The sequence below is a fragment of the Danio aesculapii genome, chromosome 11 (assembly GCF_903798145.1).
Source record: "Danio aesculapii chromosome 11, fDanAes4.1, whole genome shotgun sequence".
Classification (NCBI taxonomy): Eukaryota; Metazoa; Chordata; class Actinopteri; order Cypriniformes; family Danionidae; genus Danio; species Danio aesculapii.
Window position 1 is genome coordinate 12,239,122 of NC_079445.1, and position 67,925 is coordinate 12,307,046.

The window sequence follows — 67,925 nt, forward strand, 5'->3', positions numbered from 1 at the left end:
TGTGTGCTCTGCTCATCTCAGTGTACGAATGAGACTGAATGCTGACCGCATGCTTTGTGTGCGGCACACACACAGAAGCATGTGGTCTCGCTCTTGCTTTTAAAACCTTAATCAATGAACGATGAGCATCCCGTGCTGCAAACATTACATAACAGTACATGCTTTTAGTCATTTTCATGTGAAGCTGAGCTTTGCAGAGCAACAAATGTGTACAACTGGAAAGGGGGCGGTATATGATGCAATAATCGTTTATTTCGATTAATGCTTTTTCATAATCGTTAGAAGCTAAAATCGAAATCGGATTTTCGATTAATTGCACAGCCCTAACAGTGACACATGCTATATTTAGTTTTTTATTTTAAAATATACATTATAACCCAGTACACAGTAAAGTAATATTCATTAATTGCCTATTGGCAGCACATAGCCGTTCAGCTTAGTCTAAGCATGTTTTTTTAATAATATTAAAAAAAATTACAAACTTGCCACCGTTTGATTTTATTTTGTTTCCATATATTTTTATCAAATGAAAAATGCAATTAATTGTATTTTGGTTTTAATTATATTAGAAAATTTAATAGCCGTATAGGCAACACCTACTTCTACATAACATTGGCTCTGATTGCATTTTTACAGATATCCTACTTTTTGACTAAAAGACATTACCTGTTAATTTCAGTGCTGTATTTTGACATTTTGCAGGGGTTTCAGCTGGTACCGGCCTCAGTTTCGTGACTTGACATTTATGTGGCATCTACGTATCAACGTCTGGATGACAGCGAGATGAGATGAGACGAGATGAGACCTCAGATTTAATGTGTGGCTGCACTTCACAGTTTCTTTACACAATTTCTGCATATTTTGACTATAGGCTCATCTAAATTGTTTTTTCATTCGATTGAAAGTCGAAATATTGCCAGACAGATGAAGTAACTTTCGGTTTTGGAAGAGAGCTGCTTCAGTAATGAAAGACACAGTTGGTGGACAGACAGACAGACAGCCAGACAGACAGACAGACACATACACACACACAGGATACACTTATAGACCTGTTCATTATTGATTTATTTAACATTAAACGAACAGTAATTAAGTGTTAAAAAGAAAGGCATAACTTCGGAAAAAAAAGTGCTCACTGCAGTTTTTGAGATCTCTGTGGTTGCTTTGTCAGTGGTGCGGCATTGCTAAATCACTTTTGCTTTAATCAGAGAATAAGATTATATATAGCCTATTTTAGTTATTTAGCATAATATAGAATCATTTAGTTTAATTTGTGTAATTTATAAATATATAAATTATTTAGTGCTTTTTGGATTTAGGCATAGGTCGAGTATAAAACTTAATTTTACCTGTAAATACAAAAGATTATGTGGTTTAGTTTTTTTTGATGGCACTTACAATTACAAAGATTTTTATTAAACAAGTGCACTACCACAATATATTTTTGTTGGTGTAAAAATATAAAAAGTATCGTTCTTATATTCTTGCCTTATTTATCTTTAATATAAATATACAATTGTATACATACATTGCAATGCGTAGTGCACCTAAGAAAAAAAGGCACACCAAGGCAAAAAGTTAGTCTAGGGCCCTGTATTGGATAGATTAATGGATAGAATGTGTGTGCCTTTTAATAACATTGACACTACTTTTACACTTGATTAAACTAGGGATGCTAATGATTACTCAATGATAGATTTATTGTCAGTAAACCTTTAAAACCGATACCTTATCGATGACCGATTAAGCATGGACATTTGATAAGTTATGCTTTGAGTCTTTTGTGAGATGTGTCCCCGACTTCACACATTACATAATCAATTGTGTGCAGTTTACGTTACTTAATGGAGTTGTGCACTCTCTTGGCTTTGCATATTGGGGACACATAAAAATGTGTGCAGATTTTGTCTATGTCCGCTGGTGCTGCCGTTAATCCGCGGGTCAAGTAATCAACAAGTAGGCTACATGACGTTTAATTATGGGTAGCAAGTTATCCTTCAATGTTACAGATAGATTTATGAGATGATTTGTCATAAGAGAAACTAGCAAAAGGATTTTCTTTATGAAGACCCTTCCAAAAACAATCGACAATAAATAATTCATTTTGTATAAATATAAGTTTTAAAGGGCACATAGTTTACCTCTTTTTTTATGATTTAATATTAATATTATGGTTCTTCTGAGTGTGCCAGTTTAGGTTCAGTTTAAAACACAATTCAGATTTTTTATTATAATGTGTTAAAAAGTGTCATGTTGGGGGCGTGTCCACAGTTCGCTGATTTATGGGTGTGTTGCTTCACATGTAAATTAGTTTCGGCTTCCCGCCATCGTAACAAGGGGGCGGGGCCATGAGCTCACCCGCTCTGCGTTTGCAACAGAGTCTGACAGGCAGACTGCGAAGGGAGCTGGAGTGAGAGGTACAGCATTCAGTCGTACATGTACGACTCTGACACAGACCAAGCAGACAGTACAAAATCATATGTGTCTTTGTACAGTTTTACAGCCAACTGTGTGCTAGTTTCAAGTCCCGAGCTTGTACACAGAAACTAATAACCACGCACACTGAATTAACTTTGACTGAGGCACCGTTTGACTGAGGCTCGAAGCTGCGACACGGCACACCAGACACTCTGTGGCGCACCAGAAACATGAATAGTCCCGAATTGTCGCGCCACGCATCTTTGAATTCTACCCTGATAGAAACCTATGTTTGGAATTCTAAAACGCATGCTAGTTAAGATCACAGGGAGCTTCTGGGATCGCGAAAAATGCAAACGGCTGAAGTATAAGGTAGACTCAATGAGAAGTACACATGTTTGCAAACCTACCTAAAGATACAACCAATAATTCCGATTAGAGCGATAATGTGGAGAATATTGCTCTTGTGTTGAGCCCAATGAGCCTTGCATCTAAAAACAGACCTAGCGTGTTCCTTTAGTGATATCGATTCGACTCACGCTGAAAATGGCGGACGTGAATCAACAAACTGAGGATATGATGACGCGCCTGTCAATCAATATTGGTGGTTGGGGGGACCGCTCTCCTACGTAAAGTTGCGGTCGGTTTGAAAACTGCTCCAATTGGTCCACCGTTTTTTTATGTTGTTAAATTGAAAAAAAAAAGCACTGGGTGTGCTTATATCACCCCAATATGAAAGTCTATACACCATACATGCACATATGGCTGTCCAAACAGCTTGAAAAGTAGATTTTTTACCATAGGTGCCCTTTAATAGCAATAATTTAAATCTAAACATACCTTTGTACATGAAAGAGCCAGGTTCTCGATAACCTTTAAGACAAGCTTGTCGCATCAGAAACGACACTCGCTTATGATCTTATCTCTGCTTCGCGGGCATTTCACAATCTATGCATCACCGCATTTATTCATCACAATTATAGTTGATCTTGTTTTCTGTTTTTTTGTTAACATTCCTGCAAAATGTCATTCGTTTACGTTTTTCGTTTACGTTCCTTGAACCGGTTCAGAGCCCTGATTAAAATATTCTTAAACATACACGGTAAAAGTATATTTTTATATGGGGACATTAGTTTGGTTGTATTGTACCTTTGTAATTTGCAAAATAGTCTTAAAAAACCAACTTGGAAAAAGAATCGGGATAAAAATCGTGAATCGTGATTTCCCCAGAAAAAAATAGTGATATGATATTTTTTCCATATCGCCCACCCCTACTACAAACAGGCTAATTCATTCTAGAAACATGCTAACAACATACCAATCCATACAGGAAACATACCAATCAATACTGGAAACATACTAGCAAATATGCTGATTCATATTAAATTCATGCTAACATGTTAATTTATGCTAGAAACATGCTAGCATAATGCTAAATCATACTTGAACCTTGCTAATTTATGTTAACAACGTCTAGCAACCACTCAGAATACCTTAGCAACCGCCTAGCAATGCCTTAGCAATCACCTAGAAACCACTCAGAACACCCTAGCAACCACCTACCAACACCATAGCAATGACTGAGAATACCATAGCAACCACCTAGCAACACCTTAGCAACCACCTTGCAATGCCTTAGCAACCATTCAAAACCCCTATCAACCGCCTAGCAAGAAACATGCCAATCCATACTATAAACATGCTAACATATATGTAGTTATCTATACTGATTAAGGTTGGTGCGATAGCCGATCCTCCACCCCGCCCCCGTCACAAACCCGCTCGCGAAAAATATACACTTAGGCCCAATTTAAACTGATACGTCTTAGATTTAAACTGGCATTTTAGAACGAAAATGATCCACAGCCACACCGTGTTTTACCTAGCATTTCTGAACAGCCCTTCGCCCGCTGAAATGTGACCATACACACACTGTCATGCGCTCGTCTGAGCTCCAGAGAGCAGTGCATGTCAGACAGTTTATCAAGGATGTACCGCTGGATCACATCTCACTATAGTAGTTAAACATGATATTTAATTTATCTTGTCTTTATCTAACAACTTTTCTGTATTTTGAATCTATCAGGTAACGTGTCACAGCGTCAGTACACTGCTTCAATCTTTTACTTTCACACTTTACTAAGTGAATTTTAGTGAAAATCTCAGATGCTGTTGGTTGCTGTTGGTTGTGCACCTTTTTTACTGACCAAGTTTATGGACGCCATTATAACGACACAGATCACTCTGCCTATTTATGCCAGAGTCCTGAGGAAAAATTGATTGACAGGTGGTAATTTGTGTGCATCTTTTTTTATTTATGATTTGGTTATGGGTAAAACATAGACCATGCGAGTCAGGTAGATGAAACTTAAATAATAAATAATCATAAATAATTAATAGAGTGGAGGAACTATGACGTCAATTTGTATGCAAAAACCTGGAAGCGAGTTAGCATTTTAGCAGTTCCGGTTCCCTCGTCCCAAAGTCAATGGGTTTTTTCAATGGGATTTTAGTTAAATTGCTTAAATAAGGTGTGTGGCAAACACAACTTCAATATACTTTCAGGTTTTATTCTACGACATAAAACACATCAGTTACATCACACTCTTGAGTTTTTAAATCAGTTACGCTTCTTTAAAAAGACTGTTGCTATCAAGTTGCTAAATGGGACAACAGGCGGTGTCGGAGACATTATACGTCATCGAGCTGAACTCGTCTGGAGCGCAGCTCGCATGTGTTTTAGGCAAGCGGCAACCTCCCGCTCTCCCTCAGGAAGCCAATACGGAAGTAACTGAAACTGCAATTCATCAAACTTCCGCTGGTCCTGGCTCCATAATAGAGCAAATTTCAATTGAGCCCACTGTTAGAAGGTGTAAAAAGGTGTTAACAGCCTGGTACAAAGAACAATTTTGGTTCATATAGTTATTATTACACTCCATGACAACTGTGAGGGGGTGAATTTTTTTATAACTCATACATTTCCTTTATATTAGTTTATATTAAGTTTGCATAATTAAGGGCGTGGCCACTTGAGTGACAGCTAGGTCTCGCTGGTCGCAGTCACTTCACCTCAGCTGAATCCGGCAGATTAGCCACTGATCTCGGCATATTCATCGTATTTTTGTTTTGTTTTATGTGGCTTTACACAGTCAGCTGCCTTTTGGACTTATTTCTTACAATTATCAGATTATATGGGATGCTGTGTGGACTTAATTGTGCTCACAAACCATTTATGTGGCCTCGTTTCCCATGTGAGTAAAGTTATATACTTGTATACCATCTCTATAAATGTATTTGTTTTATTTAAGATCATTTATCATTAATACTTTTCTTTAGACCCGTAAAGCACTCCAGAATGTGACAGATTGATTAGCTGTAGGCTCCAGAACAGTCATCTGAAACGTTGTCATACAGTGTTATGCTGGAGTTCATCAATAGTCTTGCATTTACTAACACACACTATATTTGAAGTGTTTGGAAGTAATTAGCGTTTTCCTCCTGTAAAAAAACGTCATAAGAACAATGCTTAGTGGCTCAATGTATTACTACAGTGTTTTTAAAAGTCTAAACACTTTATTGATATAGTGAACAACCAAGCACATGTGCTCAGAACAGAAACGAGTCGCAGGTAATAAAGTATCAAGCGTTTCTCCCAAGGTAAAGTCTGTCTGCCAGGTCTAATAAAGTGCCAGCAGATGTCTGTAGCTCCGCTCACTCTCCGCCTCTTTGCCCTTGTTTAGTATCCCGTCGTGGGTGCGATGACGCGCGAACAAAATGGCAACCGTTGGCCGCGCCTACTTGTAGCTTCTTTTGCAGTGTTCAGAAACCTATGGGTGACGTCACGGATACTACGTCTATATATTTTACAGTCTATGGTTTCAGGCTTTTGGATTTCTCTGTTATTTAGGTATTTTCATAAATAGTATATTATAGTTTGTAGTATTTTTCTAATTGGGAATTCATATTGTGTGTAGATAATGCCTTCACTTGTAAAGACTGTCAAGACAGATTAATTTGTTGATCATTTATTTTAATTAAAGATGGGAATACAGCTTACCAGTGCAGCCTGTCTCTTTCCTGCTCTCAGTAATGCAAACGTGATCAAGTAATTTTTCGTCGTTTTTTTGCTTCATCTGAACACATTTAACTCTGTCATAACTGCAGTATTTACACTCCTCCTTAAAATGTATAGCATATGTGACTGTATGAGCGACTTTCGCTGTACTTGTGTCCATGATGGAACTTGCAGGCATTTGATAGACTTGCTCCTCACGCTCCTCATTTCTGTCGTCTGTTAAGGTAAGCAGGCTGTGTGCACGCGAGCGATACACTTATTTAAATGTGTCTTATGATAATACTATGTAGGCACAATTATACATACAGTTTTAAAACGTTTACAACAACCGTAAAGCAAAACAAATGTATTTCCCATGTATAAACGTTCCAAAAGGCACGTAGGTCTATGTGTATTTGCGTATTTATTTGTTTATAATATATAGCGTGGATTATAATATAATAAACAGAGAGATTAACTCTGTCATAGACATTATTTCTAAAAAAATAAGATAGACAAGTTGTCCATAGCAGGGTGGTGCAGACGTCACAGGCCAGCGCCCCGAAGAACTGTATAGTTCGTTTGTAGCCTAATGTTAGATTTTCAGTTCTTGCGTTTGCATTTAAGATCCAAAAGTGCTAAAAGTTGTATTTTCGTGTGAGGATTATCCGGCTGGACAAAACGTGTAAGTGTAATGAACTGTGTTTGAACACAGAGCTTATTATTTGCAATCTTCGAAAAGCCTATGGGAAAATCCTATGGGGATTTTATCGAGGGAACCAGTTTTAAGCTAGCAGCTGATTAGCCTACAAGGTGACGTCATAGTTCCTCCACTCTATTCACCTCCGCCTATGACGACGATGCCATCGTCCATCGCAATGTATCACATTAGACATTCATTGCATTGTGATGATATTATACTGTTATTCTGGCATTATATAATGAGTGGCATAAAATGGTCTTAAAATGACAATAATTTTATTTATAGCATTATATTCTGGTGCAGTATATAGTACAACAAAAAAATAGATATCGTGATAGACCTATTAAAGGAATTAATTTGTTTTATTTTTATAACAAGTTACTGATTCTTAATTTAAGTATCCAATTCAAAAATAAATTTTTGATTCCCAACCCTAGTCCTAGTGCCTGTCCTATTAGAAGTTTATTCAGGGGCTGTTTTGTTACTGTTAAACTAACAAAAATGTTAGCTCTATCTAGGAACAAAGCATAAATTGTGGTCATAAAATCAAAAGTTTACAAGCAATGATTTATGGGGAATGAAATTTTCAAACTCTATAAATTAACACTTCTCAAAAACAAACTGAAAAAAATATCAGCCAAAAGGAGTTTGTAAATACTGGCAGGAATCAAATATTGTGCGTGCCTACTATATTTAACCAAGTTCAAGTCAAAGAGGAAATTAGTCTTTTAGTTTCTTAAGTTTATTTATTATAGCCCTTATTGTCTATTTTATGGAATAAGTATTTCTTTAAATACAGTAACTACAACATGAATCACTTCCGTGAAATAAAATTACTCATATAATGCCATAAAATATAATTTTGGTCAAACTGTCCACTCCTACTGGTACATACATATTTTAATGCCTGAACCCAAAACTAAAATTTTGATCTTTGACAAGTAATGTGCTCATCTTTCTGGCTCAGTGCTAGCCTCTGAGGAATGGATGCTTTAGTAAGGAGTATGGCAATACTGGAACACAGTCTAAGCCAGGGCTTCTCATAGTCCAGTTTGGCCCCGGGCTTAGAGAGAATTCTAACCAGACCCATATTTCAAGAGCCCTAAAGACAATCAGTCTGCATGTGATGTTTGCTGTAAACAGCCGACATTTTTCACTGCAGTGAGCTTTTGAATGGGTGAGGAATTCTCTTTCCAAAAAAGAAAAGTTGACGAAGAAATTGAGTTTTTAAAAATGATTGGACAGTAGGTACCCTACTCATGTTATGCCAATCCAGCACAAAAATTGTTCAGCTTGATTAGAAATGAAAGAGTTAGTAATGAGCTAGAGTTCTATAGTGGAGATGTCAATTGCTACTATGAAACAAAAGCTTAGGCAGCTAATGGATATATAAAGTGTCATTTCTCATATTGGACTGCTATGTATTTTACACCATGCTACTTTCGACCTAGTTCTGCTTGTTTGTTTATTTGTTTGCTTGTTTTTTCATAAAAATTTGCTGACATTTAAATTGCCACTTGTCATTTTACACTATTAATGTATTTTTAAATAGAAAAGGCATTTATTTATTTTTGATTTGATTTAATCTATGTACAGTTGAAGTCAACATTATTATATCCTGTGAATTTTTTTTTCTTTTTAATTTTTTTTTCCTAAATTATGCTTAACAGAGCAAGGAATTTTTCACAGTATGTCTGATAATATTGTTTCTTCTGTAAAAAGTCTTATTTGTTTCATTTCGGCTCAAATAACGGCAGTTTTTAATTTCTTTATAAGTATTTTAAGGTCAGTATTATTAGACCCCTAAGCATTTTTTTTTATTGTCTAAAGAACAAACCACATTTATATAATGAGTTCCTAATTACCCCAACTTGCCTAGTTAACCTAATAAACCTAGTTAAGCCTTTAAATCGAACTTTAAGCTGAATATTAGTATCTTGAAGAATTAAAAGTAACAATCACAATGAATCATCCACTCGATGACAGAATGTTCTCAGAAGATAACATTATCCTACATTATTATTTTTTTTGTTTTTAAATGTGAATAAAGATGTAGGTTATACAGTGTGTTGGTAACTGCGGAGTTGCTCTAACAAAAAAAAGAAAAAAGCAAGTTCTGGAAGTAACACAAAAGTAGCATAACGCATTAGTCACCATAAAAAGTTACTAAACAATGTAACTAGAGGTGTTGATCCGTGATTTGTACGGATCACAACCCACGTTTCGAAACCCATGTGACTTGTGGATTATTACTTTTTTTGTAGATTAATCCTAAATGTGATGATCGCAGAGAGACCGCCTCTCGCATCATTCAAATAACATGTATGAAAGCATTTAGGCTTTCCTGTAAGATATAATGATGATGAAAGAAGTTGTGGTAGGTTATTCAAGATGTGGTGGGTTTCTTAGGTTAAAGGTGTTTTCTGTCACTACTTGTTTAGCCTGCATTAATGCATTCTGTGTAAGCTGCACGATTAATCATTAAAAGATTGGGATCTCAACAACCATGCAACATAAATTATAAATGATGGTGATATAAGTTTATTAATCCTTCCAATCACTGCATTCAAATCGGTTTAAAAATCAAGAAATTCGGTCTTTAGTCTTTTGAGTAAGTTATGAAGTTACAAACAGTCAAATAACACAGAAGTACTGGGATAACAGTTTACAGTTTAGATAAGACCACTGATGTTTATGGTCACCGTCATGTGCTTAAAAATAAAAGTTGTATGCAGCAATTACATTATTTAACCAATAAGTGGCCATCAAAAACTAGGCCACTGAATAATTTTTCAAAAATGACACATTTAGCAATGAAACATGAAGTATGAGTAATTAACTGAATCCTTTATTAAAAATGAGCCTAAAAATAAATATGAATTATACAAATTTTGTTAGATTTATAGCGACAGTAGTAGTAGCGACAGTAGTAGTAACAGTGAATTTTTCACAGTACTGAATATTATACAATTTACTTTGTATTCAGCTGATTATTTCTTTATTTTATTTTTAATAAAATTACAGGTTCTAAGTTCTGTTTATTAAAACCAAAAGTTTCTCGCAGTGCTGTTTTTGTAATAAATGGAAAGCAAATTACATTTGCCCAAAAAAATGGTCTGATACGTGACTAAAAAACCATAACGAGGTCTGAACCATGAGATTTGTGATCTGTTACACCACTATGCAACTAGTTACTTTTTTGGAGAGTAACTCAATAGTTTCATGCGTTACTTTCAATAGTAACTTTACCCAACACTGTTTGATTAATTTAACGCAAATTTCATGAGAATTTTGAGAGTAAAGCTAGTTCTATTAAAGCTCCAGCACGTGTATTCAAATGGAGCACCATTAACTATACAAAGACATAGTATACTGACAAGCTAAAGTAGTGTTGAAAATCGAAACAATAATGACAACGAGATAATCATTTTGTGATAATGACAGCTGTTTGGGTAGCTTCTCGAAGAAATATGGCTCTGTGTAGAAAATTCTGCACATGAAAATACCACTCATAATAGGGCTGCACGATATTGGAAAATTCTAATTTTGCAATATTTTTTTCTGCAATAAACAATGTGATATGAATACAGTTTCACAAGGGGGTTTTAACTGCTCTATTTGACAGTTTTCTGGGGATTTTAACAGTATTCGAGTACAGAAATTGAATAATTACAACGCAAAAAAAAAAATGCTTTCCTTTGTCTCATTTTCTAGTCAAAATATCTAAAATTCAAGGATCAAGTAAAAATATTTCAGAAGAAATAAGTCAAAATTAAGAGGTTTTCTTTAGAACAAGCAAAATGATCTAAAATGAAAAAAATAATAATTTTATCATCATTTTTTGTACTCAAATGTTTTAAACTCTCTTGAAATGCTCAGTCACAGGCCTTAAAAACACATGCAATTGATAAATTTTCACACTAATACTGTTAAACTTAGGAGTGACTCTACAATTCACGTGTTCTTTGGCTCCTGGTCAAGTATACTAAGTTGTTTTTACTTGACGTCAGAACATCAAAATGTTTCTGTTTTTCAATTTTTAAAACTTTTTTTAACACAATAATTCATTTGACAGCACTAATATAGATATTATCCAGGCCTAGCTATGTGTTTAAATATGTTAAAGTGTATAAAAATCAGATATAAACCAAAATCCAAGAGAATATAAATAACGTCCCCTGCAATGTAGTTGCTGCAATGAAATCTCTGTTTTGTTTTGCAATAATCCAAGTCTTTACTGTCGTTTTGGCCGAAAAAAACAACCTTAACATTACATCTACAGTTGAAGACATTTAAAGTTACTGTATTATGATGGTTTGTCATTTAAAACATGCAATTCATAACACACCAGAGGGCCTATAGTCTATGCAGTGTGTAAACTTACAGGGAGGTGTTGGTCAATAGTCATACTGCACACCACGTTATTGAACTCCAATATCTCTGAGGGAGATTATGTTACCCGATAGACAATATTAACTTGAGAGATTTTACAAATAAAAGGTATTTTTAAAAGGAACAACACGCAAACAGACAACAAATAAAACTGGTCCCGTGGAGTTTGATCAGCACTTGTCATCTTGCCAGTTAGTGTATGTGTATAGTATAAAACTGAAAGTGAAAGTATTATACGCACTCATTTATAAGCTTTTTAAAAGCAGGAAAAAAGAGGGAAAGAGGAAACCCCCAACAGTGATACCGGTATTATCGATGTTGTCACATGTCGATTAACTGGTGGGAAAATTTCCTCATCCTCACAACCCTAATTTATACAACTTTAAATTTATTAATATCCTGACATTAGGGGTGGGCGGTACACCAGTGTCATAGTCATCACCGGTATGACATTGCGCCACGACATGGATTTTCTAATAGCGTCAATACCGTAATAAATCAATTATGCTCCTTGAATGGCTGCATTTACATCAATAATAGCTAATTCTAAATAATAAGGCATCCAATTTTCTTCAAACGTTCAGTTGTGGTCTGAATACATGTCCTTATACTACAGGGCTCGAAATTGCAACCATTTTGGTCGCATGACAGCCCCAAAATTTAATCTAGGCGCCCTCATAATATATTTGGGAGCATTTGTGTGTCTGAATTAGGGCTGTGACGGTAATGGAAGAAATCATGCGGTATGTCGGTTAACCGCGCAGATATATAAAAATAAGCATTTTTAACGCACCACTGTAATTTCTATATCCCAGTCCCTTTATCAACATTTTTAACACAAGTCATTATTTTAAAGATTGTGACTTAAGAATATGATTTTACCTCAGCGCTGCACTTTTCTCCTTCTCCCTCGCGCTGAGCAGGTGATGGAGTGTTGTGAAGTAGTTAAACTCTCCTCAGTTTAATTTACAGTGTCAAACTGGCACAGGAATATCAGTATATTAATATAGGCTTTGCTAAAAAGCTGGTCAAATGTAGATATTTTTTTTTACAGAAGCTATTAACAGACGCGCATGCTGCGACCGGTGATGAGTCAACAATCGCAGATATTTTGTCTTATTTAAAGAAGGCTATAGACTTTAGCATATAATAATTTTGTGTAAAGACATTTATAAAAAAATGTAGCTAATATATCACAGGGGTTTGTGTAGCAATTACAGTGGAGCATTAATTAAATCCTTTTTTCCCGCGGAGCGAAACAAACACTGCAGTTGTGTAGCGGATGGAGACGCACAAAAATATACAATTCAGATATTTTCGTCGGCAGAAAAATATTCTTTGAACGAATTTTGTTTTGTACAATTTGTATCTTAGTTTTTGTCGGTCAGTTATTTACAAAATAAACAAGAATAACTAATAAAATGAAGTGAAGCGATGTGCCTCAGGGTCCGCTATATGCCGCGGCCAAAACACAAACTAAATACAATCGTAATATAAATAAAATAAAAGTGAAATATTCAGTTTCGAATATTTCGAATAGGCTGCTCTTTTAATTTTGATCATACAGTTAACAAAGATTCCATATTCCAAACTGAATATTTCACTTTTATTTTATTTATATTACGATTGTATTTAACCGGTTTGTGTTTTGGCCGCGGCATATAGCGGACCATGAGGCACAGCGCTTTACTTCAGTTTATTACTCAAAGTTTATTAGTTATTCTTGCTTATTTTGTAAATAACTGACCGACAAAAACTAAGATACAAATTGTACAAAACTAAATTCGTTCAAAGAATATTTTTCTTCCGACGAAAATATCTGAATTGTATATTTTTGTGCGTCTCCATCCGCTACACAACACTCCGTCACCTGAACTCAGCGCGAGGGCGAAGGAGAAAAGTGCAGCGCTGATGTAAAATCATATTCTCAAGTCATAATCTTTAAAATAATGACTTGTATTAAAAATGTTGATAAAGGGATTGGGATATAGAATTACAGCGGTGCGTTAAAAATGCTTATTTTCTGTGGAGCGATTGATTTGAGTTAGTAGGTCTGCTTTATTTAAATAAGCTCAAAATAAAAACAACCTATGCTGGTAATAAAAATGATTCAGTGTTTTCGTTTTGTAATCTAAATTTGTAATTTAAGTGGAAAATACTCAGGGCAGGCCTTTTATTCCTTTTATTTAGTTTATTCTGTTTTTCTATACAATCCTGAAAGATTCACAAGCAAAAATAAATACTAAACTAAAATGGGCGGTGATGACGGTAATAACCACATCACTGCAGTTGACATCTCATTATGGCGGTGATGCGGTTACCGTCACACCCCTAGTCTGAATATAATGGTTGTAGTGCAATCTGATTTGATTTTCTCTAAAAACTTGCTGAATCGCTCTACCCTGCTGAAGTATTGGTTATTAGCTGTCAGTCACTCAACGCTTCCCGCTGTCAGATAACAGGGAGCTTTTGTTACAGCAGGAAATGCAAACGGCTGAAGAGTGAAAAGTGCACAGGTTTGCAAACCTCACCGAAAGTTATAATAATAATAATGGCGCAGATGACAGCGATCATGACATGAGGTAAATGTTGATCCGCCAGCTGAGATCAATCGAGTGTTTTCGGAGAAGGTGCCCGAATCTCGATGCGTTGCATTCACCGCGTGTTCAGCGCAAATGTCCGCTAAATATAAAATCTAACACTGTACACATCATCGCCAAAGAAACTCACCTTTACGAAGTTTACACTGAAACTACAGCTCATAACAAAGAGCGGAATTGCGCTGGTGGTCATCATGAGAATCCTGCTCTGTCTGCTCATACATTGGTGCGGCTGACTCGCCTGCTTTATTCCACCAACACAGAGAAATGAAGATCAGCTCATAACGAGACTGAGCATTTAAAATGACCCAAACTAAAACTTTTAAAGAGCGATAGAAGTGAGACTTTCTTTTGTCCGTTCTTCCTTGAGATGTATATTATTTTGCTATTGAAAGTAATACCGTGATATTATACCGTCACCGTTCAAAAGATAAAAAATACCGTGATATTAATTTTAGGTCATATCGCCCACCCCTACCTGACATTGTTTAAGAATCTGTTCTAGACTGTTTTATAATGTCACACCACATACAGACGTACACAAACTTTTTTAAGTTGTCCTTGTTTTCAACCTTCTATAATTTTGTTCTTCTCTCTTATATCCCCCTGGTCTTTCTTCACAAAACTTTTGTATGCATTTCAGAAGTATTTTATTCCTAGCTTTAAACATAAATTGTGCTTTTTTTAATTTAACCAAATCCTTGAACTTATGTATCTTCAATATATAAAATAAAGGATTTGTATGCTCCAAATACCCCACATTTTCTATCAGTCTAATTACTTTTTTCTGTATTGTACATAAGGATGGTAAGTTAGATTTGTAATCCCCCAAATTTCAACACAATACCTCATATTTGGCAAAATAAGTGTGTAATATAAAACATACATTGATTTATAGTCCAGGATAAATCTCTTTATACACTATTGCTACAGTTTTTACAAATTTTCATATCACATTATTTATTTGCGGTATATTAACTAATTTTATGATCCAATACAACACCAAGAAACTTAATTGCATATACTCTTTCCATTACTTCATTATCAATTTTTAAATCTATATTATGACTACTTTTTAATTTCAGACAAACAGTTGTCTGAATTCACTAAAGTAGATTTCAAAAATCTAATTTGCAATAAAATACGCAGTAATGCAGTAAAATGTATATCTTTGCAAAAGAAACTGATTAAGCAACTTTATTGTTAAGAGAACATGCTATTCTATACATTTTCTGACTCGAATACAAAACCTAACATTATCAATGATGTTTAAATCTGTCTCTTCAGAAGGCTTCAGCTTTACGTCCCTCTTAACCAAAGTATTATTGACGTCAAATACTGACATTTATTTGGTATGGCAACCAAAATAGTCATAGTGGTAACGTCCAGACTATGGGACGATAACCGTTTTCATGGTATACCGTGGTTTGTAAAATTTAAGGTTTTAAAACCGCAACCACTTTAGATGTTGATATTTGGTTGATTTTAGGTTGTGTTTGAAAGTGACCAAAATCCAACGTTGACCCAACATCTTAAACCAAAGTATTATTGACGTCAAATATTGACATTTATTTGGTATGGCAACCAAAATAGTCATAGTGGTAACGTCCACACATCGTCAAGCAGTATCATCACTAGACGTTGATATTCGGACTGACGTTGGGGTCATCAACCCGATTTTCATTTCCAAACTAAAATGCAAAATCCCCCTACGTTGGGGTACAACATCAATCTGATGTCATGTTGACGTCCTGTGCCTGCTGGGTATTGACTTCTATACTATGGATGAAACATTAAGATTTGAAACCACTTGAGGGAGATAAAATACTGGGTACAATTTCATTTTGGGTGAACTATCCCTTTAGGAAAAGACTTAAACTCCTGAAAAACACATCTGCAAAGTCTCACAAAAAAATAAGGCGTTAGGTTTTGTGAAATTTTCTAAAATTAGAAACAACTCTTAAAACATGGTCTATACGTCTCTATGGCAACATATGGTTATAACCACACAGATAGATAACTACCAGAAATCTCCAATGCGCCTACACTTGACAATCCATAAAAATGTTTTATGAAACAATGAACAAACAGCATCAAACCATCATCAAGACCCTTCTCAACCACTGAATGGAAAACTGTTCAGAAGTGATGTAACCCACTTGAATCACTGGTCTGTTACAGCACAGAGCTCACTGTAAACTCTCAAACAAACAGGTCTAATGTTAAGAAAGCTACATACTTTTGCACGTGGTGGAGAAATATACAGACTGCTGGATCGACGGATACTGTTATTGCTGATTTGGCTCAAGTGTATGTTTATTTGACGGAAGCGCCGGCCTGTATGTACTGTATAGGCCGCTTATAATGATGAATCTCAATCAGATATACATTCAGTACCAGCTTTTCTCCGTTTATTCACATCTTCCTGCATTTAAACTCGCACTTTAATGCAGGACACTTTGCACTGTCGTCATGTGATTAAATTGCCTCTGATTTCCCAGAAAAATCCACTCATGCACGAGGCCCAGATGGTAATAATGAACACCTGTGCTGCAATGGCAGGATTTCTGAAGCACTTAAATTAAACAGCACAACGACAAATTATGCTTTAGTTAATGTTAAATTATTAAAATGATAAATTCTCGCTACTTATAAACAGCTGATGCGGATGAGAGACGCGCCGCATCCTGACACATAAGCTAAACCTTTTGTCTTACAGCCAGTGTGCTTGTCATCCTATAATTGCGTCGATAATATTGTTAGCTTGAATAAAATGTGACTGCTGTGACTAGAACAATGATGATGAAAATGAGGAGGGTTTTGAGTTAATTACCTAAACAGAGGCTCCTGTCTTTCTGACTGGGATGCTGTCGCCGTCCTCGTTCTTTTTTCTTTTTCTTTTTGTATATACTTATTTTTGACAGTTGTATAAATGTTTTTTATTTTGACATTTCATTTAATGGTTTGGCTTTTGAATGAAAGCCTTCTAATTTGCTCTGTATGTTACCGCAAGTGTATGAAGAAGATGGGTCGACCTATTCCACAAAAGGGGGTACCTGAATTGCAAACTGTTTACACAATAAAAACACAATGCAATTTGACCACATTTGGCAGTTTTTAATTTTCTATGAAATTAAATTACAGTTTATTTTTAAATTATTTAAAGGCATGTTCTAGCATGCCTATATGTTAACTCTTGAGCGACCATAATCCCCCACAGTGAAATGCATGGACTCTTCCGGAGCGCACTGACTCTTAGCAACAATGTTTCCATCCGGGTTCTTTTTCAGATGACTAATAAGCATGTATATGATATATTTATACATGTTATATGTTTTTTAAAGTAAATAAATAGCCATATTTCCTTTTTAATGTTATGTTATTAACTAACACTAAAGCTATTACCTAATAAACATGTCAAGAATTTTCAGCACCCATTTAAACAAAAAGTTATATACATGAAATAGTTCAATACATGAAATAGAGCAAAACTTTAACTTATATATGTATATTGTATATTTAATTTACCGTAGTTTACCTAACTTAAAAAAAATATATTTTGTAAATATAAATTTAAAATAAACATCGATATAGTCCATTCCGTCAGTTCTCCGCTTGATGGCGCCATATATTAAAATATACGCTTTAACAAAACATTGATTTCTGAAACGGGATTACAGAGTTGTACATAAAATGTGACGTTACATGGAGAATTAACAACAAAAATTAATCATGTACATTAAGTATTTTGTTTTTCAGCAGTTGAGATGTCTTAAGAGCTTTAGGACTACGCTATACGGAATTTAGATAAATGCAAAAAGGTTATAGTTTGGTACAGTCAGCTCAGCATACATTTTGTTTTGAGAATGTGGTACTTTCCTAATGACATAAGGATTTAAGTTATTTTGGCCATTTCCAATAATCCATACATTTCAATCCAAAAGTTTCAATCCATAAATAAAAACATTTTATAAGTTATATTTATTGATTATTTTTGTGTAACTGCAATTGAAAATAAATGGAGGATTGTTTCCGGCTTGACTTTACAAAAACAACTCAAGGTTGAAAATCCTTCCTTAAACAAATATATATCTGAATAGATTTTTCGGGGGAAAAAAGAATGAAGGGAATGCCTGTTTCCAAATATTAATTGAACACTTTTATCTGCAGTTAGGATTTTCCTAATGTAATGGTTATTACATTTTTTCATCCTTGATAGAAAGACCCTTAATAGTAATCTCTGGAAGAGAACCAGATGCATGGTTATACACTCACCGGCCACTTTATTAGGTACACCTGTCCAACTACTGGTTAACATAAATTTCTAATCAGCCAATCAAATGGCAGCATGTAGACACGGTCAAGACGATCTGTTGCAGTTCAAACCGAGCATCATAATGGGGAAGAAAGGTGATTTAAGTGACTTTGAATGTGGCATGGTTGTTGGTGCCAGGCGGGCTGGTCTGAGTATTTCAGAAACGACTCATCTTCTGGGATTTTCACTCACAACTATCTCTAGGGTTTACAGAGAATGGTCTGAAAAAGAGAAAATGTCCAGTGAGCGGAAGTTCTTTGGACACAAATGCCTTGTTGATGCCAGAGGTCAGAGGAGAAAGGCCAGACTGGCGACAACTCACACAGGCTCACCAAAATTGGACAATAGAAAATTGGAAAAAGTTGCCTGGTCTGAGTCTCGATTTCTGCTGCAACATTCGAATGGTAGGGCCAGAATTTGGCGTCAACAACATGAAAGCATGGATCCATCCTGCCCTGTATCAACGGTTCAGACTGCTGGTGGTGTAATGGTGTGGAGTATATTTTCTTGGCATACTTTGGGCCCATTGTGTCAACCTACCTGAGTATTGTTGCTGACCATGTCCTTCTCTTTATGACCACAATGTACCCATCTTCTGATGGCTACTTCCAGCAGGATAGCTAGCCATGTCATAAAGGGCGAATCATCTCAGACAGGTTTCTTGAACATGACAATGTGTTCACTGCGTTCAAATGGCCCCCACAGTCACCGGATCTCAATCCAATAGAGCACCTTTGGGATGTGGTGGAAGGGGAGATTCACATCATGGATGTGCAGCCAACAAATCTGCAGCAACTGCATGATGCCATCATGTCAATATGGACAAAAATCTCTGAGGAATATTTCCAGTACCTTGTTGAATCTACGCCATGAAGGATTAAGGCAGTTCTAAAGGGGGTCCAAGTGTTAATAAATTCACTGTAATTAAATGAATTCTCTAAATGATTTAATAAGTCTGTAACAAAAATGAATCCTTTTCATAACCATTCCAGGACAGCATGGTGGCGCAGTGGGTAGCACAATCGCCTCACAGCAAGAAGGTCACTGGTTCAAGCCCTGGCTGGGTAAGTTGGCATTTCTGTGTGGAGTTTGCATGTTCTGCCCGTATTTGCATGGGTTTTCTCGGGGTGCTCTGGTTTCCCCCACAAGTCCAAATACGTGGTATAGGTGAATTGGGTAAGCTAAATTGTCCACAGTGTATGTATGTGAATGAGTGTGTATGGATACTTCCCAGTGATGGGTATCAGCTGGAAGGGCATCTGCTGCGTAAAACATATGCTGGATAAGTTGGCAGTTCATTCCACGGTGGCAACCCCAAATTAATAAAGGGACTAAGCAGAAAAGAAAATGAACGAATAACCATTCCAAAATATGGACTTGTTTTTGAATAAAATATACTGATTGTTCCAAATAATACATGAGTGGGGGTTTGTGAAGGTATCTGTTGTAAAATCCAAAAAATGTTAGCAGTGTTTACTATGTTATATCTGGATTAGCTTTAATGAATTCATAGGCTTTTGGGTCTATGTTTTGACCGGTTTAATTACAGGAAACTAGTTTATATTAGTAACTAAGTCAGGACCAAGTAACACTGATACACCAAATGAATTGTAATAATTTTATAGAGATCATAACAGCAATTGCAAATCCGAACATTTAGGCTAGACGTTTCAGTAACTTTTTTCACACATGAAAAGTTAAACCATTAGCCTACAGTACATCTCATCAAGTGATATGATTAATTAAAAGACATTTCATTGCACTAACATGTAATATAACTTAACTGCAGCTTTATATTGTTGAAAATAAGTATGTCAATATGTAGCATGCTAGTTTCACAAGTTATCTCTAAGTGAAAATCAATACATTCTCCTTGGTGGCCTTTGGAACCTGTGTCTTTTTGTTTTCCTCCACTGTTTGGGGTGTTGAGCAAAGGGCCTGATGACCCATGTTTACTTTCATCATTTACACAGAATAGTCTACTCTAACAGGAAGTAAAACTAGCTCAGTTGGTGGTAAGGCAAAGACTTGAATAGAAATCTAAGCATCTAAAACAGGAAATGACTATGACATCCCTGTACTGCAGACAGTTGAGTTGAAGAGCATCTGTGGTTATCAACAAATTTGAGAGTTTCTTCTGTGTGAACAGTGCGTGTAATGGCCCAGCCAAAGGATCCACACTTTGGGCATTCATCAGGCACCAACTCTGCCCTTCAGAAGCTGGACACTTTAGCTAGTCGATTTTTTTACAAATGTCGAAAAGGAAACCATGACAAAGGACTGGAGAATGAAGGGCCACATGTATCAGAGCACACTGTCCTTTGGGATACAGCAAGTAAGTGCTTTCATCAAAATATTGTAAACATTGCTGTAATAATAATATTAAAAAACTGGTTGAGTGTAGTTTCAATGCACTAGAGTCCTCCTTTCCTCTTGAAATATGTAACTCAATTATTTCTGATGGACTTTCTCAAATTTGTTATATATAGAATATAACATAGGTGTTTTATTGTAATTTGCTGATGAATGTGAAGTATAGTATGCGTTAGCCTTGTTATATTGCATGTTGTTCACTTTGAATGTTGTCAGACATTCTGTGGTTTTAACAGGAAGAGATTATTCAGTTACACAAAGTCTGTAATCACACTGATAGGCCACCCAAAAATTAAATGTATTTACTCATCTACTCACCCTTCCCTTGTTCCAAACTTTTTCTTTTGTAAAAGACAAAAGAAGAGATTTATAAAAATCTTGCAAACCTGTAACCATTGACGTCCATTATGTTTTCCTACTTGAAAAGTCAATAGATACAGGTATTCAGCTTTATTTAAATTATTCATAACCAATAAAGATTTATAACCCTTTGAGTGAGCGTAAATATTGCATACACTCAAAAAAATAACTTGTTCAATCTACTTATATTTATAGAAGCAATTAAGTTAACCTAATTTGTGGTGGTGGAACAACATGAAGAAATTGTGTGGAGCCCAGCATTTTTTACAGTGGGGGAACTATCCATTTAAAGTTTTACATTGGCTGTATTAAAACATATACATCAAGTTTGCTAACTAAACTTTTGAATGTTTTTCTTATACCTGGGGTGCCCAAACTTTTTCTTATGAAGGGCAAAAAATCTAACTTGATTGAGGCTAGTGGGCCGAAGGTAAATATAGTTGCCATGGAAAGTTTCATAATTTATTTAATAATGTTTAAAGAAAGCCAAGAAAACTTTGCTTTATACAGTGCATCCGAAAAGTATTCATAGCACCCATTTTTATGTTACAGCCTTATTTCAAAATGGATTAAATTAATTTATTTCCTCAAAATTCTATATAACGCATAATGACAATGAGAAAAAAATATTTTTTTAAATTGTTGGAAATGTATTAAAAATAAAACACCTGAAAAATCACATGTAAATAAGTATTTACAACCTTTGCAGTGAAGCTCAAAATTGAGCTCAGGTACATTCTGTTTCCACTGATCATTCTTGAGATGTTTCAGCAGCTTAATTGGAGTTCACCTGTGGTAAATTCAGTTGATTGGAACGTGATCTGAAATGGCATACACCTGTCTATATAAGGTCCCAGGGTTGACAGTGCATGTCAAAGCACAAATCAAGCAAGTAGACAAAGGAATTGTCTGTAGACCTCTGAGACAGGATTGTCTCTAGGCACAAGGCTGGGTAAGGTTACAGAGACATTTGTGCTGCTCTGAAAGTTCCAATGAGCACAGTGGTCTCCATCATGCATAAGTGGAAGATGTTTGGAACCACCAGGACTCTTCCTAGAGCTGGCCGGCCATCTAAACTGAGTGATCGGGGGAGAAGGGTCTTAGTCATGGAGGTGATCAATAACCCGATGGTCACTCTGTCTGAGCTCCAGCGTTCTTCTGTGGAGAGAGGAGAACCTTACAGAAGGACAACCATCGGTGTAGCAATCCAACAATCAGGCCTGAACAGTAGAGTGGCCAGACGGTAGCCAGTCTCCGCCTGGAATTTGCCAAAAGGCATCTGAAGTACTCTCAGACCATAAGAAACAAAATTCTCTGGTCTGATAAGACTAAAATTTAACTCTTTAGAGTGAATGCATTCAAACGCATAGTCAGGATAGAGGAAAAGATGAATGCAGCAATGTACAAAGACATCCTGAATGAAAACCTGCTTCAGAGTGCTCTTGACCTCAGACTGGGGCAACGGTTCATCTTCCAGCAGGACAATGACCCAAAGCACACCGCCAAAATACCAATGGACTGGCTTCACAATAACTTGGTGAATGTCCTTGAGTGGCCCAGCCAGAGCCCAGATCTAAATCCTATTTGTGGTGGCTGTACTCCATCACTTCCCATCCAAACTGATAGAGCTTGAGAGGTACTGCAAAGAGGAATGGGCAAAAATTCCCAAAGACAGATGTGCCAAGCTTGTGGCATCATATTCAAAAAGGTTGTAATTGCTGCCAAAGATTCATCAACAAAGTATTGAGCAAATGCTGTGAATACTTATGTACATATGATTTTTCAGGATTTTATTTTTAATAAATTTGCAACAATTAAAAAAAAAATTCACATTGTCATTATGCGTTATTGTGTGTAAAATTTGAAGGAAATAAATAAATTGAATCCATTATGGAATAAGGTTGCAACAAAAAAATGTTGAAAAAGTGAAGAGCTATGAATACTTTGCGGATGCACTGTATAAACTAATACAGATTTTTTTTTACATTTAATAATGAACTTATTACAATAAAAACAAAATATGCTCATTTATAACAGAATTACACTAGCCAGTGTCTTCTGCATCATCCTCTATCCGTAGAGTGACAGTACTTACATTTAAAATAAATCAAATTTATTTACAACATTTAATTGAAACATTTAATTTCAGTTTGCTTTTTTGTAGCTCAGTAGTAAAACAAACTAAAAAGTTACGTCAAATTAGAAATCATGATCTCTGTGTTAAAGGCATTTGTCCCAAGCCTCTCCATTATACTCACTTCTCTCAGATGGGATGGTGGGCCAAATCAAAGGTTACAATGGGCCATACTTTGGACATCTCTGCCTTATAAAGTAGCTGCCTTGCACACAGTTAGTATGATGTACTTGACAAAATTCTATCACAATCACAACAGGGCAGGTTGAATCTCAATTAGAATAATATCATAAACGTCCTACATGTCATTATTATAATATTATCTGTTTTGCTGTATCTGGTTTTATGTAATCACAGTGTATTACTCTTATCTGTGTAATAATTTTTTGTCACTCCAAAAAATACTTTTGCTGCTTGTTCAAATTATTTATTTAAAATGAGTTGAAACAGCACAATTCTTAAGGTTTTTTTAGGGGCAACTTAATTGTTTTATGTTCAATCCTCATAAATTTGTAAAAACAATTGACTTAATTTGTGTTGGGAAAATAAGGAATTGTGTGGAACCCAGTATTTTTTACGGTAAAGCTATCTGAATTCAGTGTAAATTACATGAGTTTCACTTGACCAGGTCTGATTGTTGTGATGAGTCAGAAGCCATTGGATCCATTTGCAAGCTTTATTAAGGTACAGACAACAATGATCAATAACAGAGGGGCAATCCAAAATCAGGTCGATAAACAGGCAGAGATCAATCACAGACGACGAAACAGGCTAAGAGGTCAGGACTCTGGTAAGGCAAGAGTAATAAAGAAACACTCGGTAATGACTGCTTGGAAAATCAAGACTTCGCACTGAATTGTTGCATAAGTGCGGCTTAAATGTGTGAGGGCTGATGTGAAACACCTGCTACCGCAATCAATCCTGGGCAAAAGGGCTTATGGGAAATTGAGTCTGTAATATGCCGATAAGAATTCGGGCAGGGGCGTAGCGGTCCTTTTAAAAGTGGAGGGGACGGCTGTATGAGATCATATGCTCATATAATTATTAATCACCTGTTTCTTAATGGTCTGTCTCTAAAAGTGAGGGGGACGGATACACGGATACCCCCCCCCCCCCCCCCCCCGTCCCCCCCAGTTGCTACGCCCCTGAATTCGGGTGATGGTTCCCTCTGGTGGTGCACAAGAGAAATGCCCGAAACTTCACTTACAACCCAGCAGTAAGTGGCTCATGAAGCAAGAGTGCAATTGATGCCGGGGTCTACCGCGCTGTCAGGGGGTCTGTTTCTCCGGAAACCTCAGGTGGAATTCCTCAGGAAGAGTTGGGTCTAGAATGTCTCTAGCATTAACCCATGGCTGCTTTGCTGGACCGTAACCCTCCCAGTTCACCAGATATTGGAGGGCGCCACCCCAGCGTCTGGAATCCAACAATTCTCAAACAAGATAAGCTTCTTCGCCCTCAATCTTAATCGTCGGGTGGTTCTCTGCTCTGAGCCCTCCTTGGGCTCATCCTCTCGTGAACCACCAGCGGATTTAGACTACCTCTTCAAGCAGGTCTCGGTAGGCTTTTTTGGTCCGCATTTGGTGCGCAGTCGAGTACGATTGCTGCATTCACACCTGCTCAAATGAACCGCACCAAGACGGAAAACAAACTCTAGTGTGATTCAACCGAACTAAATAAGGCAGGTGTACAAGCACCCTAAAAAAGCCCCTCCCAGACTGTCCTTAAAGAAGGATATGGGGGTTGGGTGGGATTAAAACAGAGCATTGTTATTACTTATTTTTGTATGAATGTGATGTTGTAGCTGCACAAAATGTTAATAAAAATAATTGGCAAAAACTTTGATATATCAAGCAATAGCAGATTTTAAATATAGATAAGATAAAAGTATAAAATATAAATTGAATATCATGCAAGATAAAAGATGCTAGTTCCTTCACTTTTTCTTTTTGTCTTGTTCTCTTTAGTGAAGGAAACCTTGGCAAAAGCTAAAGAGGATTTCTTGAACAAATGGGAGTGCCAGCAAAAGGTACAGTGCAGGAGCTTCATTAAAATAAATATAACAGTTAAAGTCTCCATCCGAGCTAATTGTTGACTGATTCTGCAGAGCACAGCATGTCTAGATGACTTTGACAAACAGAAAACTCTCGGCACTGGATCTTTTGGAAGAGTAATGCTTGTCAAGCACAAACAGTCAGAACAGTATTTTGCAATGAAGATTCTGGACAAACAAAAAGTGAGTATACTGTAAATTCTCTTACATGACTTAGCAATTGTATTCCTTTTTATTGTAAATTAAACTGAGATAAAAAAAAATTTCTAGTATCTCCTAAATTGTGCATTCTGGACTTTCTGTTTCTGTACACACTGAAAAATGCTTTATAAAAATGCTTATGTCAAAAGGAAAAACACAATCATTTTGCTTACCCCTTGCTTGTTCAAAGGAAAAACTCACTTAATTTTTTTATTAAAACAAGACAATATGTTTTGCTTGTCAAGAAAGTGCTTATTGGTTTAAGGATGTCGGAAACAACCTACTACTCAATAGGTACTGGATTTGATACTTGGCCATTAGAAAAGTATGTTCTATACAGTATGAATGTGAGTAGGATGAATGGAACTCGGACGTACTATATCCAACATTTTGTCATCATAACGTGACCTACCCACGTCAGTTGCGTCGCTTCACTCCCCTTCATGAATTATCTCGCGATGCATCATGGGATAGCGTAGCATCCATCTGATGCGCACTTCAGAATTTTTGCCGGAAATAGTGATCTGGGTACTTCTCGCATACTGTTTTTTTAGCATACTATATAGTATGGAGGTATGCCATTTTGAATGCAGCTTAAGACTTTTTAGATATTTGGACTAGAAACAAGACAAAACTACAGTGGCAGAGAAAGCTTAATGTACTGTAATTTAATGTAATTACAAAAAACACCAGCAAAACACCAGCTAATTAAGAAAAAACATGTGCTGCAAATCCTCACAATGTATACACCTTAATAAAATGTGCTGCATTTTCCCATAATGCAAACAATTTACGAAAACGTGCTGCATTTTCTCACAACACAAAAAGAACGAAAACAGTACAGAAATGTTTCAAGGGGACCCAAAACTGTGACGAATGCTGTTGTGCATTGACTATTGCTCAGTGAAGTTGTAGGTGATCTTTGAAAGGTAAGTTTTTTGTTTGTTTATTTTAACATCCTGATTACCTTGTCTTTTACATTTTATTAACTATAATAACCATAACTTAAATAGGTCCATCACGTTTTTGGGTCCTTTTGAAACGTTTCCATTGTGCTATTTGTGCTATTTGAAAGTGTTGTGAGAAAATTTAGTAAATTATTTGTGTTGTGAGAAAATGCAGCACGTTTTTTTTTTTTTAATGTGTTTGCGTTGTGAGAAAATTCAGTGAGTTTTCGTAAAATGTTTGCGTTGTAAGAAAATGCAGCATGTATTCATAAATTGTTTGCGTTGTGTGAAAATGCAGTGTGTTTTTTTAAATATGTGTTTGCATTGTGCAGTAAAAACAGATGAAGATCTTCTCTTTATTTGCTGGCGTTTTTTGTAATTGTCTGTCTTTTTCTTAAATTGCAGCATGTTAAGCTCTCTCGGCCACAGTAGTTTACACTGAAAAATGCTTTATAGAAATGCTTATTTCAAAAGGAAAAACTCAGTTATTTTGCTTACCCCTTGCTTGTTTTAAGGAAAAACTCATTTAATTTGGACATATTTTGTCTTAAAACAAGAAAATGCTTATTGGTTTAAGAGCTTTTAGATATTTTGATTAGAAACAAGACAAAAAGCAATTTTTGCAGTGTAGAATACATACTATTTTGTAAATGCAGATTTTTTTTTTTTATAAAGATATTATTTTACAATAAAGAAACTAATGTACCTTGTATCTCCAGAAAGTGACTCAGAACAACACTGTAAAATAAAAAAAAAATCTAAAAATAAATACTTGAAGAAAAATATGAAGTTAAGCAAAATAATAACCAAGTCCCGGCTTGGCAAGTTGGCAATTCTGTGTGCATGTTCTCCATGTTGGCATTTCTGTTTGCATGTTCTCCCCGTGTTAGTGTGGGTTTCCTCCGATTGCTACGGTTTTCCTGCACTATAGGTGAATTGAATGAACTAAATTGGTCATAGTGTGAGTGTGTGTGAATGTGAGAGTGTATGGGTGTTTCCCAGTACTGGATTGCGGCTGGAAGGGAATTAAAACATATGCTGGGATAATTGGTGGTTCATTTCACTGTGGTGACTCCTGATAAATAAGGGGCTAAGCTAAAAGAAATGAATGAATGAATGAATGAATGAATGAATAATAACTAATAAACTTAGCATTCAAAAAGTTCTGTTTGTTATGGGCTTATGCTATACTGTACAGATTTGTTGTCTGCTACTTTAAATGTTTAAGCATTTTGATGTAAAAAATTTAGTTATTATTAAAATTATGTAAATAAAAAGTAATAACTACACTGTAAAAATATCTGTTACTTTTAAGTGTTTTTCAATTATTTAGGTTTGTGCATTATTATTTACTGTCTGATTGCATTATGGGAGCGTGATCTCTGCTCTGTCGACTTTTGATGTTGAAAATTCAACAGTTTAACAAAGTGACTTTTATTGACAGTTTGGTAGTCTGAAATAATATAACTTATACGAAATGATATATAGAGAAATAAGTCTGTAAAGTACCAGAAACTGGCAATTTATTACAAGGTTTTTGTACAGTGATATAAAACACCAACCCAGAAAATATATCACTTTAAACTTAATAAAAGTCACTTTTAAAAACTTTTCAAGGTTAAAAGTTGTTGGAGGAAAGATCAAGGTCCCTTAATGCAATTTAAAAGCATAAAGAAACGGGGATGAATAAAAACATGAATAACAAAAATACAAAAAACTGCTAATTTACTGATTTTTTTGTAGTGTATACCTGAAGTTATAAGGCATGCCTTTAAAAGGCCTTTATGTTTGTGGTTTTAAGTTTAGCATGTTTGACTTTTGAAGGTAAGCTGTGAATCAGCTAGTCGCTCAAATTTTAAAGGTAGTCTTGTTACATATTTCTGAATCAAATCATAAAAATTTAAAGAAAAAAATCACCCAATTAAAATTAATAACCTTAATGGTAATGAACATTTACAAAAACAACAATAAAGCTAAAACATTAATTCTGAATAGCAAATATTGACATGCTCGTGCTTCCATGCTTTACCCAAAAACATTCTTCAAGTTTATAATGAGTGACCATTGATCATCGTCAATCAAACTAAAATATAAGCTTGCTCAGCAGCTTCTTCACCAGTCCTGACATTGTTGGTGTTTGCTGTGTAATAGTTTAACTTGCTCTGGTATGGCTTAAAAGTGGACTTCATTTATTTTTTAAGTCAAATTTGTATGTTTTTTTAAGTTTGCTGTTTGGAGAAATACTTAGATTTTTTTATATGATTATTTATTTATTGACTGTATGGTTTGTTGTATAACATGGACACAAGACTTTAGTATACAAATCATTTATGAACTCGTGGAGATTAAACACTCTTTAAAGATTGAACCTTACTTAATGTAAGCATACAAAATATGTTTGAATATAATATAATATAATATAATACAATAATAATATAATATAATATAATATAATATAATATAATATAATATAATATAATACAATAATAATATAATATAATATAAAATAATATAATATAATATAGTATAATATATAATATAATTTAATATAATATAGGCGACGCAGTGGCGCAGTAGGTAGTGCGGTCGCCTCACAGCAAGAAGGTTGCTGGTTCGAGCCTCGGCTGGGTCAGTTGGTGTTTCTGTGTAGAGTTTGCATGTTCTCCCTGCATTTGCGTGGGTTTTCTCTGGGGTTTTGCTCCGGGCTCCGGTTTCCCCCACAGTCCAGACATGAGGTACAGGTGAATTGGGAAGGCTAAATTGTCCGTAGAGTATGAGTGTGAGTGAGTGTGTATGGATGTTTCCCAGAGATGGGTTGCAGCTGGAAGGGCATCCGCTGCGTAAAGCATGTGCTGGATAAGTTGGCGGTTCATTCCGCTGTGGCGACCCCAGATTAATATAGGGACTAAGCCGAAAAGAAAATGAATGAATGAATAATATAATTTAATATAATATAATATATTATAATATAATATAATATAATATAATATAATATAATATAATATAATATAATATATTGAACAATTGTTTTTGTAAATGTCTGTACTAAGATTTATAGCATTTATATAGATGACAATTCATTCATATCATGTTTTTTATAATTACTATCATATTGGATTCTACTATTGGATTCCTCTTAAATATTGATTAAAATATTAAAAGCAACAACTGCCTTCATGACATTGAATTTGCTTTATTACCATTTTGGAATTAAAAAAAATAAATAAATGTCTTTTTGAGGGGCCTGGGTTTGTGTTTCACATATTGCGCTGACAAATGGTTCAAACTTATATACAGAGCACAGAGGAAACAGAAAACTTCCTCTGCTCAAAAGATCAAACCACAACGAGCAGACACACAATGATGTTTCCACTGATGCCTGTCAATTAGACCGTTTAAGTGTCATAAAACCAAAACAATGTTATAACATGTTATTAAGAGGATAATGCATGAAAACTTTAGCAAAGGCACATGCAAAAGTGATCACATAATATACAAAGCATGATGTCTTGTGTGTATATGATTTTGATCTGGTAAAAAGAAATATGTTGTTCTGAATAGATATTATAGCTATGTTTTTCTTTTCTTTATTTGCCTTTTTAGTTTTTATCTAATAGAAAAAAAGTGCATTTATGAATTGTGCTTCACACATGCAGTGGTGGAAAGAGTACTGTAGTAAAAGTACTATTACTTGCCAAAAAATGTAGCGCAAGTAATGTAAAATTATCTGTTGTAAATATTACTCAAAGTATAAGTAAAAAATACACCTATCAAAACAGTAGTGAGAGTATTACTGTAATTTGTGGATGTGTGTAAACGTAACATTCTGTAGTGCATTTAATTATTGCCCAGCAGGCACACAACATCATAAGACATTAATATTAGGTTAGGTTTAGGGCGTGATGTCGGGTGACCAAAATTCAATGTTTAGCCAGCATCTAAAGACAACGTTTTTTATGATGTCAAATGACGTTGGTATTTGGTTGATTTTAGTTTGTGTTAGAAAGTGACCAAAATCCAACGTTGAGCCAACATGTCATATTGACAACCCAGGCTCATTCTGAAAACGTAGTCCTGTGGACGTTTCTGGAGACCGCGAAATACATCCCAGGAGGTTCGTATGGCTGCATTTAGTTTTTTTTAAGCGAACGTTGCGGGGCGGTGTGACGCGATTCCTTTTGGTGCTTACATCCGTGTGGAGGGCTTTCGCGCCACAACCAGTCCAGTTAACTCGTCGTGTAAATCGGCGGACTTGAAATGCAGTGAGGAGTTGACCATGACGATGGCGACCGGGTTCGAGTGTGGGGAAGAGCAGTTCCAGAAATCAGGTAAGACAAAAACAGAATCCAAAAAATAAAATGAGCGAGTAAATAAACAGGGCTGAGAATGCGGTGAAAATCCGAAAGCGTGGTAAAAATCAGACGAGGGCTTTCCTTTTCTGGACGGCTTTTGTAAACCATCAGTTGGGTTTAGGGAAGTAAGTGGGTGGGCGGGTCAATTTGTAAAATTGGTTGGGTTCAGGGAAGGAGGAGGGCGGGTCAGTCGATTGGCCGGTCGCCCAGTCAATCATTCAGTCAGTCAGACGGACGGTCATCCGACAGCGGCCTCTGGTGGGATTACGCAAGAACAGCGCAGGTGCGAACGGCGCTAGCAAGAGACATTCGAGATATGAAAAAGCGCACACAGCGGCCTCTCGCAGATTCGCGAGAACAAAAACTGCAGCCATATGTACCTCCCGGGAAGTATTTTGTGGTCAAATAGTGAGAATTATCGTCAGGTTTAGCAACCAAAATCCACCGTCTGATAGACGTCATAGTGGTAACATCCACATAACGTCAAGCTGTAACATCATTAGACATTGATATTTAGTTGATTTTAGGTTGGACGTTGGACATTGAAGTCGGCCTGATGTTGGGTTCTGATGTCAACCCGATTTTAATTTCCAAACAAAATGCAACGTCCCCCGCCACTGGGGAACAACTTCAATCTGACGTCATGTTGATGTCTTGTGCCTGCTGGTTGTTTAAGGCCATTTTGGTAATCATACAGTAAACATCCGTCATTTTCTCATTAATGACATGTATCTAAACATGGGTCAATGCGTGTAAAGATTTTGGACATCTTCTTGGACATTTTTAATGCTTCCAAACAGTTTTCTGCAATTATAAATCACCCATGTCTTGAGGTATTTCATTATGAGGCGATTTACCTCTTTACTTCTATGTGCGATTTGATTAGACAAGAATCACAGGACTGATTTTTCTAATGCCCATAGACAGGAAAAAATTAAGTAGTGATTACAGGTTGATGGAAAGTAGTGGAGTAAAAATACCAATACTGCAGTAAAAATGTACTCAAGGGAAAGTAAAAGTACACATTTTTAAAACTACTTAGTAAATTACAATTTCTGAGAAAAACTACTCAATTACAGTATTTTGAGTATTTGTAATTTATTACTTTATACCACTGCACACAGTACGTAAGTGGGCTTTACAAACCACCTCTTCTCTCTCTTTCAATCAGCACAAACACTTTCAATCAGTGGTTCCCAAAGTGTGGGTCGCAGTACAATGACAGGAGGTTGCTTTGTGATTTCCAAAAGTGAAATAAATTTTATTAAAGTATTAGAATTACCATATTTTATACATAACCACCCTATGAAAAGCCATCAGCTTTTAAATCATTTTTTCATAGGATTGGTGTGTTTATGTTACATTAATGACACAGCAATAGCGTCAGCTGCAACAGATTGATTTTATAACATCAGGTTAAACTTTCTGACACCTTTATGTCAATCAAATACATTAAACATTGAGAATGATCTCTAATTGACAATCTCTAAAATTAAACCAAGCATAGACTTGTGCTGAAAACATTGTGTCCACAAGTCTCTTTAGCTGAGGTTAATATTAAATTAAACAAAATAAAAAAAAATGACTATAAAAATGATATGGTTGTTAGACTTTATTATGTCTAGACTTATATGGTTTTTTGTGTTGTCAATATGCTTGAGTTTATATGTTGTGTGCGCAATGTTTCTATGTTTATAACCACCTCCAAGTTATTTGGGGAGGATCTTTGGCATTGTTATTTTGGGGGTCGCGGGATGAGAAGTTTGGGAACCCCAGTGCTAAATGACTAAATGTAATAGCATTCTTTGTTCTTGAATTCCCCCAACTGTTTAGTTTTAATCCCTTGTTTTATCATTTTTTAGGTGGTGAAGCTGAAACAGATTGAACACACATTAAACGAGAAAAAGATATTACAAGCGGTCTCCTTTCCTTTCCTTGTGAAACTTGAGTGCGCCTTTAAGGTACTGGAGTGTTTTTTTTTTTTTTTTTTTTTTTTTTTTTTTTTTTTTTTTTGAAGACAATGAATGTCAAATGAATATACAGTTTAGATTAAAATTAGGAAACAATCTACAATGTCCTACATTTCAAGGTTGTTGCTTAGTGCTATTTGAAATTTGGTATAAATGTGCCATTTTGAGTATATTTTAGGAGTTATATATTCAAAGAACAGTGTAAAATATTTGAGAAAAAGAAGCCTGATCAAAAAACTTAGCAAACACTTTCAGATCATGCCATTTACTGATATTTATCTTGCACCCAATGGTAATTTCACAAATTGCCGGAAAAACCTTGTTTAACAGTAGTCCAGTGATGACCTTTCAGCCAAAACAAGAGAAACTGATCAATCAAAATCTATGGTTTCTAGAATATTGCATGTTTACAATGCCACTTACTAATTCAAGTCCCCCTTAAAAAGGCTACACTGTAAAACCCAAAAAGTTAAGGTAACACAAACCATTTGAGGAAACCGATTGCAACAAACCATTTAAGTTTGTTAAATGTCAAAAACTGATCCTAATGACTACTGTGAACTTACTCCATTTGAGTAAACGAAGCAATTTGAGCACAGTACAACCCATCAAATGAAGAGAACTCAAACCAACTGAGTACTGTAAAACCCAAGAAGTTAAGGCAACTCAAACAGTTTGAGTTAAAAAAAACTAATCTATATGAGTACTGTGAACTTGCTCCATTTATGTTAAAGTAATGAGGTATTTAATTAACTCACCTTCAACACCTAGTTCAAAACTCTTTTCAAATGAGTAGAATTAACTTTAACTTTCAGTAAATTTTGAGTTAGCTACACTCATTTCATTTAATAAAGTTAACTGTTGGGTTTTATTGTGTAGTTATCCATGAAAGACAAACGCATGCAATAATGCTGCGAATTTCAATATGCAGTTGCTTCAACAGTGCTGCTGGATTGAAAGCCCACTCTGCAGTTACCAAACCTCTCATTAGCAGAAAGAATCAAAAGGCTACACTAATCTTTGCTGAAGAGCATGTTGTGTGGACAGAGAACTATTCCAAAGTTCATGTTAGTGATGGTTAGGCATGGGCCGGTATAAGATTCTAACGGTATGATAACCTTGGATAAAAATATCACGGTTTCACGGGATCACGGTATTGTGATTACTGCTCTAAAATATATTCTTTTAAAATGTCTGGATAAAAAACAAAAAGTTTTTCCCCCTTTGAACACAATATATTCTATTTTGAGAAACATTTATAATATTTTGGAGCAGTAAACATATCAGGCTAGATAATGAAAATAATCCATTGACTTCTGATGTCTTCATTAGTTTCAAAAACACAGATTTCTTTACAATTTAAAACTGCATCTTTGGATATCTTTTCTTCTGGCAATTCTGTTGTTTAAAAAAATCTTACACGTACATTAGGAATGGTTTTACAGACAATTTTGGTTGTAATAAAACCTTGACTTTCCAAATCGCGGTATACCTTGAAAACGGTTATCGTCCCATGCCTAGTGATGGTAGACTGAATGCAATGTAGACTGGAAGGCAATATGCGGTTGCTATATGATACTGATACCTATATGACCTGATACTTCCTAAGTTTTGCTGCCATCACCTTCAGAATGTTTGGTTGTAGTATATCTTGTCATTGTTTTTCTCTCACTCAATGACGTTTGCTGCTTGTTCAAACTACTTATTTAAAATTAGTTGAAACAATACAATTGTAAATTTTTTTAGATAACTTAATTATTTTATGATTATTCCACATAAATTTGTTAAAACAATGAAGTAAACGTAATCAATTTGAGTGGAATCCAGCATTTTTTACAGAGTTGGCAAGTTGCATAGTATCGCTGCAAGTAAACTTCCTTTATATATTAAACAATAAAGATTACATTATTTCTAAAAAAAAAGGGAAAAAAAAAAAAAAGATCTGAAATAAACTGTTCATAAATAGTTTTTTTTAATTCTATTTTCCACCATAAAAATGTCAGGTTTAAAGCTTTTGCAAAAAAAGCAATTATTATTACATAAAACAGAAATTATTAATTGTATTATAGTTCTGATATGTCAATCAATAATTCCTTTAACAGGATAATTCAAATTTATACATGGTCATGAGATATATCCAAGGTGGTGAGATGTTCTCACATCTGAGAAGGATTGGAAGATTCAGGTAAACAACTTAAAAAGCATCAATAAAACTCTTTATTTTGTGCAATTAGATCTCGACTTAATTAAGTTTTGCTCTCTTTTATTTTCATAGTGAACAGAATGCACGGTTCTATGCGGCTCAGATTGTTCTGACGTTTGAGTATCTTCACATGCTGGACCTCATTTACAGGGACCTGAAACCTGAAAACCTGCTCATTGATCATCAGGGATACATTCAGGTGTGCCAGTCACTTATTTATGAACCAACCCAGGCTCAATGGAAATATGTGTCCAGGACTACATTTTTGAGAACCGACAAATATGTACCCTGGACTACGTGTTCTTGCAGTTTTTGTTTTCACTAACAAGACTCTGGAATAGATGAGTGAATGAAAAGTGTATTTGAGGCCTTGAGACGAAGAACCATATACTGTAAGTCCAAATTTTGAGTTATAAGATTTTTTCATTTGGATTGGGAACATTATATTATATATTTTTATTCTACTTGAAGATAGACAACAAAAGCTTCTCAATTCTAAGGAGATAACACTTTTCAGTGTCAGTATTAAAAATAAAAAGTTGTTATTTATATTTCTCAAATGTGGAAGAGCAGTATATGTCCAGTTAGTGTGGAACAACAGAAAAAAAACTTTTTGCCTTTTAATGTCCGAAGCAGACATGACAGTAGACAGTATCTCCATTCTTCTTAGTGGACATAAACGGTTTTTAAACGGGGTTGCCTCCGTGGAATGAACGGCCAACTTATCTAGCACATTTTTACACAGCCGATGCCCTTCCAGCCGCAACACCATCTCTGGGAAACAACCACACACACTCATTCACACTCATACACAATGGACAATTTAGCCTACCCAATTCACCTGTACCATTATGTTTTTGGACTGTGGGGGAAACCGGAGCACCCAGAGGAAGCCCACGCGAATGCAGGGAGAACATGCAATCCACACAGAAACGCCAACTGACCTAGCCGAGGCTCGAACCAGCGACCTTCTTGCTGTGAGGCGACAGCACTACCTACTGCGCCACTGCGTCACCTTAAACATTTTTTACATGTGATGCTCACGAGAAAATATCTCCAAACTGTTTCCGTATACAGTTTACACATACAATTAATGTCAAATGATTATATAATTTATAATTTTTTTGGACTTTGTAGTCCAAGTAATTAATGATAATGTCCTTCAGCTGTGATGCCGCGGTCACACTAGAGTTTAAGCATGTGAAATTCTGTTGTATAGCTCTAAGAAAAGGGGAGGGATTTAACAAGACAATTAGATAGTTAAAAAAAGCATCCATATTTCAAATTTCTGTACAGAAAGGTCATGTTTTGATCTTCAATTGGCCTTCAATGTGATTTCACAGGTCTGAGTTCACCAAGCTTCAACTTTGCAATGGAGCGAACTGCGAAAACGCATGAGATTGTGTTTCCGGTCTGTTGCATTTGATTGTGTATGGATGGAAGTCTATGGGGAGAAAAGTGCAGTGTGATCGCAGCTTGAGTGTAATCAAAGTGAACTTGAAACCAGTGTGTGAATGTTGGGTATGATGGGATATATAGTTCAGGTTAATATCAGGGAGTGTTTTCCAGCGATCAGTGAGGGTTGTTGATCAGATAGTGTTGAAGAACACATCACCAATACTGCGAAACTTGTTGCACCGATACACAACACAGATACACAACACCAATACTGCGAAACTTGTTGCATTCGCTTATGTAGGAATGGAAGTCCATGGGGTGAAAAGTGTAGTGTGACCGCGGCTTGAGTGTAATCAAAGTGAACTTAAACTGATGTGTGAATTCTGGGTATGATTAGATAAGTAGTTCAGGTGAATGACAGGGGGTGTTCTTCAGCGATCTGTGAGGGCTGTTGGTCACAACACCTCTCGAGGTTTTTAAATTCTTCACTTTCGCCAGTTGGTGAAGTTTTTTCCTCCCGCTGTCGCCACTGGCTTGTATGGTTCGGGATCTGTAGAGCTGTGCATCGATGGATTACTCTTCAGTATTTGGACTCTCAGTAGTGAATAATAAACCACACTCAACTGAGCTAAACTGAACTGAACTTAAACACTGAAAAGTGAACAACACTATTTCAATTTACTATGATCTTCTATGTAAAGCTGCTTTGACACAATCTACATTGTAAAAGCGCTATACAAATAAAGCTGAATTGAATTGAATTGAATTGAATTGAACTATAGTGTTTTTAAAAACAAAAAAAGAGAAAAGCCATCATGGCCATTTGCTTCTACTGAGACCTCACACTGCTTTTTTGGGGTTTGTTTTACCTGGTGGAATCATCCTTTGCTGAACTTGAATGCCCGGGTACCTCCTAAGTATGGCACCATTCACAGTAAACTACAGAGCAAACCTGTCATGTTGAAAAAGCCATCCATGAGGAGAAACAGACAGCTGTACCACACCTTAGTGTTCATTTTACACACAAAATGCCCCATATGTCACAGGTTGTGGGTGGGGAAAGGAGCGAGGAGAAAATGATGGGGTTTTATTAATAATAAAATTAAATAAACAGCAAACAAACTACCCAGAGAGGGAAAACATTAACAAAAAAACAAATAAACAAGGCTTGCTGGCAGGGATCAGGCCTGGACAAATCAGGACATGACTAGACTGGTGAACATAATAAACTAATAATGGGTCAACAAAAAGGGAGGAACTAGACAATAAACTGGAGAGCACAAGACACAAAGACAGCACAAGCCATGTGCTCATGAGAAAACAAAACTAGAACATCAAAGACTATAGAATACACAAAACATGTCACTCGTTTCTTTTTGAATGGGGAAAAGTGTAACTGTCAATATGGTGAATAAAGCCCCGCCTACTAGTACAGGAGCCAATTATCAATCGCAATATGGTGAAAAAAGCCTGCCTTCTAGTAAAGGAGCCAATCATCGATCGCTATAGACTGACGATATTCTGGGGGAGGGGATTGGACCAGAAGTGAGTTTCTGCAGATTTTTGGTGATTTGGATGTGTAGAAATGAAACTAAAGAGACAGTTGTTGTTTAATCTTATTGGTCGTAAGCTTGGCAAGCAATTTTGAAAAATTTGATGTTTCCCCATTCAGACAGAATCCCTACTGCCCGAGAGGTGTTTCAAAGATGGCCGTCGAATGAAATGACTTGCCTTAAAGGGATTTTGAGAACATGCAGCTAATGAAAGAACTCGTGAACCGCGTGTTCACATGAAACAAAACACTACATCATGCGGCCGCAATGTAAGCATGAAGCCACGTCCTTACACAACACCAACACAAACAGAACGCAAGACACGAGCACACAATAAATGAAAACACTTACCGTGCACTCACACATGTGACATGCATGTTCCGATCCCATCGAGAACGGAAACTGAAACTAACTAGACTGGAGCACTTAGAACGAAAACACCATGCTGCGAACAAAACAACAAACACACCAGGACAAGAGTGAGCATCCGGAGCATACCCAGAGGTCGGTTGTTGCGGGTGCGCGCATGGCCTGAGCATGGCCAATGTGACGCTCATACAATGACAGGAAATGAGTGCTCGACTCAAGAAAACTCAAGCCGAGCACAACATGATAGGCAAGACAATATTAGTGTCTGGACTCTAAAACAAGAATTAACAAGACCGAAGTGACAGAATCCTGACACCATATGTACCTGTGAGCACATATTTCTCGGTTTTCAAAAAAAGAAAAATCTTTTTCCCAATGAGCCTGTGTTGTTATTAACTGGTTGTCTTTCAATGAAATGTTGTCTTTACTGTGGTCTTGTATTTAAACTGAACTTACATAACATTAACATATTTATTTCATTGATGTTTAGGTAACAGACTTTGGTTTTGCCAAAAGAGTCAAAGGCAGAACTTGGACATTGTGTGGAACACCAGAATACCTGGCACCAGAAATTATCCTCAGCAAGGTATAAAAAATATGGTTACTGAGTTAATTCACCCTGAAAAGAAAATATTTACTCATAAATATTTAGTCATGTACTCGCCTTCATGGCTTTCCAAACACAATTTCCCTGCTGAAAAATCCAGCTTAAACCAGCTAGTTGACCAGCCTGGTTTTAGAAGGGTTTTGGCCATTTCCAGGCTGGTGAAAATGACCAGCTAAATGCAGCTAAAACTAGCTTGACCAACCTGGTTTAAGCTGGACATAGCTGGTTTTGGCTGGGCTCGCAGCCTGGCTAGGCTGGTCAAGCTGGTTTTAGCTGGTCATTTTCCAGCCTGACCAGCTAAGACAAGGCTGGAAATGGCTGGAAACCAGCCTGGAAATGGCCAAAACCCCTCTAAAACCAGACTGGTTGACCAGCTAAAACCAGCCAACCAACCTAGGCTGGTTTAAACTGTTTTTTTCAGTAGGGTTATCTTCAGACTGCAAATATTTCAAAGTCTATTCAACCAAAACTCTTCATGAAAAGAATGGATGGGCAAAAATCTCTCAGATTTCATTAAAAATATTTCTATTTGTCTTCTGAAAATGGCATCCAAACAACCTGGGGGCTGTTTCTTAGAAGTCGCTTAGAAAGGACTAAAGTCAAAAACTTGACTTCAATGAGCAGAACAAAACATCCACGCTTACATTGGTTCCATAACAGCAAGTTGAAGATCATTTAATCAAACTAATCAATTTCAATAATCCAGATTACTGCTCTTGCACATTACTGTCTTGAAACGTTAAAGGTCGAGCATCGATTATGTTGTGTGCTACTATGGCAACTATGAGAACTGAAAAAGCACAGCGAGTGGGCCACGTTTGTTTTTAGAGTTTAAACATTTAAAATATAGGCCATTTAGGCCTACTAACATTATATTTGTCACAATACATTAAAATTGTGCTTGCACGCGTTAATTCCCGATTATTCCACACAGGGTTTGATGCTTTAAAGTCATTATTTAAGAAATGTAGCCTACTTCTTTATATCAGTCAGTGCTTTCTTAATATTATTTTCTTTAATAAATTTCTGTAATTCATATTCTATACTACATATAGAGTTAATACACACACCGTTACAGATCTCTCGTTTAAATTTATATTTTTTACAGGATGTTTGTGCATATACATTAGATTATTCAGTACCAAAGCAGAATTTAGAACTAATCTAAGTGACTATAAAGTTTTAATAATTATTAAGAGGTTAAGTGAATTAGAATAGCATTAAACTACGGCAGGTGAATGTTAGCATTACTTTGATTAAGCATGAACTTAAGTTGTAGCCTGAGAATTAACCTGCCCCAGACCAGGCTAGTTTCTCAGCATAAGTTGCCAGAGTAACTAAGTTTGATCTATCATAATTTTGATTTATAAAACCGAATCTGCCATTACAAATCTGATTTACCAAAATAAGCCTGACTTTTTCTCTGAGCTTGGATTATGGAACAGCCCCCTGATGATGAGTGAAGGAAAGTGTTTTTATTAAGAACTTACCTTTTAAATGAATCCCAATTTTTTCTCATTTTCTTTGTTAGGGCTACAACAAGGCTGTTGACTGGTGGGCACTGGGTGTTCTGATCTATGAAATGGCTGCTGGATATCCGCCTTTCTTCGCTGATCAGCCTATTCAGATTTATGAGAAAATCGTATCTGGCAAGGTCAGAATGTCAAAATTTACAATAAATTAATAAAATTGTGTAACACACAGGCAATATACTAAATACTGTTTATACTAAACAAGATTCCTACCTTTTAGAAAAAATGTGAGTGGTGAGTGGTTTTATTAACTTCTGTCAGAGTTCAGATTAGAATACACTACAAACCACAGTGGAATGAACCGCCAATTACTCTAGCAATTGTTTTATACAGAGAATGCCCTTCCAACCGCAACACAGCACTGGCCCTCAGTGCAGTTAAACACCCACATGCTCGGAGCCCCTAGAGGAAACCCACCGAGACAAAGGGGTGACGTTCTTGCTGTGAAGAGACTATACTATCCACTTAGTCACCATGCCACCCACCCACCACAAAATGTATTATCAGATTTAAAAACGCTAGTCACTGGCTGAATCAAAACTATTATAAAATTGACTGTTATTCCATGAGGTGAGAGGCATAAATTATTGTCAGCTCTTAGTATACTGGAGTGTAATGGTTATTTCTCCAAAATAAGATTGGGTTAATCGGTAGATTAGCTGACAAATAAATCACCAGTCTTTTAAAGTCACGAATCATAACTGTGTTAGCAAAATCTACTGTATGTGCCCCACCTCAGGGTGGCATATTCAATTCATCTTTATTTCTATAGCGCTTTTACAATGTAGATTGTCAAAGCAGCTTAACATAGAAGATTATAGTAAATTGAAACTGTGTCAGTCCAGTTTTCAGAGTTAAAGTTCAGTTTAGTTCAGTTCAGTGTGGTTTAATTTTCACTGCTGAAAGTCCAAACACTGAAGAGCAAATTCATCAATGCGCAGCTCTACAAGTCCTGAACAATGCAAGCCAGTGGCAACAGTGGCGAGGAACAAACATCATCAATTGACGAAAGTGACGGAAAAAGCCCTCAAGAGAAACCAGGCTCAGTTGCACAACCATTTCTCCTCTGGCCAAACTTCTTTGCTGCAGTTCCGGAGACTGGAGAACGCTGGACATCCATCGTGGAGAAGCTGCAGGTTGGAGAGGTCACCGGCTGGTTTAAAGGCTGGCCCTTCAGGGTCAATGCAAAAATACGTCTGTCACTGGGGTCTTACAGGAATTAGTCTCATGCTCTCCACTCTTCCATGACCACCAGAGCAGCTGCTTAGGATACAGCCTGGTCCAGAATTATGGAAACCTCGGGAATAATAAAAACAGACTAACATAAGCAAAGATGCTGTTCAAATTATAATGTATTTTGGGAAGTATGGGGCATATGTTCAGACCCACTGGAAACCACACACTGGAAACCAACACATACATTTAGATCCAGCCCAGATCTTAACTACTCCCTGTTAAAATAAAGTATTTATCTATCAGACAGATAGGAGCTGTTTACACCTGGTCACTTCATGCGTTTTTTTATGATCAGAAAGCTATTCGATCAATCGTGAAAATGAAGGGGTAATTGCCCTACAAAACCTATTAGAGAAGGATATAAATCTGATCACTGGAATCACTTCAGGTGGTGGTTTAGGACAGTGGTTCCCAAAGTGGGGGTTGGGTTGTAAAGTAACAAATTACAAATACTTATATTACTGTAACTGAGTAGTTTTTCTAAAAAAAAAAAATGTAATTTACTAAGTAGTTTTAAAAATGTGTACTTTTACTTTCCCTTGAGTACAGTTTTAGTGCAGTATTGCTACTTTTACTTCAATACTTTTCTTCAACCTGCAGTCACTACTTTTAATTTTTTCTTGTCTATGGGGAATAGGAAAATCAGTCCTGGGATTCCTGTCCAATCAAATCACACATAGAAGGTAAATCGCCTCATAATAAACTACCTCAAGACATGGGCAATTTATAATTGCAGAACTGTTTAGGAGCATTAAAAGTGTCATAGAAGATGCAAAATTTTTACACGCATTAAACCAGAGACTGTTTAGATACATGTCACTGATGAGAAAATGACAGATGTTTACTGTATAATGACCGAAATGGCCAAGCTTTGACAAGATGTGAACATGATATCAGATTTACGTTGTCGTGGGGATGTTGCATTTTGTTTGTAAATGAAAATCAGGTTGAGATCAGAACCCAATGTCAGGCCGACGTTAGTGTCCAATGTCCTACCTGAAATCAATCTTCAATATCAATATCTATTGATGTTACAGCTTGACGTTGTGTGGACGTGACAATTATCAGACATTAGATTTTGGTTGCCATGTCTGATGAATAAATGTCAGTATTTGACATCAATATGACGTTGGTTTAAGATGTTGGCTCGATGTTAGATTTTGGTCACTTTCTAACAAGCTAAAATTGACCAAATATCAACGTCATTTGATGTCATTATTGGACATCAAATTAACATTGTCCTTAGAATTGAATTTTGGACACATGACATCACAACTTAAATCTAACCTAATATTAACATCTTATGAGATGTGCCTGCTGGGCAATAATTAATACACTACAGAAGGTTATGTTTACACACATCCAACAAATTATATGTAAATTCATCAGCTTTTTACAGTGTAATACTCACTACTATTGAGTACTTTTAAAAGGGCTACTTTTTACTCTGAGTAATTTTTACAACAAATACTTATACTCTACTTGCACTACATTTTTAGGCAAGTAATGGTACGTTTACTTAGGTATGGTTTTTCAGTACTCTGAGTGTTGTGCTAGTTACTGAAAAATAGTAACTAGTTTAAGTTACTGGTTACTTCATTCAAAAAGTGAATTAGTTTATCAATCTATCTTACACCAAAAGTAATGTGTTACTGTTAAAAGTTATTTTTGAGTTACTTTTCCAAAGAACATTTTTAATTCTCCCATTAATGCCCTTAGAACGTCACTTCAGTGCTGCATGGAGAATACATGAACTTCACAGTTTTACTTTGCATTCTTACAGCTAAAACACAAGACAGACTTAAATAAAAAGAACTCATTTATTTAAGTCATACCAGCAGCACAAAAATATCACAAAGTGATAAACCGGCTGAATAATATATTCAGAAACAAAAAAGAAAAAACTTAAGTTGCTTCAGCATCAAAAAAGTTTGTATTTAACTCTTAAACATGTTCTTTCACAGCTTGAGTATGAAAACTAACAACAATATACAAACAAACACAAAACTTTTATAAAATAAATAAATTAAAGCAATCTAAATTATCATTCAGAATCAATTTGGTGAAACTCAGCACCAAAAAACGTTACGGTTACCAAAGTAACCCTTCGTTCCCCGAGGGGAGGAACGGAAATGCTATGTGGAAACCTCCACTATGGGGATTTCGTCAGAAACCAATCATCTGAAAGAGTATAAAAATGGGCCAATGAAATGCCAATGAGTTTGCGGCGTCAGCATGCACAGCTGGCATCATTGACAGTCAGTCATGCTATAAAGACGCAGCCAGTGCCATGCTCGACATCCTTTTCTAGCTGAAGAGACTTTCACGCTCAACAGCTAAGGGACAATCGTTGTGGCGAAGGAACATAGCATTTCCGTTCCCCCCCTTGGGGAACGAAGAGTTACTTTAGTAACCGTAACAAATCCCCTTTCGGATGGGGAACTCCAATGCTATGTGGAAACTTCCACTATGGGGAAATCTATGGAAAACGCCACAACGAAAGAACCTTACCGCGTCCCTGGCGAAGGGTGTGCCACGCAGTAGTGCGAGCGCACCTACAACACTGTGTCCAATGTGTCCCCTGGCCCTTACTTACCTTACCTGTTCAGGAACAGTTATATTTTTCGGGGAGTCGCAATAACCCAGTAAAATAGGTTTTAATACGACAGTACGTTGGGAAAGCTTTCAGTCCCGATAGGGAGGACGCTGCAGAGCTCACCTGCTACCCAGAGGGGAGACCTGGTGACAACCTATGGACTAGCCCAGAGATGAGGAGTCGGTGCATAAGGATGGTTGGTGGGGAGGGAAGACACGAGCCCGGCTAGAAGGGGGGACTAAACCGTGGTTGAGTGAGCATATGGGATCGCCAGCGGGGATCACGCATAGCAGGCACCTTTACCCAGAACACGGGCTGACCAGCGGGCATGCCAACAACGTAACGGGCCAACACCTGACTCCTCCACTGAGTCAGATGCTGGGGGCCTCGGAGGCACTCTGCAGGGTTCGCCAAATGGGGAACTAAACTGACAAAGCTGAAAAAGCGCATGTATCTCCGGGTTAGGGAGAACGGCACAGCAAGCTTGTTTCGACACCTCAACCGAATCGTTTCCTCAATCACCAAGGGTTACCTAATACCTTTGAGGAAACCGGCTCCACTCACAGAATGTAAACAATGCAAATGTATAGGGTGTCACCCAACCCGCAGCTCTACAAATATCTGTCAAAGAGGCGTCGCGTGCTAACGCCCAGGAGGATGCGACGCTCCGAGTGGAGTGCGCTCTCACCCCCAAGGGACAGGGCTCACCCTGGCTCTGATAAGCGAGGGAGATGGCATCCACTATCCAGTGGGCCAACCTCTGTTTAGATACGGCACTTCCCTTTTGCCCACCACCGTAACAGACAAAGAGCTGGTCAGAGGATCTAAAGCTCTAAATCATGATCTAAATCATGATGAGCGGAGATGGTGGCCACGTAAACCTTCAGTGTGGAGGGCGACAGCCTTCGCTCCAACCTGTCCTGAAGGAAAGAAAGCACAACACTGATCTGGCAAGATCGGGGGTCTTCTCGGCGAGAAGTGCACCACTCAGTGAATAGACTCCACTTCAGGGCGTAGGCATGCCTCGTAGAGGGTGCACTAGCCTGAGTGATGGTATTAACCACCGCCAATGGTAGGTTACCTAAGTCTTCCTCGTCGCGTCTATAGACCACACGTGGAGGTTCCACAGATCTGAGCGAGGGTGCCAAATGGTGTCCTGTCCCTGAGAGAGTAGGTCCTCTCTCAAAGGGACCTGCCAGGGGGGGGGGCCGTCGCGGGGAGTGAGAGTTCTGAAATCCAGGTCCGGTTGGGCCAGGAGACGCAACTAGCAAGACCTGCTCCTCGTCCTCCCTGACCTTGCACAGAAACTGCGCGAGTAGGCTCACTGGGGGAAACGCATACTTACACATGCCCCGAGACTCGGGGTGGAGTCGCCATTCTCCCGGGGGAGGAGCTGCCATGAGAGCCCGTTGGCCGCACGGTTGAGTCCATCTGGGGTGTGAATAGCAAGCAGCGACTTCAGCCGTGTATGACTCCAGAGGAGCAGACGGCGAGCGAGCTGAGACATGTGGCAGGAGCATATACCCCCCCATATGGATGGTATATGCTACCGCAGCCATGCTGTTCATCCTGACCAGCACGTGTTGCCCCCTCAGCACCGGTAAAAAGCGGCGCAGAGCGAGAAACACTGCCAACAGCTCTAGGCAGTTGATATGCCAATGCAGCTGGGTTCCCTTCCACAGGTCCGCAGCAGCATGCCCGCAACACACGGCCCCCCAACCCGTACTGGAGGCATCTGTCGAACTGACAACGTGCCTGGACGCCTGGCCGAGGGGCACTCCGGCCCGTAGGAAGGAGGGGTCCCTCCAGGGGGTGAGGGTGCGGCAACACAGCGCAGTGACAGTCACTCGGTGTGTGCCCGCGTGCCATGCGCGTCTGGGGACCCGATCGTGAAGCCAACGCTGTAGTGGTCTCATTTGGAGCAATCCGAGTGGCGCGGCTGCGGATGCCATATGCCCCAGGAGCCTCTGAAAATATTTCAGGGGGTCCACCTTTTCCTGTCGAACTCTCTCAGACAGTTCAGCATTAGCTCGGCGTGTTCTCGTGAGAGGCGCGCCTTCATGGTGATCGAGTCCAGCTCCAACCTGAGAAAGGAGATGCTCTGCACAGGGGCGAGCTTGCTCTTTTCTCGGTTCACCTAAAACCCCAACAGGCGGAGGATATTCAACTGCTCCAGAGAGTGGGCTAAAATCAGCCAGTCATCGAGATAATTAAGCATACGGATGCCCGAGAGCCGAAGGGGCGTGAGGGCACCCGCCGCGAGCTTGGTGAAAACCCGTGGAGACAGTGAAAGCCCGAAAGGGAGGGCCCATACTGCCATGCTCGACCTTCGAATGCAAACCGCAGTTTTGTGGCGTGGAAGTATGGAGACATGAAAATACACGTCCTTCTGGTCTATTGCTGCAAACCAATCCCAAGGACGAACGCATCGGGTGATGCGCATCTGCGTAAGCATTCTGAAGCGCAGCCTGTGAAGGCCGCGGTTCAAAACACGCAGATCTAGGATTGGCAATAGCCCACCGCTCTTTTTTGGGCACGATGAAGTACGGGCTGTAAAACCCACACTCCATCTCGGCTGGAGGAACCGGCTCGATTGCATCCTTCGCCAGGAGGACAGCAATCTCCTCTCGCAAGACAGGGGCGGACGCAGGGCTGACCCTGGTGAAATACACGCCCGTCTCATGGACGCTTCGCGGTCCGTTTACCGAACGGGCAGCGCTCGGTAGCGCTGGTTGGTGACCATAGCATGCATGCGTGAGCCTACTGTGCCCATCCAGGAAGAAGGGGATGGGGAGGCTTAGAAGGTCTTGCCTTCATCCTCCACATCACACCCCTCTAATCGGTCCAGCCGCGGGGCTGGGGGATAAACCATCTCCAGAGCCACGGCCGAAGCAGCCTGGGGAAGCACAGCCACAAAGCCTGCTTTTAGATTCGACGCCGCACTCATCATCCTGAAGGGAGTGAGCGGGTTCGAATCCTCAGCAGACCTTGACAGCCCACCCTCCAAGGACGGTGAGGATGGAGGCGCACGCAGACCGGGCTGAAAAAAAGTGCCCTCAAGACTGCGTGAGTTTACTGTGCACTTCCGGGAAGAAGGGGACGGGAGGCTTTGAAGGTCTTGCCTCCTTATATCCTCCGCATAACACCCCTCTAGTCGGTCAGGCCGCTGGGCTGGGGGATAAACTATCACCAGACCCACGGCCGAAGCAGCCCGAGAAAGCACAGCCATCATGTCTGCTTTTTAGATGCCAACGTCGTGCTCTCCACCCCGGAGGGAGGGAGCGAGCGGGTTCGCATTCTCATCAGACAATGACAGCCCATCCTCCGATGCAGCGATGGACATCTGACCCTCGGTGTCATCCTGTGAGAGAGCGACCATCCAAGGTTGGAGCGCTTCTCTTCACCTGAAGCTTGGGATGGAGCGCGTGGAGGAGCGAGAGGTCCGCAGCCCGACGACGGCAGATTTACTCCCACTATAACCCTCAGATCTGGCCGAGTGCCAACCGCAGTGCGGGTGACTACTGGGGTGGGTCGCTCTTTTACAAGAGCGAGCCGCGATCTTAAATGCGCAACAGACATGAGATCAGTGATGGCATGCACTGCCCACGAGCACCGCATTAACATGCTGGACCCCCAGACATGAAACGCTGTGCTCGTGCTCATCATTCAGAGACAGGAAACCACCGCATCCAAAAACGCACGGTTGGAGTGACGTCTTGAAAAAGACGCGCTGCATGACCATGTTGCTCTTTTAGGAAAGCTTTTTTACTATATACAAACCGCTCTTGGAGGACCGGACCCAAAGGATGCCAGGCAAGGGAGAAAAACCCATCTCGACCATCTGCCACTGCGTATACGCGCTCTGGACCAGGAGAAGCTGCTTCTCGATCTATCTCTGTAGACACAGGTTGGAGATACCCTCAAAGACTCTCTTAGAAGCTTCGTGAAAGGCTCTGAAAGCGAAAGGATGTCAAACATGGCACTGGCTGCGTCTTTATAGCATGACTGATTATCATTGATGGCAGCTGTGCACGCTGACGCCGCCAACTCATTGCCATTTCATTGGCCCGTTTTTATACTCTTTCAGATGATTGGTTTCTGACGAAATCCCCATAGTTGAAGTTTCCACATAGCATTGGAGTTCCCCATGCGAAGGGAAACTGCTATTATAGACAGCCATAAATTGGATGCATTTTAAACAAAACAAAAACATAATAGCTGCTCAAAAATGAAATCGATGAGCAATTTTCAAACTAACCACAAACCACGGTTGGGAAATCATACAAGTAGCCAATGACTATCAAAGTACAACATTGTTCAGTTAGATTGTGTTAATGTGAAGTCATACTTGCATGCTAATTTCGATCGAATATTCAAAGTGACATGGTAAACAATATAGAGACTTCTACATGAACGAATGTGCGAATATAAAACCAACTTTACCTCTCTCTTCCTTGCATGCATTCGGTCTCTCTCGCAAGCACACTCGGCCTCTCTTGCACACAAACGGTCTCTCTCATGCTCACACTTGGTGTACCTCGCGCATTCGGTGTCTGCTTTCGCTTGACTTTTGTGGCGTCTTCTTTATGGTGATTAGTTGGCATCCACCAATCTCACAGTGCATAGCCGCTGTAAACAGGAACATGTGGGCTAGACTGCAGCCAAAATTAATTATCTTAACAATTAAGTAACTGACAAATGCATCATATTGTAATGATAACGGAGTTATTATATTTAAAAAGTAATGCATTACTGTTTTAGTAACGGTCAAAAGTAATGCTGTTACTAACAGTTACAGTACAGTAAGTACAGGAAGTTTTAAAACCGTCCATTTCCGCTAACATTGAAGCGCAGCTGAGCGCAGATGACTCAACTGATCTTCACGGCTGCTTCGCGCTCCATTCTCTGTTATGTTTTTGCACTCGGTTTACTGCTCTTCACCCAAACACAGATACACGGAGACTGGAACACAAAGCAGCCGTGAAGATCAGTCAAGTCAAAGCAGATCGCTCGGCTCGTCTGTGTTTGTGCTCGGTAAACAGCAGAGGGTGAACTGATGACCTTCTCGGCCAATCACAAGCATTTCTGTTGAGCACGTAAACACAATGGCAAATCAGCGCTGTTTTATGAAAGCGATTAACCGTGCCTTAAATGTTAGTGGGAAATTGACGGTTTTTCTTTTAATTCAATATCGTGACAAGTCTAATACAGTGAAAGAATCAGTTCATTAACTTGAGTTTGATAAATGGCATCTAAAACGTGTGTTTAGGAAAGAGAACATTAGCTAACTAGTGCCATTTCCCTTAGCTGAAAATGAGGTCTGATATCCCTTTTTATTTTCACCATTCATTCAGATCGGACCTTCGGGTCACTCAGAAGGCGGTGAAATTATAAATTTGCGTCACTTTCTCTTCACTGATAAGATATACAGCCAAGTACACAACGTTCCTATGTAACTCCCAACGATGCTTCTGGGTTTCTTCCCACCGCAGCCTCGATTTCGCTTTTAAAAATGCTGGCCGCGTGAATTCAGTCTATAGAACAGCTTTTAATGAGTGAATTCTTCTTTTTCTTCTTATTTTTGAGATGGAGCTTACTTAATCAAACATTTGACACCAAATACAAATCAGCCACCAAACTTTTTTTTTTTATTGTTGTCTGGGCTCCTTTGTTCTGACAGTGATCTATTTGTGACAATATGAACTTGGCCATAAGTAGAAACACAAAACTAGATCAAATCTGAGATGTCACAGCAAAAAGTACTCAGCCAGGACTACATCAAAAACAAACCTACAACACAGCTTAGAGCCAAGATCGGCCTATAGCAAAAAATGCAACAGGTATACGGGCTGGTCTGAATATTTCAGAAACTGCTGATCTACTGAGATTTTCATGCACAAACATCTCAAGGGTTTACAGAGAATGGTCAGAAAAAGCGAAATTTTCCAGTGAGCGGCAGTTCTGTGGGCGCAAATGACTTGTTGATTCCAGAGGTCAGAGGAAAATGACCAGACTGAGCTGATAGAAAGGCAACAGCTACTCAAATAACCACTCGTTACAACCAAGGTATGCAGGAGAGCATCTCTGAACACACAACACGTCCAACCTTGAGGAGGATAGGCTACAGCAGCAGAACACCACACTGGGTGCCACTCCTGTCAGCTAAGAATAGATTGGAAAAACTTCCAAAAAAAACCTGGTCTGAGTCTTGATTTCTACTACGACCTTCGGGTGGTAGGGTCAGAGTTTGGCGTCAACAGCATAGAAACATGGATCCATCCTGCCCTGTATCAATGGTTCAGGCTGGTTGTGGTGGTGAAATGGTGGGCAGAAAGCGCAAATCATCTCGGATTGGTTTCTTGAACATGACAATGAATTCACTGTACTCAAATGGCCTCCACAGTCACCAGAACTCAATCCAATAGAGCACCTTTGGGATGTGGTGGAACGGGAGATTCGCATCATGGATGTGCAGACGACAAATCTGCAGCAACTGCGTGATGCTATCATGTCAATATGAAGCAAAATCTCTGAGGAATATTTCTAGTAACTTGTTGAATCTGTGCCATGAAGGTTTGAGGCAGTTCTGAAGGCAAAATGGGGTCCAACCCGGTACTAGTAATGTGTACCTAATAAAGTGGCCGGTGAGTGTAGGATGGATCTAATCTATTATAGAAAGTACAGTGATATCTATTGGAGGTTTCAGATGCAAGTCAGTGTAAAAGAATATTGTCTTGAATGCCCTAGTGGCAAGTAAATACAGCAAGGTATGGTGGAGCTAAAATGTGGAAATTGGATCACAATGGCTAAAATGTAGCACCCCTCCTTTAGCTAGTTCATAACATCACTCCCTCAGAGTATTTTGGTTGGCTAAAATAGTGTCTTTACAGTTTGGGCTTGTCACAAGGTCAAGTTGAATTTTTCTAATTTACAGTATACCTGTCAAACAGTAGGGGCATAGGTGACACGGTGGCTCAGTGGTTAGCACTGACGCCTCACAGCAAGAAGGTCGCTGGTTTGAGCCCCAGCTAGGCCAGATTTTGTGTGGCATTTGCAAGTTTTTCCCTTGTTTGTGTGGGTATCCTCTGGGTACTCCGGTTTCCCCCATAGTCCAAAGACATGAGCTATAGGTGAATTGAATAAACTAAATTGACCATAGGGTATGAGTGTGAATGAGTGTGTATGGATGTTTCCCACTACTGGGTTGCAGATGGAAGGGCATCTAAACATATGCTGGATAATTTGGAGGTTAATTTTACTGTGGTGATGAATAAAGAGACTAAGCTAAAATAAAATGAAATGGACAGTAGAGGCATTTTATTTATGTTCTTTTAAAAACAATCAATCACAAAACATTTATGCTGCACAAACCAAATCACTTAGTGCTTCTTAATGTTGTTCAAAACAATATCTAAAATTCGTTGAATGTGCTTGATTCAAATTTAGTAAGGAATAAAGCCAACAAAAAAAAGACTGCCGTTGCAAGTAATGAATGACAGACAAGTGCAGAGTTTCTAGAGATGTGCTGATTATACAACAATGCGCTGTCTATTTTTGTTTGAAATTAAACTCTATTAATGTTATGCCATCATCTGTGAATATTTGTTTTCCACAGGTACGATACCCCTCACACTTCAGCTCAGACTTGAAGGATCTTTTGCGCAATCTACTGCAGGTAGACCTCACAAAGCGCTTTGGAAATTTGAAAAACGGAGTCAGTGACATTAAAAACCACAGATGGTTCGCTTCCACAGAATGGATTGCAATCTATGAGAAGAAGGTGTGGCTTCCTATTAGTTTTTAACTAATAGTTTTTAAATGCCTCTTAAATGCTTTTTCACTACTGTAATAAAGGGTATATTTTAAGTATTAATACTGTATAATAATTTTATTTAGGAAACTTTTAAAGCAGTGTGCATTTTACACCACTACATCTCCTAAATGAAGTCGGGTAAAAGGTTATCTTGAACAGGAGAAACTGTCACCTGCTCAGAGACAAGATAGTGGTGTTTAATCAAAAAAAGTTGGATTGTATCAGTTATCCTTTTAAATTAGTTCACAAACTGCACTGAACAAGTATCACTCACTGATTCAAATGATCCATTCAGAGTCTGTTTGCGGTAAATGGTACACTTATTAAAATGATTTGATCAGAGTTAGTATCCAGTAAACAACTCACTGATTCATCTGATTCGATCAGAGTTGGTCTCCAGTAAATAAATCAGATTCAGATTTACGCTGTGTTCCATTTGGAAGGGCTCATCACAATGCCCTTATCCCTTCTAAGGGTTTACTCACTGTAGTGATAATGAGTTATAATATCATACAATAACAAATATACAAATTATAACAATAAAAATTCAATACCCTTTAAGCATATCTTTTTTTTTTTGTCAATTTCAATGGAAATGAGGTCAGAACAATTGTACTTCCCGAACATTATATAAACATAAAATACAGAAAAAACATACATGATTGTTGGTATAATCTTTAAAAAAAATTTTTAAATCACAAACACTAACATTGTATCATTTTAACTTTAATTTTGAGGTTTTTGTTGTATAGATTGCACAACAAACTGTATCTACAGCTTCCTCGTCACTCCGATGATATGTTTTATATATATATATATATATATATATATATATATATATATATATATATATATATATATATATATATATATACCTACATTCATACAGTTGAAGTCAGCATTATTAGCCCTGCTAAATTATTATTCCCCTTGTTTATTTTTTCCCCCAATTTCTGTTTAACGGAGAGAAAAAATTTTTAACACATTTTTAAGCATAATCGTTTTAATAACTCATTTCTAATAACTGATTTATTTCATCTTTGCCATGAGGACAGTACATAATATTTGACAAGAAGACCCTTCTATACAGCTTACAGTGACATTTAAAGGCTTAACTAGATTATGTTAACTAGGCAGGTTAGGGTAATTAGGCAAGTTACTGTATAATGATAATTTGTTCTGTAGACAATCAAAAAAAATGAACTTAGGGGCTAATAATTTTGACCTTATAAATATTTTAAAATATTTTAAAAAGACAAAAAAATTCAAAGGGTGGCTAATAATTCTAACTTCAACTGTATATATATATATATATATATATATATATATATATATATATATATATAGATAGATAGATAGATAGATAGATAGATAGATAGATAGATAGATAGATAGATAGATAGATAGATAGTTCAATCAACATTACTAGAGATTTACTTTCGGTAGCAGATTTTGAACCCATTGTCCATCCTAATGCACAGATGTATTTGAAAAAATCTTGATCTAAAGCTTGCAATGTTACAAAAAAAAATTAAACTTTAATTAGTAAGTGCAATCCCTCTTTTTTTACATATAATCTATAAAATATTGCCAAACATATCAATAAATCTGAATAAAAACATTGTAAATGTGGCTTACGTGAGTGTATTTTTTATTTTTTTTTCCAAATTACAACATGCCAAGTCTTACAGCCATTTGATTGAATGACAATCGTCCACTCTAATGGCTGCTGGCTTTAAATAAAATGAAATGTTCAGGAACCACAATAAACATGATTTTTGGGCTGACGTGATGTCCATTGTGATAAATGAACCATGTACATAATTTAAATAAGTGAACTTAAGACTTCTAAGTTACAACAGAATCACTTAAATTACTTAAATACAACATTTCACTTTTAAAGGTTGATTTATACTTCTGTGTCGAGTGATCCATGGTGCCTGCCTTGTGCGTAACTGTGCATTTATACTTCTGCATGCTGTTTGTGTTGCTCTGCAATAAAACTTCAGAAACACTAGCTGGCAGTAGGTTATTATGTTCCTATAAGTTGAATTTTATCTCGTTTTTTTTTTTTTTTTTTCTAAACTCTACCTAAATGTACAAGTAGCTCAAACTCGCTTGTTCAGGCGAACTGGCAGATGTGCAACAACTTTAACCATAAGGTAAGCACAAAACGGCAATCTTTGCATTGTCACGTGACAGTATATACATTTTAAACAAAATCTGATTAATTTACACAATTTAAATAAAACATTTAATTTCAGTTAGCATTTAACAATAAAACAAACAAACAAAGGGTTAAATTAAATTTGAATTGACAATCTCTAAACTATCCCCATCACTCACCCTCTCTTTGGCCCACAGGCCCTAGTTTGGGCATCTATGATCTAGAGCTACTTCACGGGACTTGCTCCACACTTGCTCCAACTGGTTCGCTCAGCTCTCTGTCCCACCCACACTGATTACAACTGCCAAGCCGACCAATCACAGAGTTTGTGCCACGTGTCGTTGTGACGTGTAGTTAAATTTTTTGAGAGGTTTGTGTCAGCGTCGGCGTCAACCATGGCTATGCGACCACGAGAAGGCTGTGCTGGAGCATACATGTGCACTTGATATATGTATGATATAAATCAGCCTTAAAGCTGATTTATGTGCCTGCATTGCGCGTAGTCATCCATTTATACTTCTGTGTGTTGTTTCTGTAGCTCTGCAATAACAATTCCGAAATGCTAGCTGGCAGTTGGTTTTGATGTTCCTCTGTGTCAAGTTTCTATGCGGGTATTTAGTTTTTTCTGAATGCAAGTAACTAAAACTCTCATTCAGAGGCGGGAACCGGCGGACATGCAACAACTTTTAATCATTAGGTAAACATCATAAGGTGACCACGAAATAAAAGTTTCCATCTGCAGTTTCCATCGCAGCTCTCTGCACCGCCCGCAATCGTCATCGGTACCAAGCTGACCAATCACATCGCATTGTTGCGAGGTGCATTTTGTGAGGTGGACATCAGCGTCAGTTTGTAAAAGTAATCGTTTTTACAGTGTAATTTGTGCACTCCACCATCACTGATACATATTATTTGTATTTCTTTCAGGTAGATGCACCCATCATACCAAAGTGCAGAGGGCCTGGCGACACGAGTAACTTTGACGAATATGACGAAGAAGTCATACGGGTATCTGTGACAGAGAAATGTACAAAAGAATTCTTGGACTTCTAGAGTCACTGTATAAGCTTAAAAGGGAGTTCCTACAGTTTCTTTGTTTTGTTTTGCAAAAAAATAAATAAATAAATAAATGAATAAAAACCACATTCGTAGGTGAATCCAAGAACATCGCTTTGTACATGGCTTCATTCAAGAAGACTTAAGCAGTGATCTGACTAGAAATACATTGATTTAGTCTACTGCATTAATAAAGATCCCATTCATGTTTTTGTTTTTTGTTTGTCTGTTTGTTTGGAAGCAATTCTGGTGAAATTTTGAAATTTTAATATTATTTTCCTTATGTCCTTTTTTAGTTTTATACCAATTAATTTATAAAACGAATATGCTATTTTTAATGGTTCTGAAGTGTTTTATTTTATGTAATAGCTTTTGCAGTTACAATACAAAATTACATGTTCAGTATGGTAGGTGAAGCTCAATTATCCATTACATATGACATATGTGTGTGTTCAGGTAAAAATATAAATGTAAAATGTAAAAATATAAAATATTTTCAATGCTTTTTTCACTCCTGAGGAAACACAGATCTTGTAAAACAATGGTAAAAATAAATCAATTACAAATCACCCTGATATTTAATTTGATGTCTTGATTTGCCCTGAAATTGTGATGAAGAGATGAGCATCGGCAAATGGGTATTTGTCTTCTTATGGCCCATATGAATAGATTTATTATTAGATATGTATTATAGCTGCTACAGAGATTATACTGTACAATTTTGAGAAAGATTATTTTGAACATGAATAAAATAAAATAATTGACCTTGCTTTGTAACATCCACCTGTCATTGTGTACTTTTGCATGTCTCCGTTTGTTTGAAGGATATTACTGTGCTGTTTAAAGGGATAGTTATCTCACTATTTATTCACCCTGAAGTGAAACTTTTATGAGATTAAGAATATAGAAAACCATTGACTTCCGTGTTTGTTTTTCCTACTATGGAAGTTGACGGATACAGATTTATAGCTTTCTTCAAATATATTTTCTGTTGAGCAGAAGAACAAAACTCATGATGTTTGAAACCAATTTAGGCAGTGTAAATTTTAATTTTTTTGTGTGAACTATCCCTTTAAATTAAATCTTAGTATACTCCACCTGGGTCAAAGATAAACTGAATGCTTTTAACTTTATTTTATGATGATGATGAAGTCTTTAATTTTCACATACACTTTTTCATATAGCGAAATTGGGCGTGGATGAGTAGTGATAGTCTATCTAGCTGGGGCTTTGAGCCCCATCATTTTTTTCATCAAACCCATTTTTTTCATCAATCGCCGATACCCCAGGGCTCTGCCTAAGCCCATTAGCAGAGACCCTGTTATCAAAGTTCCAAATAGATAGATATATTCAATATCTTCCTGGGACAGAGCAGCCAGACGACATGCCACTTCTCCCATCCGTCCATTATTTAGCCAGAGGTGAACATCCCAGCAGGACAGTTGGGTTCCCCCAAACCCAGACTTTTCATCAAGAAGATGGTGTCAGTTGCATTCAGAGATCAGTTGATCAAATAGATACAGTAATTCCTTATTTGTTTGGAGAGCAGGGCAAGGAGGGCCACAGAGATAGAATAAGACGAGACAAGAGGAGCCAGGAGAGATATTGAGGGAGAGGAAAAAAGTGCAGAAGACACCAGGTAAAAGGTCATTCAATGTAGCAAGTTTAGATTCACTAGTTAACATACTGACAAATTCTGGTCAGGCATGTTTAGAACAAGAATCACTGATTACGTATTAAAAGATTCTGTTTGAGGGCCGGCCGCATCCAGGAGGAGCAGCGTCAGTGCTTAGGGTCGCTGGAACTGGTGGAAACCCGCTACTGCAACACGCTACCAGGAAGCAGTAGCTCTTCGTAACATCTCGGCAAGGAGTGTTGCGGAAGCTCTGTTTCGTATAATCTCCCGGGGCACTCCTTTCATGTCACGCACCATGCACAAGCTATACGGATTGTTGTGCATTAAATTGATTTGCACCAGCGTCTATCACCCACAAACGGATTGACTGGTGGAATGATTTAAGTTCGTACATGATCTGTAAGTTCGTCCAAGAGGATGCGAAACATTGGGATAAGTGGTTGGAGCCCTTGTTATTTGCTGTGCAGGAGGTTCCGAAAGCCTCCACGGGATTTTCCCCCCTCGAGCGACTGTATGGCAGGCAGCCCCAAGGGGTGCTGGATGTCATTAGAGAAGCTTGGGAGGATGAGCCTTCAAACAGTAAAAATGAAATTCAATATATTCTGGACCTTAGAGAAAAACTCCACAAACTGGGGCGGCTCTCTTCGGAGAATTTGCTCCAGGGCCAGAATGACCAATGCCGGCGATATGACTAGGGCACTAAACTGCGTAAATTTTCACAGGGAGATGAAGTCCTTTTACTTCTACCCACTTACAGCTCTAAATTACTCCCCAAGTGGCAAGGGCCGTTTGTGGTCACATGACGAGTCAGCGATCTTGATTACAAGGTGGTTCGTTCGTACAGGGCAGATTCACTTCAGATCTATCACGTTAATCTGCTGAAGCAGTGGAGGGAGCCAGAGGAGGTGATGCTGGCTATGTTTGTTACTAACGAGGATTACCGGGGCCAGAAAGCACCGGCCGGCAATCATCTCTCAGCGAGCCAGTTCATCGCCATCCGGCACCTCCAACGTGAATACTCTGATGTGTGCTCATCCCTGCCCGGTCGTACTAACTTAATTCAGCACCTTATCGAGACCGAACCGAGTAGAAGAATCCCACAGTGACTGGGCCAGCCCTATCGTCTTGGTACCTAAGACTGATGGCACGGTCTGGTTCTGTGTGGATTACAGAAAAGTAAAGGATGTGTTGAAATTCGGCACATATCCAATGCTGCGTATTGACGAGTTGCTCGACCAGTTAGGCGCTGCTCGATATTATTTGAAATTGGATTTGACAAAGGGATATTGGATATTATTCTTAACTACAACATCCCCCGAAAAAAACAGCCTCATGATGCCGCTTGGATTACACTAATTTGTGACACTTCCGTTCGGGCTGTTCGGGGGCACCGGCTACGCTTCAGCGTCTGATGGACAAAATACTCAGCCCTTACTCAGCATATTGCCGACTCGAAGAAGTGCGCAATTGGACGAGTAGAGGAAGGGGTATTTAGACTTTCACTTGGGTCACGGGCAGGTGCAACCCCAAGTTTACAAGACTGCAGCAATTGCAACCTGTGCGAGACCTAAGACCAAAAAAGAAGGTGAGAGTTTTTGGGACTGGCAGGATATTATAGGCTGTCACAAAACTTAGACAGAGAGGATCCAAAACACCTGTGTGGACACCCTGTGTGACCAACGCTTGGATAGGCGCGACTGGTGGTGGTCATCTGTTCTTCTTGCCTGTCCATGCATAGTGGTGGCTTGCGAGACAAACTCAGCCAGGCCGGGGATACTCGCTGGGTCCATTATTGATCAGTCCGTTCTGTCACGAAACGTAGACAGAGAGGATCCAAAGCAAGTATTTAATAATGAACAAAGGAAGAAGTATCAAAGGATACCACAGGATGGTTCTGGTGACAAGAAAGCACAAAACAAAAGAAAGTCACAGTCACCACGAAGACATCAACGGACAGCGAGGGAATCTGGGGAACAATAGATAGGAACAAGGACAAACAACGGACTGATAACCAGCAGTAACCACAGGCTGAAATATATAGTCAGCAAACAAGGATCAGCTGGAGGATGATTTAGTCAGCTGATAGAAAGCAACGCCGTCACACAAAAGGTAAACAAATCACACACCCTCGCACCACAACAACACACAAGGCATGACACATAACATACAAGAAAGAACACACAAAGCCATCAACCGTTGACAGTTACCCCCTCTCCTAGGAGCGCCTCCTGGCGCTCCCAGAAGAGCTTACCTGGCGATTGTAATCATCGATGAGAGAATGATCCAATATGTCCCTTGCAGGAACCCAACTCCTCTCCTCTGGACCGTAACCTTCCCAGTCCACCAAGCACTGGAATCCTTGTCCCCTCCATCTAGAGCCCAGAATGCGCTTAACCGAATAAGCCGTCTCCCCATCTACGAGACGCGGCGGGGGGGGGGGAACTGGAGTAGGCGGATTTATGGCCGTATGAAAAACGGGCTTCAATTTAGAAACATGATATACGGATGGATTTCCTGTAACGCTGGAGGAAGTTTGAGGCGGACTGCCACCGGACTAATGATCTTGATGACAGAAAAATGAGCCAATGAATTTGGGTGCAAGTTTATTACCTACGTGCAGAGAGGGATTATTTCTAGATGAAAGCCACGCTTTTTGACCGACGACGTAAACGGGAGGCTTAGACCGGTGGCGATCGGCTTTAGCCTTGGTGCGCGAACACACTTGAAGGAGGGTCTGTATGGCCCTGTTTCAAGTGCGTTGACCCTCTGGACAAAAAGCGTGGGCGGAGGGAACCACGACTTCAGATTCAGACTGTGAAATGCAGGTGGCTGGTACCCTAGACTACATTCAAATGGAGAGAGGCCCGTGGCAGACACTGGTCAAGAGTTATGTGCGTACTCCACCCATGAGAGCTCCTGGCTCCAGGAGGATGGATTCTGAGACACTAAACATCGTAACATATGTTCAAGATCCTGGTTGGCTCTCTCTGTCTGACCATTACTCTGAGGGTGGAAACCAGAAGAAAGACTAATAGTCACCCCCAGTAAATGACAAAACTCTCTCCAAAATTTAGAGATGAACTGAGGCCCCCTGTCAGAAACCACATCTGTCGGGAGGCCATGGATACAAAAGACATGATCAATGAACAGCAAGCCGCTGTCTCTCTGGCTGATGGTAATTTGGGCAGAGGGATGAAGTAAGTGGCTTTCGAAAACCGGTCCACTATGGTCAAAATCACTGTATTCCCGTTGGAGGAGGGAAGACCAGTGACGAAATCTAGCGCAATATGGGACCAGGGTCTCGACGGCACTGACAGCGGCTGAAGGAGTCCAGCGGGAGGACGATTGGAAGTCTTAGAAACAGCGCAAACTGAGCAAGCCAATACAAAATCCCTTATGTCACGAGCCATAACTGGCCACTAGAATCGTTGTTTAATTAGAGACAAGGTGCGACTCACCCCCGGATGACAGGACAACTTGGAAGAGTGACCCCAACGGATGACATCAGACCGTAATTCCTCTGGCACAAATAAATGACTCGGTGGGCATCCAGGTGGAGGCGTTACCCCTTCTAAGGCTATGCGGACCCTCGACTCGATCTCAAAGGTGACAGCAGAGATAAAAAGTCTGCGTGGCACGATGGATTCAGGAGGTGATGCATGCTCGGAGTGATCAAAAAGTCGAGACAGTGCGTCAGGCTAACATTCTTAGAACCTGGTTGGTACGAGATGGAAAAATCGAAACGTCCGAAAAGTGATGCCCACCTTGCCTGCCTAGAATTCAATCTTTTGGCGGATTGGATATACTCCAGATTTTTATGATTGGTCCAAACGATAAAGGGAACCCCCGAACCTCTAGCCAATGACGCCACTCTTCCAACGCAGCTTGACAGCCAGAAGCTCTCTATTACCAATATCATAATTTCGTTCTGCATTGTTTAGACGATGTGAAAAATACGCGCAGGGATGTATCTTGCCGTCCGAGGAAGAGCGCTTGGACAGTATAGCACCGACCCCCACCTCTGATGCGTCAACCTCCACCACGAACTGCCATAATGGATCAGGGGCAATGAGAATGGGGGCTGAAACAGCAGCTTTTCAGTCGGTCGAACGAGGTTAAGGCAGTCAGAGGCACGGCGAGCTGGCTGAAGTTGCGAATAAAACGGCGGTAAAAATTGGCAAAACCAAGAACATCTGCAGGGCCTTGCAGGAGTCTGGGGTTGGCCAATTTACCACAGCCTGAACTTTCTCTGGATCCATGTGCATCCCCTCGACCGACATGATTGTCCAGAAAGGAACAGACTGTGCATGAAACACGCATTTCTTTCTCCGCCTTGACATAAAGCCCATTCTCTAGCAGCCTCTGAAGCACTCGCCTGACGTGTTGAATGTGTTCCAGGAGAGAATGGGAAAATATCAGTATGTCATCCAGGTAGACATAAATGTACTGATCTAGCATATCTCTCAACCACATCATTCACGAGTGCTGGAAACTGCAGGGGCGTTGGACAGACCGAAAAGGAGAATGCAATACTCACAAGTGCCCCCTGGGGGTATTAAAATGCAGTCTTCCATTCATCGCCTTCTCGAATATGGACCAACTGGTAACGCGTTGCGGAGATCTAATTTTGTAAAAAAGGACACCCCCTGCAGACGTTCGAAGGCAGAAGACATCAGAGGCAAAGGATATGTATTCTTCACCGTGATACCGTTCAGCCCTCGGTAGTCTATACAAGGATGGAGGGAGCCACTCTTTCTTTTTCACAAAAAAAAAACCCTGCCCCTGCTGGTGAAGAAGAAGGACGGATGATCTTAGCTGCTAGAGAATCAGAAATATATTTCTCCATGGCCTCCCTCTCTGGAGCGGAGAGCAAATAAAGTTTGCCTTTAGCGGAGACGTACCTGGCAATAAACTCTATAGCACAGTCATAGGGACGATGTGGAGGAAGAGAAGCAGCTCGAGACTTACTGAACACTCTCTTCAGGTCAAGGTACTCACTGGGCACGTTTGACAGATCCATGTGTTCTTCCTTAAAAACAGAACGAGACACAGAAGAACAGGCAGACAACAGACACATAGCATGACAGCTCTCACTCCAAGAGATTATAGATTCCTGCCTCCAATTAATATGTGGATTGTGCATTACCAACCATGGGTGCCCAAGGACCACTGGAGTGACAGGAGCTTCTGTTAAAAAAAATGAATAACTTCAGAATGGTTACCAGAGGTGATCAATCTTATAGGACAAGTGGAATGAGTAATGGAAGGAAGAGAGAAACCATTGAGAGCATGAACAGATATGGGTTGGGAGAGAGAAATCACAGGAAGTCCAAGTCTTTGAACTAAATCAGAGTCAATAAAATTTCCCTCCGCACCAGAGTCAATAAGTGCTTTAGTCATAAATGAAGTGTGGGCTGCATAAGAGGATTTGTCCAAAGATACCCCACCCGTCAGTAACCTCTTACCTACTGACGGGCTCTGGCTTTTACGGGACAATGAGCCGCGATGTGCCCCGTACCAGCGCAGTACATACACAGACCCTCGCTGCGGCGTCTGCGCTTCTCCTCCAGCGACAGCCTAGAGCGGCCCATCTGCATGGGTTCAGGTTCCGAGAGGGACGTGTCCACCAATCCCGGAAATACAGTGGCAGCCGGAAGAGGGGAATTCTCCAGAGTGTATGTGTGTCGCGTGTGTCTCTCCCGGAGCTGAAGACGAGAGTCCACGCGAATGGCTAGATCAATGAGCCCATCCAGGGTTTTAGGAAGATCCAAAGCAAAGATCTCGTCCTTTATACGATCTGCCAACCCGTGAAGAAAGACGTCCCACAGCGTCTAAGCGTTCCACTAAACTGTCCGCCAGGGTGCGGAACTCAATGGAGTAATCAGCAACACTCCGCTGTCCCTGTTGCAACTCCGTGAGCATCCGGGCCACCTCTCTGCCCGCCACGGCTCGATCGCAAACCTTCTTGAGTTCCTCTGAAAAGGCTTTAAATAAAGAACAACATGGGAGTTTCTTCTCCCACACAGCGGTACCCCATAGCGCTGCTCTCCTGGTAAGAAGCGTGATGACAAACGCCACTTTCGATTCCTCCGTGGAAATGAGGAAGGCTGCAAGGAAAGTACAACGAGCACTTGCTAAAAGGCACGACACAACTCCGGTTCTCCGGAGTAGAAGGCCGGAGGTGGGGAGGCGAGGCTCGGAAGATCGAGCAGCTTGATCAGATACGGACACAACAGGTGGACTAATGTTTGCAGGCAACAGGCTGTTGGACACCAGCAGTATGAAGATGCTGCAGCTGTGTGGTGAGTTCAGACACCTGTGTGACCAACGCTTGGATAGCGCGACTGGTGGTGGTCATCTGTTCTTCTTGCCTGTCCATGCATGTGGTGGCTTGCGAGACAAACTCAGCCAGGCCGGGGATACTCGCTGGGTCCATTATTGATCAGTCCGTTCTGTCACGAAACTTAGACAGAGAGGATCCAAAAGCAAGTATTTAATAATGAACAAAGAAAGAAGTATCAAAGGATACCACAAGATGTTCTGGCGACAAGAAAGCACAAAACAAAAGAAAGTCACAGGTCACCACGAAGACATCAACGGACAGCGAGGGAATCTGGGGAACAATAGACAGGAACAAGGACAAACAACGGACTGATAACCAGGAGTAACCACAGGCTGAAATATATAGTCAGCAAACAAGGATCAGCTGGAGGATGATTAAGTCAGCTGATAGAAAGCACGCCGTCAAACAAAAGGTAAACAAATCACACACCCTCGCACACGACAACACACAAGGCATGACACATAACATACAGAAAGAACACACAAACCCATCAACCGTGACAATAGGCATTTTGCTCTTAATCATTTTGCCCTCGTCAGTTTATTGACTGATCTCACTAAAAAGGAGGGACCGGATACCGGCCAATCAGAAATAATAACACCTGTTTATTCTAGCGCTTGGGCAGGAGAGACACCCTTCTTAAAGGGAAGAGAAAGCTCAGCCAGGGGAGGAGACACACACACAGTGACACGTGTTGTTTAAAATAATTAAAATAAAACATTTACTTACCTGAATCGCCGACCCTGTCTTCCTCTTCCCTCAACAGCAGTATTATTATTCTTAATATTATTATTATTAATGCACTAAAAACATAATTCATTGGACAAACTCAATTTACAGTGCATCCGGAAAGAATTCACTTTTTCCAAATTTTTTATGTTACAGCCTTATTCCAAAATGGATTAAATTAATTTATTTCCTCAAAATTCTACACACAATACCCCACAATGATGATGTGAAAAAAGATTTTCTGAAATTGTTGAAAATTTCTAAAAAATAAAAAACCTGAAAAATCAAAAGGGCATATTTACAGCCTTTGCCGTGAAGCTCTGAATTGTGCTCAGGTACATTCTGTTTCCACTGATCATTCTTGAGATGTTTCAGCAGCATAATTGGAGTTCACCTGTGGTAAATTCAGTTGATTGGTCATGATGTAAAAAGGCATGCACCTGTCTACAAATATGTAGACAGTAGACACATATGTACATTTAATTACATTTTCCCACCTAAGCAGATTGTATTTCTTAATATTGAACAACAGTGAAATTAAACTGATTTCTTATAAAGGGTTTTAAGAGATTGTTTGTACAAGGATTCAAGTGGCTTCAAAGAAGTAATGCTAACTTGGTACCAAGTGGCTAATCAGTAAGTGATATGAGAAAGATTATAGAGTGATATTAAATTAGGACAGCCTCGTATGACATATAATAACATATAAATCAAAAATTTCCTCAACTGAATATATTTATATATATATAATGAATAATTATATAAACTAATATATTTTTACAAGTAATTGCCAAAATAAACATTTCCGGTTTCATTGGCAGTTTTATATTTATAAAAACCATTTCAAAAATGCCACCTCTTTCCAAAATTACACTGCAAAAGTTACCTTTTTCAACTGAGCATTTGATGCATGTGTCTGGGATACTTTCGTTAATTTATTTAACCTGACTGGAGTGATATATGTTTGCATAATCTAGTTGTACTGTATTATTAAGATTACTATTAACGTTAATGATTGAGCTTTGGTACATATTTTTGATGATTCTGTCGAGCATGAATCTAACATATTATAGAACATAGATACTTAACCTTTTGATTGAGCAGGTTTTGATAACAGGTCTACCCAATAGTTTATGGATGCAGCCTTTATGATGCAAGCTGGGATTGCATCTCTCAGTGATGCAATGTCAGACACAATGCACTCAATAGATCAAGTGGACGTCATTGTGAGGGGTAGGGTTTAGGGGTGGGGTTAGGTGAGCGCATTAAAAAGCATTGGATGCAGCACAGAGTGCACTGCACTAGGTCTGCATCCTACGGAGACCCGGAAGGGACGTGATGGTGGGGAAAAAATTGGTGGGAGAAAAAAAAAACAGTGATAGGAAAACATATTTTAGTTTTTTTGCCTTCCCTCGCAAAAATGTTTTGCGTTATCTCGCAAAACTGTTTCTCCACAAACACTTCCTGTTCACTTCATTCATGTAAATCCTCACGTTATGCCGAAATTCTCCCGTACTTTACCATTCTATCCCATTATCATCCTATTTTCCTATATTTCTGATATATTTTTCATCTTGAAAGCATGCTGAAATTATTATTAAAATGTCTACTTTCACTTTCTTTACATTAAAGCTGTGCGTCGATCATCGCCTTTCATATGCTACATCTGAACCAGTGAATGCATGTATAAGCGTTGACTGACAGACGGCTCCGTACAATAAACTGATCCCAGATCAGCTTCTGTACACGCCATTTACAGAGGAGCAAAAGTGCAGGACACTTTTGGATTCGGGTGTATGTTTAAACAGACAGACAAATACACTGAATAATATGTAAACATCTCCGTCCTGCATGTTTTATTTTAAACAGCTAATTTTCTCTTAAATGAGCACAAACAGTTTCTAAAGCAGGGGTGTCCAAACTACGGCCCACAATCCGTTTTGTGGCGGCCCGCAAGGCTTTTTATAAATATCAATAGAATCTGGCCCGCTATACAAAAATGAACGTAAATCAATAAATAACCACCGGGTGTCGCTATGACATGCCTTCAATTAGGCAGCAGTTCCAGTTATGACGTAAAACGAACCGAACAAACTGAAGGAAACATAATTAATAATCACGTTTTGGCGAGCTATGGCGCAACCAAGAAAAAGGAAAATCAACAGTGAGTGCACGAAATTTCAGTGATGTTGGGGCAAAGAATATTTCTTCACAGAGGTCAGCGGGAAATGTGTCTGTTTAATTTGCCAGGAATCAGTTGTAGTAATGCAGGAATATAATATTAAAAGACATTATGAAACAACATCAGGCCTTCAGCAAAAAGTAAAACAAGCAGCTCAACTGTGTTGTAACTGTAATTTGCTTAGAGAAGATTCAAGATTTTAAAAACAGAAGTCTTTCTAGAAACACAGTTGGACAAAGAAAAAAAAAAAAAAAAAAAAAAAAAAAAAAAATATATATATATATATATATATATATATATATATATATATATATATATATATATATATATATATATGTCTGTGTGATGTATGCAAAATTTGGCCCTTGGCCCAATAAGTTTGTACACCCCTGTTCCAAAGTCATTATAGATCTGTGCATTTTTACAGAGACACCTCTGTTATCAAACTAAATAAAACGAGAGATTCATTTGCTGCTCACTTGTTTGATATCAGAGGTGTCACTTTAAATGGTGTGTACAGAAGCTGATCTTGGATCAGTTTATTGTACGGAGCATGTCTGTCAGTCAGCGCTTATACATGCATTCACTGCTTCAGAAGTAGCATATGAAAGGCGATGATCGATGCACAGCTTTAATGAAAAAAAGTGGGATAGAATGGTAAAATACGGGAGAATTTTGGCAAAAAAAATTAGGGTTTACATGAATGAAGTGAACAGGAAGTATTTGTGGAGAGACAGTTTTGCGAGATAATGCAAAACATCTTTGCGAGGGAATGCAAAAAAACGTAAAAATATGTTTTCCTATCTGTCTTGTTCTGTGTTTAGTTTTATTTGTTGCACAGGGCGTGCAGTAATTAAATAAGGAGATGGACAGGGAGTACCAACAATTTCCAGCTTTAAGCCACAACGTGCTGCCGTATTACAGGCTAACCATCACTAGTAAACTCCTCTACTAGTCGTAAATTAGTGTCGCAAATGTTCAGTGCTTACGTGAATATTACATCTCCCTTTTTTTCCAAAAAAACAACAAAAGAAAATAACACATATCACTAAAGTGTATATCTAAATTATTAAACATTACTTTAGCATAAACATAGAGGGTGCTGGATTAAACAGAATTGTAACACATTACACTTAATATATGAACAAAGTGTCCATTTCTTTCTGACAGCCCACACCCGATTTTAGATTACATTCTGTCACAGGGGCAGCGATCCGCCTACACCCCAGACGAATTACAAATCACAAATCAAGGATTTTTCTTCCGTCGCACTGTTTGACCAGATCTGGTATGATATTGTATGGGCTGCACCTCTTTGACTTTTAAATGCTGTGCTGGTATTTCAGCATGTACCGGAAACATTGGCAATGTATTGCTGTTTTGATTTTTTTCAATGTTTGCAGAACCGCAAGGCTCCAAGGCTTCCTCTTTTGTACTGAGAAGGTGGAGTCGGTCTCTACGATACATGATAGGATCTTTCTGTGCTGGCAGGATGAACAATAACAGCAGGCTTCCAGAGGCCGTGTTCCTGTATGCAAACAGGTTGTCCCATGTGAAGCTGTGACAGTGGATGCGCTGAACAATCATAACAGTTTTTCTGATGCTGTTGCTGCTTTGCCCTTTTACAGCGAGCCTC

General features: G+C 38.7%; 2 protein-coding genes across 3 annotated transcripts in view; one reads left to right on the forward strand and one right to left on the reverse strand.

Annotated features, from left to right (window-relative positions):
- Positions 1–17,156, reverse strand: part of ttll7 (tubulin tyrosine ligase-like family, member 7) — a 220,960-nt gene extending 203,804 nt beyond the window's left edge. Inside the window, 1 exon segment of the mRNA XM_056468436.1 lies at positions 17,001–17,156. The gene's annotated coding sequence lies outside the window, so the exon portion shown is untranslated.
- Positions 17,157–20,554: 3,398 nt separating this feature from the next.
- On the forward strand, positions 20,555–56,162 carry prkacba (protein kinase, cAMP-dependent, catalytic, beta a). 2 transcript variants are annotated; one of them, XM_056468580.1, is made up of 10 exons: positions 20,555–20,817; positions 25,314–25,375; positions 25,454–25,582; positions 32,762–32,860; positions 34,972–35,054; positions 35,145–35,271; positions 38,883–38,978; positions 40,531–40,653; positions 51,979–52,143; positions 55,271–56,162. In XM_056468580.1, the coding sequence occupies exons 1-10, from the start codon at positions 20,640–20,642 to the stop codon at positions 55,394–55,396; spliced, it is 1,188 nt and encodes a 395-aa protein (XP_056324555.1). In that variant the 5' UTR covers positions 20,555–20,639; the 3' UTR covers positions 55,397–56,162. The 2 variants fall into 2 exon arrangements, with proteins under 2 accessions (XP_056324555.1, XP_056324556.1); XM_056468581.1 differs by having other exon boundaries at positions 55,275–56,162.
- The last annotated feature ends 11,763 nt before the right edge of the window (positions 56,163–67,925 follow it).

Bases quoted from the DNA above. Each gene is read 5' to 3' on its own strand.
- prkacba (XM_056468580.1), top strand. From the start codon at position 20,640: ATGGCCCAGCCAAAGGATCCACACTTTGGGCATTCATCAGGCACCAAC. The intron at 25,583-32,761 runs GTGAGTATACTG...ATCATTTTTTAG, and splicing joins AGATTCTGGACAAACAAAAA to GTGGTGAAGCTGAAACAGAT. The intron at 52,144-55,270 runs GTGTGGCTTCCT...TATTTCTTTCAG, and splicing joins TTGCAATCTATGAGAAGAAG to GTAGATGCACCCATCATACC.